The following is a 51,520-nucleotide window of genomic DNA, read 5'->3' on the forward strand; positions in this document are numbered from 1 at the left end:
GTAGATCACATGAGCTCAGGAGTTCCAGATCAGCCTGGGCAGGAGCCACCACACTTGGCCTGTTAATTTCTCTCTTTTTTTTGTTTTCTTTTGAGATGTAGTCTCACTCTGTCACCCAGGCTGGAGTGCAGAGGCGGGACCTCAGCTCACTGCAACCTCCGCCTCCTGAGTTCAAGTGACTCTCATGCCTCAGCCTCCTGAGTAGCTGGGACTACAGGCACGCATCACTATGCCCAGCTAATTTTTGTATTTTTAGTAGAGATGGGGTTTCCATGTTGGCCAGGCTGGTCTTGAACTCCTGACCTCAGGTGATCCACCTGCTTCGGCCTCACAAAGTGCTGGGATAACAGGCGTGAGCCACCGTGCTCGGCCCCAGGCATATTTTTAAATGACATTTATCTACTGGCTTTTCCATTGAGTTTTTAGTGTGATAAACTGATAATTTTTAACCATAAAGAAAGTTAACAACCCCTTATAACCACTTTGAAGTTTATTTTACAGCACTTTAATTGGAACATTATTTAACTACTGACCAGGACTGTTTACAAATGTGATAGTTGGCCTTCGAGATGATTAAAAACCTTTAAGTACTAAAATTTTACATCATGAATTAACTTAAGTGTTATGATGGTGAAAACAGAAGAAAATCTAAAGCAAACATATAATGATTTCCACAAAAACCATGTATTTCTCCCTTACATTAAAGGGAAGAAAGAAAGAAGGAAAAAGAAAAGGAGGGGAAAAAGGGGCGAGAAGAAAAAGAAAGAGTGCATGATAAGCAAGAAAAATTTCCCCCCAATTTGCAAAAAGAAGGGAAACTCTGAGGTCTCAGCAAATTAGGTACTCAACTGAGTCAGTTTATATTAAGGCATTTTCTTTACATATTATTGAATCCCATCATGCCTTTCATGTTGCCAGCAGCACCCTGTTGAAACTGCCTCATCATTGACTGAAGTCCTGCCATACCACCTAGAGCAAAAATAGGGAAGTAGAGTTAAAAACAGATAATTATTAAACAGAACTGGAAACATTTATTACTTTTGCCTAATAAGTACTTCTAAAAATACTGAATTCTGATTGCAATTTAGTTATCAGCCTTAAAGAACGAACCACCTAAAAATTTATATTATCCTCATCAATAAAAGAGAATGAATAGCCTGTCTTATGGAGTTATTGTGAGGAATAAATGAGGTGATACATAAAAAGATCTTAGGATACTACCTGTCACACAGTCAATACATCTACACAAAAAATTTTTTTCTTATCAATTCAAAAAGGTCTTACTCTAAGTTACATAAAAAATAATCAATAGGGGATTATTCCATAGGACTTGCAAAAAGAAAAGAATTCATTTATTGAACATCTACTATATGCCCAGAATTTTACTGAATGTCTTCATATATATTACCTCATTTAATTGTCATAATTTCTTGATGAGATATGATCTGTGATTTTACCGAAGGGGAAAGTGCAGTTCAGAAAGTTTAAGGAACTCTGTAAAGGTTATACAGTCAAAGTAGAACTGAGGTTAAAACTCCTCAGTCATATAATTAAAAATATCCAGGTTCTAAAACAGATATGTGACTAAAAAGTCACCAGAACAAACAAACAAAAGATGATTAAATAGCTTGCTCAAACATCACAGAGATGGCAGCAGAGGAGTGAATAAGACCTCATCTAATAAGCCCTATTACAATTTAATTCAACTTAGGATTCAGATGACCATTTCCCTGAAATCACACATTTTGAACAGATTTTTGTAATATTATAACAAAAGGCTTATATAATTAAAACTCAACCCTTATAAATTAAATTGCATTAGCAACTGCTAACAACTTGGTGTTTACCCATGTGATGAAGAACTCTAGGATCCATCATTTTGGCCATTTGTTGGTTCAATTTTGCCATCTGTGACTGGCTCACATTCTTAGACATGTCACCACCTGAGGAAAAAATAAAAAGATTTTGAGTCAGTATAGGAGGTAATATAATCAGTATAATCAGGGTATAATAGAAAGTTTGATGAAGTGAGTAAATACAAAGAAAAAAATTACATAATCCTATCACGCTAACAAAATTATTTCTATTTCTACATATTCCTTTCTAATCTTTATCTCAACTACATACTATTTTTTGAAGAAGCACATGTAAAATTCTATATAAAAGGACATTTAAAAGCCTTTCTTAAGGCTGCAATTTATGCTAATTATTTATTGTGAATAAGCCACTATTAGCAAAACTGTACCCAGTGTTTTATTTTTTATTTATTTTGAGACGGAGTCTTACTCTGTCACCCAGGCTAGAGTGCAGCGGTGCGATCTTGGCTCACTGCAACCTCCGCCTCCCAGGTTCAAGTGATTCTCCTGCCTCAGCCTCCCAAATAGCTGGGATTACAGGCACCCACCACCACACCTGGCTAATTTTTGTATTTTTAGTAGAGACAGGGTTTCACCATCTTGGCCAGGCTGGTCTCGAACACCTGACCTCGTGACCTACCCATCTTGGCCTCCCAGAGTCCTGGGATTACAGGTGTGAGCCACCACACCTGGCCACCCAGTGGTTTTTAATAGTAAGCTATAACAACTGCTTAATAGTGATACAGGGGAATGCTGGACAAAAGCTGAGTTTATAGACACGGGTTAATTAGCAAAGAGACTGGATGCCTGGTAGATGAATGTGAAAGTATGAGTCTGTTGGGCCAGGCATAGTGGCTCACAACTGTAATCCTAGCACTCTGGGAGGCCGAGGCCAGTGGATCACTTGAGGTCAGGAGTTCGAGACCACCCTGGCCAACATGGTGAAACCCTGTCTCCACTAAAAATACAAAAAAAATTAGCCAGACATGGTGGTATGTGCCTGTAGTCCTAGCTACTTGGGAGGCTGAGGCAATAGAATTGTTTGAATCCAGGAGGTGGAGGTTGCAGTGAATCAAGATTGCGCCACTGCACTCCAGCCTGGGCGACAGAAAAAAAAAAAGTATGAGTCTGAGAGAATGTCAAGATGTGCATGTATCTAAGAAGTTTTTTTTTTTTGAGACAGAGTCTAGCTCTGTCACCCGGGCTGGAGTGCAATGGCACGATCTTGGTCACTGCAACCTCTGCCTCCGGGGTTCACACCATTCTCCTGCCTCAGTCTCCCAAGCAGCTGGGACTACAGGCACGCGCCACCACGCCCAGCTGATTTTTGTATTTTTAGTAGAGACAGGGTTTCACCACTTCGGCCAGGATGGTTTCGATCTCTTGACCTCGTGATCTGCCCGCCTCGGCCTCCCAAAGTGCTGGGATTACAGGCGTGAGCCACGGTGCCTAGCCAGAAGTTTTCTTTAAGTAATGAAAACCTTCAGAGAATACAAAGACAAATAATGCAACTTCATTTGTCAAGGAATTTCTACACTATGTCAAAACACCACAGTAAAAAGGGCAGCCAATGAAAGAGATGCAGCCTGGGTGAGGGGGGTCACATTTGTAATTCCAGCACTTTGGGTGGCAAAGGGAGGCTGATTACTTGAGCTCAGGAGTTCAAGACCAGCCTGGGCAACATGGCGAAACACTGTCTCTACAAAAAAAAAAAAAAAAGCATTAGCTGGGTGTGACAGCACGCGCCTATAGTCTCAGCTACTTAGGAGCCTCAGATTGGAGGATAGCTTGACCTTGGGAGGTCAAGGCTGCAATGAGCCATGAGCATGCCATTGCACTCCAGCCTCCAGCCTGGGTGACAGAGCGAGACTGTCTCAAAACAAAACAAACAAAAAACAACAAAAAATAAATGCACTCTGAGCCAGAATAGGTAAAAACATCCTTTAGACAAGAGCTGTACTCCTAAGAGGAAGGCAAGAGATCTTCACTACAACAATGCATAGAATTGCTTCAACAACTTTTTTTTTTTTTTTTAAAGACAGGCTCTTGCTCTGTCGCCCAGGCTGGAATGCAGTGCCCTAATCATGGCTCACTGCAGCCTTGCCCTCCTGGGATCATGGGATCCTCCTGCCTGGGCCTCTCAAAGTGCTGGGATTACAGGTGTGAGCCACCACACCCATCCAAAATTATTTATTTGAAAGGGGCATTAACTGTGGTACTTCTCAGAAGCATTTATAAAAAATGGGACTCAAAGCTCCTCTTGATTCTCCAGTCACAGCTGGTTAATGTGAATAAATCATGTGAATTATAAATTATGAATGAAAGAGAAGATACGTTTTTATGATAAAATCTGTGAAAACTATTATATGATGAATAAAACCGAAGAAGCTGGGAATTCCATGCTCATTAGTGATTTATCCTAAGAGTTTGTTTATCAGCACTTAAAACTTCTAAAAAAGTATTTCAAGTTTGGTGTGACACAGCTGTGTGTATATCCACTGCCAACTTCATCTTGGGGTTATTCTTTTATTGAGGAATCAGTACATAGATAAGATCTGGATGGTGAATCTGTCCTATCAAGAATAGTTAGGACTACATGGGAAAGACATTACAGTGATGTGTTTATTAATAGCATGGGATGGTAGGAATTATAACCAGTTTTCAACATGTTTGTCTAATTTTTCTTCCTTGTCACAAAAGAGCAAATAGGATATCACAAGGAAAATAAGGAAAGCTTCAAAGATAAAAGGTAATACTCATGCTTTTAGAAGCTATTCAGTGGTATTGTTCATCTTTGGAGCTTGTCTAATCAATATTTTTGGAAATAATAAATTCATTTTAATGGGTTTCAAGGCAAATTTTCACAGACTCTGAATTAGTTGTTTACATTATAGAAAAAAATTTAAAAGAGGACTGGAACAGTTGATAGTCTTTGGAAAAACTTATCTTTTTACGATACACAATACACAGCAAAATAAATTCCATTGAGATAAAAAGTCAAACACAAAATAAAACCAAAAAGAAGTAGAAGCCAGGCGTGGTAGCTTACGCCTCTAATCTCAGCGCACTTTGGGAAGCTAAGGCAGGTGAATCATTTGAGGTCAGGAGTTTGAGACCAGCCTGGCCAACATGGTGAAACCCTGTCTCTACTAAAAATACAAAAATTAGCTGGGCATGGTGGCACATGCCTGAAATCCCAGGTATTTGGGAGACTGAGGCAGGAGAACTGCTTGAACCTAGGAGGTGGAGGTTGCAGTGAGCCAAGATCACGCCACTGCACTCTAGCCTGGGCGACAGAGCGAGACTCTGTCTCAAAAAAAAAAACAGAAGAAAATGGTGACAACTGTGGTATCAACATGGAGAAGGTTAACTTGATTACCTCTGTTAAAAAAAAAAAAAAGGAAAAAATAAACATGGGGAAGCTGTTTATGAGCATAAAAGAAATAAAAAGACAGGCTGGTTACATTAAAAAGAACAACTACTATTCATTATAAAATATAAATAAAAATAAAAGGTAAATGAAAAACTGGGGGAAAATATTCGAAGACATAAACCAAAGATTTTAAGGAGTTATTACAAAGATAAAAGGGGGAAAAATGGAAGAACTGGACAGGTAACATGAAGAGGCAATTAGAGGAAATTCAAACCAGTAAATGTACAAAGAAATGTTAAACTTAATAACCTAAACACACATATTGAGAAAACATTCAACCATTACAATGGAAATGAGGCCGGATGTTGTGGCTCAAGCCTGTAATCCCAGCACTTTGGGAGGCCAAGGCGGGCACATCATTTGAGGTCAGGAGTTCAAGACCAGCCTGGCCAACATAGTGAAACCCCGTAAAAATACAAAAATTAGCCAGGCGGTAGTGGTGCGTGCCTGTAATCCCAGTTACTCAGGAGGCTGAGACAGGAGAATCGTTTGAGCCTGGGAAGCAGAGGCTACAGTGAGCCGAGATCGTGCCACCACACTCCAGTCTGGGTGACAGAGAGAGACTGTCTCAAAATAATATAAATAAACAAATAAATATAATGGAAATTATATTACTACAAAATTTATTTAGCATCTACTATGTTTCCGATCAAAACAGACAAAATTCCTGGTCTCACGGAACTGCACAAAAACTAATCTGATATAGAAGTGAATGAATCAGCCTAACTGTCCAAAAAAGTGGCATTACATTAGACAAAGATACATGCATAACTGGAAAAGTATTACTCAGCAGTTAAGAAGTGTTGTGTGTGTGTTTTTGGGGGATGGAGTCTCACTCTGTTGCTCAGCACTCTGTTGCTCAGGCTAGAGTACAGTGGTGTAATTTCGGCTCACTGCAACCTCCGCCTCCTGGGTTCAAGTGATTCTCCTGCCTCAGCCTCCCGAGTAGCTGAGATTATAGGTATGCCCCATGACGCCCGGCTATTTTTTGTATTTTAAGCAGAGACAGGGTTTCACCATGCTAGCCAGACTGGTCTTGAACTCCTGACCTCAAGTGATCCGCCCACCTCAGCCTCCCAAAGTGCTAGGATGACACGTATGAGCCATCGCGCCCGGCCAAGAATTATATTTTGAAGAATATTTGACAACATGGAAAAATAGTTAATGATGTATCAGAAGAAAACTTAGTTATAACAACTGTTATTTGCAGTAGGATCCATTGGATTCTCTGGGGAGTAAAGGTAATGTGTTGGTTTTTTTTCCTTATATTATCTAAATTTAATACAATGTGTTCACAAAAAGAAAAGCATTATTATTTTTTTCATTTACCCACGCTACAGAGATGTAAATTTTTTTTAATATTAATGTTTATTACCTTAAATATGAAAACAGATAAATCATGGGTCACATAAATCCTGGAAGTACTTGAAAATAACATGAAATTCAGCTGTGAATTTTCCAGTACTGGCAGTACTCTTAACTTTGTACTCAACTTCCTTTCTTTTCAGTCTGTTAACTAATAACAAGCTTACTTTTCTTACCTTTGAAAAGTCCTTTGATACCTCCCATCTTTTTCACCATCTGTGCAAACTTGGTATATTGTGTCAAAAGTTCTTGAACATCTCTTGTTGATACACCTGATCCTCTTGCTACTCTTTGGATTCTTCCGGGTTGTTTACTAAAAACTTTGGCACCATCCGTACTGTCTAGTTCTGTAGACAAGAGTCAGTTACTCTCACACACAATTATCATTCACCATCAAAGCAGTTATGTGCAAATGGGCAATATATAACTTCAAAGAGCTTACTTAGCAGATATGTTTTTAAAGTGATAACTATCTCATTTTTCTTTTTATATTACAAAATATCTTACTTATAGAAAAACAGATATAATATATAGTCAAACTACCACCCCGATTTAACAAATGTTATCATTCGCTATGTTTGCTTTTGAGTTTTAAAACTTAAACACGGAGGCCGGGCATGGTAGCTCACGCCTGTAATCCCAGCACTTTGTGAGGCCAAGGCAGGCGGCTCATGAGGTCAGGAGTTCGACATCAGCCTGGCCAATATGGTGAAACCCGTCTTTACTAACAACACAAAAATCAGCTGGGCATGGTGGCACGCGCCTGTAGTCCCAGCCACTCGGGCGGCTGAGGCAGAAGAATTGCTTGAACCTGCCAGGCAGAGGTTTCAGTGAGCCAAGATTGCACCACTGCACTCCAGCCTGGACAACAGAGCAAGATTCCATCTCAAAAAAAAAAAAGAAAGAAAGAAAATACAGAATATATTCAAAAGAACATTTATAGTATTCATAAGCTATAAAAACAATAAAACAAATATGTACTTTTTGCTATAAAAACAATAAAACACACATGTACTTTCCCTACAGTTTAAGTAAACTATTAATAGAATGTTTTGAGACCCCAATGTCCACCACTTCCATACTTCATATGTCTACCCTCTCTAGGCCCTCCAAACACCAGAGGTATACGGTATATCTAAAAAATGAACACAAATGCTCACCTTAGCTCTATCATAAATATTAATCATGAATTCATAAATGCAGACTATATAAGCAAGCAGAAGGAGGTAGGTTCTATCCATAATCAACAGAAAAATTATTTCCTATAATCAAGTAATTACTATTACTAGTATTTTAATTCTCTGAGTAGCTTTAAGAGTGAATTAATGGTCAGGCGCGGTTGCTCAAGCCTGTAATCCCAGCACTTTGGGAGGCCGAAACGGGTAGATTACGAGGTCAGGAGATTGAGACCATCCTGGCTAACACAGTGAAACCCCATCTCTACTAAAAAATACAAAAAAAAAAAAAACTAGCTGGGTGAGGTGGCGGGCGCCTGTAGTCCCAGCTACTCAGGAGGCTGAGGCAGGAGAATGGCGTAAACCCGGGAGGCGGAGCTTGCAGTGAGCTGAGATCCGGCCACTGCACTCCAGCCTGCAGCCTGGGCGGCAGAGCGAGACCCTGTCTCAAAAAAAAAAAAAAAAAAAAGAGTGAATTAATTCCCACAGTTGTTTGATGACTCTTAGAATATGAGGTGCATTTCTTCAGTTGCATGCAATCTCAGGAATGGAATGGACTTTAGTCAAAATGTCCATTATGTCTGCATTCCTTCTGCAATATCCCCTAAATAAATGGTTATCTAGCCTTGGTCTTCCTATCCCCAGGAGAAGATGACCTGCTATCTAATGTAAAGCTATCTATGCCATTCTGTTATACTTAGGGGAAAATCTTTTCTTTACACATACTAAATTGAAATCCGTTCACCTGGCACTTCCATTCCCATTCATGTATATGTCTCCTTGCCACACATAAAAAATAAGGCCTTCAAAATCTTTTTTTTTTTGAGACAGAGTGTTGCTCTGTCACTCAGGCCGCAGTGCAGTGGTGCAAGCTTGGCTCACTGCAACCACCACCTCCAGCATTCAAGCGATTCTCCCACCTGAGGCTCCCGAGTAGCTGGGTCTGTAGTCACACGCCACCACAGCCAGCTAATTTTTTTTGTAGTTTTAGTAAAGACAGGGTTTCACCATGTTGCCCAGGCTGGTCTCGAACTCCTGACCTCAAGTGATCCTCCCAAAATGCTGGGATTACAGGTGAGAGTCACCACACCTGGCCAGCTTTCAAATGCATAGGCCATTATGTCTCCTGTGAATTTTCGCTGTATGACAAATATCCAACTCTTGACTCTTCTAACATGGTTTAGAACCCCATTTATCATCCTGATTTCCTATATCTTCTAATTTGTCTATACCCTCTAAGTATATTGTCCAGAAGTCAACTGAAATCCAGTTGAAGTCTAATTATCAATGCAATACTAACAAAGATACAATATCTCAAAATAAAGTCACGATCAAAACCTCCAAATCCATTTCATAAATGCAGCTTTTAAGCCGCATCTTCCTTATAAAAGATTTATGAAATATATATAATACTCCTTCCAACAGCTCAAATCAAATGAAAGAAAAACTAATAGCAGCACATCGTGGCAAGCAATATGACAGAGTTAAGCAAATAGAGGAAGGGGCCTTCATTCAAAGGAGGAAGGAAGTCAGGAAAGGTTCTATACTGGGCAAATTACTCAACTTCCCTGTACCAGTTTCCTAATTTGAAAAAGGCAGATAATAACTGAATATGCTATAGGAGTTGTTATGATGATAAAATGAATTAACATATTTAAAGTGATCAGGACAGTGCCTGGCACAGAATGGACACTTCAGACATGCCGCAATTATGAATTCTGCATGCAAACATTTTTGCAGTGTTAGAGACGATGAGGAAAAAGACAACCTTAAAAGAAAAGGACAATCTTATTTGGGTTAGTATGAAAACCTGGAGCTCAGGAAAAAGAGACTACAAAAAATAACAATAAATTAGATAGTAAAGCACAGATATGAAAAATTGTTCAAATTGTTAGAATATTACATAAACTTAGTTGATAAAGCAGCAGCAGCAGGGTTTGACAGAACTGACTCCAACTTTGGAAGAAGTTCTACTGTGGGTAAAATGCTGTCGAACAGCATTGAATACTACCGAGAAATCTTTTGTGAAAAGAAGAGTCAATCAATTGGGCAAATTTCATTCTTGTGTTTTAAGAAACTGCCACAGCCACCTTGACCTTTGGCAACCATCACTGTAATCAGTTCGCAGTCATCGACATCAAGCTAAGATCCTCCATCAGCAAAGATTAGAATGCACTGAAGGCTTAGATGATCATTAGCATTTTTAGCAATAAACTATTTTTTAATTTTTTCTTTTGAGACAGAGTCTCTGTCACCCAGGCTGGAGTGCAGTGGCACGATCTCGGCTCACTGCAACCTCTGCCCCCCGAGTTCAAGTGATTCTCCTGCCTCAGCCTCCCAAGTAGCTGGGATTACAGGCATGTGCCACCATGCCTGGCTAATTTTTTTTGTATTTTTAGTAGAAACAGGGTTTTACCATGTTAGCTAGGCTGGTATCAAACTCCTGACCTCAGGTGATCCACCTGCCTCAGCCTCCCAAAGTACTGGGATCACAGGTGTTGTAAGCCACCACACCCAGCCAACAAGAAACTATTTTTAAACTAAGGTATATACATTGTTTTTTAGACATAATGCTCTTGCACACTTTATTAATAGACTACAGTATATGTATGTGTAAACATAACTTTTATATACACTGGAAAACCAAAAAAATCTGTATAACTCACTTTACTGCATGATATTTCCTTTACTGCAGTGGTCTAGAACCAAACCCACAGTATCTCTGAGGTATGCCTTTATAGGGTCAGGGAACAGAGCAGTATACTGAGAAAACTGAAACCTTATGTTTCAGACCGAAAGAATTTTCTAAGCATTGCTTAAGCTATCCATTTCTTAGTTTCCCAATGTATGTTAGCAATATTAAAGCTATGAAGAGACTTTTAGTAAATTTTTTTTTTTTCATAGAGGCAGGGTCTTGCTATGTTGGCCAGGTTGGTCTTAAACTCCTGGCCTCAAGTAATCCTCCCACCTTGGCCTGCCAAAGTACTAGGATTACAGGCGTGAGCCACCTCACCTGGCCAAATTTAACTCTTTAAAAACTAGCATTCCACCAAATTTGACTACAGAGTTCTCCTTTTAAGTTATCTCTATCAACATCATGAAGAACTAGTGTTCTTTCCTTGTATCTCATTTGGAGTATTGTAGTAGACATTTCTCTCACTGATGAAGGCAATCCAATGATCATAACCCTTTGAGTAAGAGCTTTCAAGCTATTACAAATCTACCTAAAAATAATCTTTCAGTCTAAATTTCTCCCCATCTTGTCCACAAGAACACAGTGAAACTCTCATCTTACTGATAGTCAGAACATTGTCCCCTGAGGAAAATAATCTGCCATCTTACCTTGATCATTCATACTATCCATTATTGTCATTAATTTCTTTAGCCTTGCCATTGACTCCTGTTCATTTCCTTTGCTCATAAAATCTGTTCCAAAACCAGGGATCATCCCCTAAAACAGATTTAAACATAAAGTCAATAATAGCTTAAGATTAATAGTTCAAAATGTCCACATTTAACTATTAGGTTTAATATTGACACTAAGTCTTAAGATACCTATTTTTACCCAAATGTAAAAATAATTAAAGCAAGTGTATCTATTCTTAGAAAATTTAATAAAAACAAAAGAAGGTATAAACTTTTAAGGATAACTAACCAAGATCTGACTGAAGGGGCCCATTTTCATGATATTTTGAAATTGCTCATACATGTCTCGCAACGTAAACTGACCTGAAATACAATATAAATAATTTGGATATATTACAGTATGTACATTTCCATTCAACAAAACTAATTTCATCCTTAATCATGAATTCATCTTGAAGCATACTTATAAAATATACAATCAATAAATATTCACCAAGCAGTTACCATGTGCAAGATGACAGGATGAATGCTGGGGAGAATATATAGACACACAGGTCCTATCCTAGAGAAGCTAACATTCTATCTGAGAAAACACATATACAGACACACAAGAAACCTGAAAACAAGGCATATAAACTATCCCTACTAGGATGAGTAAAATTTTAAAGGCTGACAATATCAAAAGTTAAAGAGGATGTGGACCATAAAGAACTGCCGTATATTGTTGGTGACAGAATAGCAAAACACTTTAGAAGATTGTTTGGAGTTTCTTAAATAGCTTAGGGATCTATGAACAGGAAAATGGATACCTGTGGGAAAAAATACTATTCAGCAATAAAAAGAACAAACTATAGATAAGTACGACTACATGAATGAATATCAAAATATGCTTAGAGAAAACAGATTGGGAAAAAAAGGATATATTCAGAATTTCTTTATTTTTTTAAGAGGGTTGTGCTCTATCACCAAAACTGGATTGCAGTGGTACAGTCATAACTCACTGGTAGCCTCAAACTCCTGAGCTCAAGTGACCCCCCCGCCTCAGTCTCCAGTGTAGTTAGGACTATGGATGCATGCCACTGGATTTTTCTAAGAGATATGTGTCTCACTATGTTGTCCAGGCTGGTCTCAAACTCCTGGTCTCAAATGATCCTCCCACCTTGGCCTCCTAAAGCACTGGGATTACAGTATGAGCCACCATGCATAGCCCAAGACTTCTATAATAAGAAGTATTACTGGGAAAGGGCATAAGCAAACCTTTTAAAGTAATGGAAATGTTCTGTTTCTTGACTGGGTGTGGGTTACTGTGCATTTGTTAAAAAAATAAAGATATCCTTAGGATTTGAGCATTTCATTGTATGTATATTAATCTAAGCTTTAAAAACAGGGATGGAACAAGCCAAAAGAGAAAGTATTTTCTATTTATGTCCTAAAGATAAAAAGAGAAAAGGTATTTGATTCAGGCATTCTGAATTTGAAGTGGCAGTACAATATCTTAAAAGAAACGTTATAGCAGGCAACTAGAAATGCAGAATTAAACAGTGGAAGAGAGGATTACGGTTGAAATACATATTTGGCCATTTATACAGAACTGATAATTAAAGCTAGGATAATATAAGAAATCTACAGACATGGAACTTGGAGTATGAAAACAGAAAAGGCAGAAAACACTTAAATATTAGGAACCAAGGAAAACAAGAAAGGTCACTACATGTGGAAATTAGGAGACCCTTGGAGATCTCAGAATGAGTAGAATATTAGGAACAGAAACAAAAATGCAGAGACTTCAGGAGAGTCAGGAGTAAGAAAGGAAACAGAGTAGGAATATACACCGAGCTTCGTAGTGCTAGCAGAAACAGTGGTAGGATTATTCAAGATAGAAAAAGGAAGGAGTGGCCAGGCATGGTGGCTCACGCCTGTAATCCCAGCACTTTGGGAGGCCGAGGTGGGCGGATCACCTAAGGCCAGGAGTTTGAGATCAGCCTGGCCAACATGGTGAAACCCCATCTCTACTAAAAATATCAAAATTAGCCAGGCATGGTGGTGCACACCTGTAGTCCCAGCTACTGGGGAGGCTGAGGCAGAATTGCTTCAAACTGGGAGGTGGAGGTTACAGTGAGCTGAGATTGTGCCAATGCACTCCAGTCTGGGCGACAAGAGTGAAACTCTGTGCCAAAAAAAAGAAAAGAAAAGAAAAAAAGGGCAAAGAAACAGGCAACGAAGTATAAATTCATTCATTCAATAGTTACTGAAGGCCTACTATGTGCCAGACACTGTGCTAGGTACTGTGAACATAAAAGATGAATAACACAGCTATGACCTCTACCTTCACCGTCAAGCAGGAAAAACAGACATCAAATAATTGTGGTCAATACAAAAATTAATTGTAGGAAGTGATAGAAACATCTGTCAGAAGGTTCCAACTCAGTCTAGGGTTCAGGTGAAATGTCCCTGAAGAAGGACATTTAAGGAGAAATCTGAAGTGTAAGTAGCAGTTAGCCATCTTGGCCAGAGATGATGGCAGAGGTTAAGAAGAGAGATAGAGGGACAAGCAAAGGCAACAGCCCAGATGTGAGACAGGAATGTACATTTGAGAAACTAAAAGAAGTCCAGCATAGCTACACACAGAATACTAAGAACAACAGTGCTAAAACACCACATGGAAGATGTGAGCTAGATCGTAAAATCAGTTAAAAACTTTATAAGGGCAATAGAAAGCCATTAAAGAATTGTAAGAAGAGCAGTAATGGGATCGGATTTGCAGTTCTGAAAGATTATTTTGGGCTGTAGTATGAAAAAATACATCAAAGGGGAAGAGTACAGGAAGCTGGAAGATCTGTTGAAAGACTTACAATAAGAAGATCTAGGAAAGAGATGAACTAGCATAGTTGTAGGGCGGCTACAGAGAAGGGGATGGAATGGAGATATTTAGGAGGTAGGAACACTAGGACTAGTTAACTGATGGAGAAAGGCAGAGTGAGGAAGAAATAATAATGACACCCAAGTTTCTGACTCTGGCAACAATATAAATGATGTTAGTATTCACTGATGAGACAACGAGGTGAGAGGTTGGGATGGGAATAAGGTTATGCTGAATTTGAGATGTCTATGAAACATCGCTGGGCGCGGTGGCTCAAGCCTGTAATCCCAGCACTTTGGGAGGCCGAGATGGGCGGATCATGAGGTCAGGAGATCGAGACCATCCTGGCTAACACGGTGAAACCCCATCTCTACTAAAAATACAAAAACGAGCCGGGCAAGGTGGCGGGCGCCTGTAGTCCCAGCTACTCGGGAGGCTGAGGCAGGAGAATGGCGTAAACCCGGGAGGCGGAGCTTGCAGTGAACTGAGATCTGGCCACTGCACACCAGTCCGGGTGACAGAGCGAGACTCCGCCTCAAAAAAAAAAAAAAGAAACATCCAAGAATGGTCTAGTTAACAGATACCTGAGTCTGAAGCGCCTGAGAAAGATGACTTAGAATGATCCCTGAGAAAGACTAGCATTTAAGAGAAAGGTAAAGGCACAATTATCTGGTAAGACGAGTGAGAAGAAGCAAAGAGGCAAATAGTTGCTATGGTAATTAAAGATTATTTTTAGAACAACTGGAATGGTCGAGAATAATATACACGGAGTGTTTATGATGTGCCAGACATTGTACATGCATCAGCGAATGCAGACTTCACAACCATACGAAGTGGTTAGTATTATGTACTTTTTATAGATGACAAAATTGAGGCTAAGTAATTTCAAAAAGTTATACAGCTGAAAAATAGATCAGAGATACAAACACCGGTATGTTATATTTAAGAACCTGAGCTCCTAATCGAGTAATATCCTTCTCTACAGGAGGGGTCTTTCGTGTGGGGTAAAGAAAATGTGGTATATTTAATTTCATCCTTGTGTTCTAACTTACTTTTAACCTGTTTAACTTCAAGGAACCAGCCAAGCACAGTGGCTCACACCTGTAATCCCAGCACTTTGGGAGGCCGAGGTGGGCGGATCACCTGAGGTCAGCAGTTCAAGACCAGCCTGGCCAACATGGCGAAACTTCATCTCTACTAAAAATACAAAAATTAGCCAGGCCTGGTAGTACGTGCCTGTAATCCCAGCTCCTCAGGAGGCTGAGGCAGAAGAATCACTTGAACCCAGGAGGCAGAGTTGGCAGCAAGCCAAGATTGCACCACTGCACTCCAGCCTGGATAACAGAGTGAGACTCCATCTTAAAAAACAAACAAACAAACATTTCAAGGAACCTAGTGAAAGCCTTGATTTTAATCTTAATTTTATTACAATAAAGAAAATAAAAACACTGAATTCTGTAACTGCTCAGGCACCTAGATTTTAAATGATTTGCATATAAATCATCTAAAATAAGCAGAAGATCTGACTGTAATAGACATTATATTTCAAACAACTTAATAGTAACTTTATTTTAAAAAAGTCAGTGGAAGACATCTGAGATGAAGTGCTTTTTTGTCACTCATATACCATGTTTCAACTTCTCTATAAGTGCTTCATTGTCATCCAACTTCAACTCGTTGACTTTATCTATCAGTCCTTCAATGTCGCCCATACCTATAAGATGCAAAAAAGAAAAATTAACAGCTAATACTATACCCTGCTTTACATTATACAAAACACACTCACATACATAATAACCTTGTGAGGTTATTATGATAGGTATTCTTACTACACTACACAAATGAGAAAACCGAAGCTAAGAAAGTTAAGTGGCATGGCCAGGCACGGTGGCTCATGCCTGTAATCCCAGCAGTTTGGGAGGCCGAGGTGGGTGGGTCACCTGAGGTCAGGAGTTCGAGACTAGCCTGGCCAACATGGTGAAACCCCGTCTTTACTAAAAATAAAAAAAATTAGCTGGACCTGGTGGTGCACGCCTATAATCCCAGCCACTTGGGAGGCTAAGGCAGGAAAATCACTTGAACCCAGAAGGTAGAAGTTGCAGTGAACTGAGATCCCGCCATTGCACTCCAGCATGGGTGACAAGAGCGAAACTCCATCTCAAAAAAAAAAAGTTAAGTAGCAACAAACAAGTTGCAAAGCAGGGACTGCAGCCCAGGGTTTAACTCCAAATTCCATGCTCTCTAACTATACCACCTTGAGACATTGCCAAAGTATTATTGCCCTTACATCTACTATTATTAAAACCACTTGTTTTTGTATTGTGCTCTAAAACTTTTCCAAAGAACTTTCTACTAGATACCTCATTTTACCACTTTCACCACAGAAAGCAGATAAGCATTATCTCTATTTTACAGATAAGGAAAGTAAGTCATAGAAGGAAATGATGTTCTTAAATTAGTGAGGACAGAATTAAAATCCTATTTTGTCCTAAAGATACATTGTATTTCTTGGAGATTTGTCTATATCACCACCACTGTACATACCAAGAAGTTTGCTAATAAAAGGCTGTGTTTTGAAAGGTTCAAAGTCATCTATATGTTCCCCTGTACCAATGAAAATAATCGGACTTTTTGTGGCAGCAACTCTGGAAAAAAAAAGAAAATATAAAATAACCTCAAAAGAGCCCCACAAATTTCCAGCAGATCTGATATTTGAAGTGAATCCGCCTCCAAAGCTAATTAGACAAAGGTACAAAACTCAAGTTTCATTTCGCAAGATGTAATAGAACTATATTAGACGGGCTCCAAAATTATTTCTATTTAAACTTCCTTTACATACCATATTAGGCTCACGATTGAAACATATTTTAAATGATCAATATGAAAGCTATAAACACATACCCTTCCCCATACAATCCCAAGACAGAGGACAATAGTACCAATGATACTTACGCACTGAGCGCACCACCTCCTTTTGCATGGCCATCAAGTTTTGTCACTATTACTGAGGCTACATCTACTTTATCTTTAAAAGCCTTAGCCTGGGCTTCACAAGCCTGCCCAATGGAGGCATCCATCACATAAACAATGTTATCAGGTTGCTAGAAAGTTTAAATAGAAAAGATACTTTAGAAAAGATTTTTATTGATCCTAAGCAAATGTCATCATTAGAAGCTACAAAACAATATTTAGAGCCAGGCACGGCTCATGTCTGCAAGCTCAGCGCTTTGGGAGGCCAAGCCGGGTGGATCACCAGAGGTGGAGTTCAAGACCAGCCTGGCCAGCATGGTGAAAACTCTGTCTCTACTAAAAATACAAAAATTAGCATACAAAAATTAGCCAGGCATGGTGGCAAGCCCCTGTAATCCCAGCTACATGAGAGGCTCAGGCAGGAGAATCACTTGAACCCGGGAGGCAGAGGTTGCAGTCAGTTGAGATCATGCCACCGCACTCCAGCCTGGGCAACAAGAGTGAAATTCCATCTCAAGAAAAACAAACAAAAAAAACCCCACAATATTTACAACATAAATAATTGTTCAATCCATAAATATTTGTTGAAGTACTATGTACTATTGGGTACCATCTAGGTCCTGAGAACAAAAAGGTAAATGAGAAAATATTTGTCCTAAGAAACTTGCATTCTAGTCAGAGGACATAGATAATACATAGATAAACATTTCAGATGTATAACAACTAAAATGGGATATAGAGTATCAGTTTTGAAGTATGGGAGGCATCTTCTAGTAGGGCAGTCAGGGAAGGCCTCTCTGGACCTAATGTTTGAGCTGAGACCTGAATAAAAAGGAAAAAGTTATGCAAAGATTTGAAAGAATGGCATTCTAGGCAAAAAAAGTGCAAAGGCAAATCAAAGCAGAAGAGTATATACTGAAAACAAAATGGATAAAATACACTTGAGGCTATTTCCCTTAGATCTGCTCAAGTTGGTCAAAATAACAACATAAATAAAAAGAAACTTATTAGCATTAACCACAAACCAAAGAATTACTGCTAATACTCCAATGCCAAGACATGGGTTCCTAAATAATATATGCTGCAGGTATCTATAAACTGCTTCTCCTCCCCCAAATTATTCCCATCACACTTTTAAAGAGACACAAAATAATATTTTTTTAATGCTTCATTTTGGAAAATTCTCAAAATTCACCTAAATATTTCCAACTGAATTTTTAAAAAGGAAATTCATCAGACATGAAAGGCTAATTACTAATTTTTTTTTTTTTTTTCAGATAGAGTTTTGTTCTTGTTGCCCAGGTTGGAGTGCAATGGCATGATCTCAGCTCACTGCAACCTCTGCCTCCCGGGTTCAAGCGATTCTCCTATCTCAGCTCCCAGGTAGATGGGATTACAGGCACCTGCCACCACGCCCAGATAATTTTTGTATTTTTAGTACAGATGGGGGTTTCACCATGTTGGCCAGGCTGATCTCGAACTCCTGACCTTGTGATCCATCCGACTCAGCCTCCCAAAGTGCTGGGATTATAGACGTGAGCCACTGCACCCAGCCTAATTACTAATTTTTAAACATCTTCTTATGCATACTAATAGGATGATTAAGTGAGAAAGGAAATTATTTTTTCAAACCTATGAAAAGTTTATATTTCACAGATAGCAAAAATGATGAAATTAAGTCACTACCACACAGATATAGGTGCCCAAAACAAATTATATTGGTCATATACTCAATCCGGTTTTATAATTAAATTAACCAAAGTCCTAATATTGTTTCTACGTTGAAAGCTACTTACTATAGCATTAGCAACTTGAAGCATTTCTTCAAATAAAGAGTCTTCTTGTTTATGGCGGCCACTTGTATCAACAATAATAATTTCAAAATTTTCATTTTTAAATTTCTCTACTCCTTCGGAAGCAATGATAACAGGATCCATTTCTGTATAGCTATATAACATGGACAAATGATTTAACAAAACGGCAAAACTTCCAAATATTACTAATTCAGAAATTGTTAGTTTACCTTTAATCTATTTTGAAAAAGCCAAAATGACCCCAATTTCAATTTAGAAGAAGAAAATCTATAAAGTATTAAATACAAAATCTACTTCTAAAAAAGCATGAAGCATTATCCAATTTTCCATTTCCAAAACCCAGTATGATTCTATCGCATGTCTTCTCTGAATGAACTGTGTCTCCTTCAAATTTATTTTTTATATTTTATTTAATAATTGAATTCATGTTCACAGCGTTTCACATGTTTTTCCATTTAATATCCATTTGGAAGCATTTTATGAAACCAGTAGATATTCTTGTAACAAGCCTGAGCAATATAGTGAGATTCCACTCTACAAAAAAAAAAAAAAAAAATCTAGCTGGCATAGTGGAATGCACCTATAGTCCCAGCCACTTGGGAGACTGAGGCAGGAGGACAACTTGAGTCCATGAGTTTGAGGCTGCAGTGAGCTTATGATCAAGCAACTGCACTCCAACTTGGGCAACAGGGCAAGACCATGTCTCTTTAAAAATAACATGGGGCGGGGGGGGGAGGCTGAGGCAGGAGAATGGCATAAACCCGGGAGGCGGAGCTTGCAGTGAGCTAAGATCCGGCCACTGCACTCCAGCCTGGGCGACAGAGCGAGACTCCGTCTCAAAAATAAATAAATAAATAACACAGGGGGGAAAAAAGAAAAAATATTTCTGTAAAACATAACTTTGAGGTTAAACAGCATTCTATCAGATGGCTATATTGTTTATTAAATAATGTCCTCCTATTAGACATTTGACGTTTTTCCCATTTATTTTCTTTCTTTTTTTTTTTGAGACAAAGTTTCACTCTGTCGCCCAGGCTGGAGTGCAGTGGCGAGATCTCGGCTCACTGCCACTTCTGCCTCTTGGGTTCAAGCGATTCTCCTGCCTCAGCCTCTCAAGTAGCTAGGATTACAGGCGCCTGCCACCAGGCCAGCTAATTTTTGTATTTTCAGTAAAGACGGGGCTTCACCATGTTGGTCAGGCTGTTCTCAAACTTCTGACCTCATGATCTGCCCGCCTTGGCCTCCCAAAATGCTGGGATCACATGCATGAGCCATCACACCTGGCCTCCAATTTCTTTTTTAAATGTGTTTATTTATTTATTTTGAGGCGGAGTTTCGCTCTTGTTGCCCAGGGTAGAGTGCAATGGTGCGATCTCAGCTCACCACAACCTCTGCCTGCCAGGTTCAAGCGATTCTCCAGCCTCAGCCTCCTGAGTAGCTGGGATTACAGGCATGCACTACCACATCCAGCTAATTTTGTATTTTTTAGTAGAAATGGGCTTTCTCCACGTTGGTCAGGCTAGTCTTGAACTCCCGACCTCAGGTGATCCACCCGCCTAAGCCTCCCAAAGTGCAAGGATTACAGGTGTGAGCCACCGCACCTGGCCTAAAAAAATTTTTTTTGTTGTTGAAACGGTGTCTAGCTCTGTCACCCAGGCTGAAGTGCAGTGGAGCGATCTCGGCTCACTGCAACCTCTGCCTCCCAGGTTCAAGCGATTCTTCTGCCTCAGCCTCCCAAATAGCTGGGATTACAAGCACCCACCAACACACCCAGCTAATTTCTGTATTTTTAGTAGAGACAGGGTTTCACTGTGTTGGCCAGGCTGGTCTCGAACTCCTGACTTTATAATCCACCTGCCTCAGCCTCCCAAACTGCTGGGGTTACAAGCGTAACCCCACCGCGCCCAGCCTAAACATTTTTTTAATTTATTTTTTCTAGAGATGAGGTCTTATTATGTTGCTCAGGCTGGTGTCCAACTTCTGGGCTCAAGTGATCCTCCCATCTCAGCCTCCCAAAGTGCTGGGATTATATATATAAACCACTGTGCATGGCAGTTTTTCCAATGTCTTGATATTAAAAATACAGCCAATATAACTGGTAAATGTTTCCTCTTTGAGCACTCTTATAAGTTGAATTTAGAACAAACGGTATGACCATTTAAGGCTTTTCGCTTTTATGAGGCAAACATCCTCCATAACAGTTTAATCTCATCCCTATCTCACTACATTTTCACAATCCCTAATACAATCTTTGCCAACTTGAAAAATCAAGAAATTAGATATTTTAATTTGCATTCTTCTGATTAGTGGCAACTTTTTATATGCAGATCACTACTATCAAATAAAGACATATAATGTTACAAAAAAAAGTTTTTCCCCTAAATTAAGAACCACCACCAAAAACTCAGGTAGAATATACTTAACAAGAATATGTGTGTTGCTGCGTACAGTGGCTCAAGCCTGTAATCCCAGCCCTTTGGGAGGCTGAGGTGGAAGGATCATTTGAGTCCAGGAGCTTGGGACTAGCCTGGGCAACATAGGATCTTTTTAAAGACAGGGTCTTTACAAAAAGTTAAAAAAAAATTAGCAGGGCATGGTTAGGCATGGTGGCTCATGCCTGTAATCCCAGCACTTTTGGAGGCCGAGGCAGGCAGATCACCTGAGGTCAGGAGTGACCAGCCTGGCCAACATGGCGAAACCCTGTCTCTACTAAAAATGCAAAAACTTAGCCGGGCGTGGTGGTGGGCACCTGTAATCCTAGTTACTCAGGAAGCTGAGACAGGAGAGTTGCTTGAACTCAGGAGGTGGAGGCTGCGGTGAGCCGAGATCGCACCATTGCACTCCAACCTGGGTAAGAGAGGGAGAAGGTGTCTCAAAAAAAAAAAAAAAAAAAAAAAGCTGACAGACAAGAAGAGGCATATGAGTGTTAAAATAAAAAACCGGTAACCTACCTTCCATAAAATGGAATTCTTGCTTTGGTAGCATTCTGTTTTAGTTGGTCAAAAGCCCCTAGAAGATAAAGAGTTCATGAATCCTCAAACTTGAAAATAAAAATTATAGAAAACAATTTTCAAATTTCAAGACATTACCTGCTCTGAATGTGTCTGCACATATTAAACAGGTCTTCCAACCTTTCCTCTGGTAATAATACGCTAACTGGGTGAGAAAAGATTTAAAAATATAATATCATAAAATATAACAAATTATACATATAATTTCTTCTGTTTTTCCTTATTATTTACCTAAGGAGTAAAATAAAACGCGTATAATTCTCCCGATTATTAAAGATTTTTGAATACGGCAAATTTCCTACAAAGTTTTATATTCTAATTGTCATGCAGCAGCATTCAAATATAAAATGATCAAGTAGCAAATGATCGTAGTAAAAAATGTTAATTACTATTAATGTTAATTAAAAACAAACAACAACAAAATGATCTAAAAATCATCCTTTTCTCTTTTTCCCCCTCAAACTATAACATATATGAAGCTTGTGGAAAAATCCCATAATATTGTTGAGACAGCCAATTCGGGAAAAAGGAGTGGTAAACCGAATTAAAAATTAGCATAAAGAGGTCAAGGCTACAGTGAGCCATGTTCGCACGCCACTGCACTCTAGCTTGGGCAACAAAGTAAGACTCTGTCTAAAAAAACATTGCATAAGGATATGCAAAATGAAGATCTATAGTATGCTGGGTGGGAACCTGAAAAAGGAGTCCTGAGCTATAGAGGATAAAGTAAACTCCATGTTCTCTTCTCCAAAAATAATGCACTCACTTCCTGAAAGGATAGGAATGGTCTTTTTTTAATAAAAGAAATAGCATAGTTATAGATGTCTACCTTCTTTCAAAAAAGAAATAATAAAGTATGAGGATCTCTTCTCTTATCCTAAAAAAAATTATTTAAAAACATACATCAGGCCGGGCGCGGTGGCTCAAGCCTGTAATCCCAGCACTTTGGGAGGCCGAGACGGGCAGATCACGAGGTCAGGAGATCGAGACCATCCTGGCTAATATGGTGAAACCCCGTCTCTACTAAAAAATACAAAAAACTAGCCGGGCGACGAGGCGGGCGCCTGTAGTCCCAGCTACTCCAGAGGCTGAGGCAGGAGAATGGCGTGAACCCGGGAGGCGGAGCTTGCAGTGAGCTGAGAGCCAGCCACTGCACTCCAGCCTGGGCGGCAGAGCAAGACTCCATCTCAAAAAAAAAAAAAAAAAAAAATACATCAAGTAACATAAAATTATAAAGCAACAATATTACAAAGCCTTAAGGTATCTTAATATATTATAGTATATTTTAATATATCACAAATATATTTTAATAAAATATATATAACATTATATATTAATATATTCTAATTAATTATAATTAATAAAACTATATATTTTAATATTATAAAGCCAGGCTTTATAATATATTTTCACATTAAGTACAAAACTTGATTTATACAAACCTATCTTCCATATGGCTTCTTTTTAAATTAAGTTCAATTTACCTTTGAACATGTTGTTGTTTTACCACTCCCTTGCAATCCAACAAACATAATCACATTTTGTTTTCCTTTGGTGGGTGTCCATGCCTTAACTCCAGGGTCCACAAGCTAAATACCAAAAGTAAATTAAAAATAAAATCAAGTTAACATACATTTAAATTCAAAACCCCTTTCCCACAACTTTTTTTTCCCTTTTTTGAGACAGGGTGGCACTCTGTCACCCAGGCTGGAGTGCAGTGGCATAATCAGAGCTCACTGCAGCCTTGATCTCCTGGGCTCAAATGATGCTCCCACTTCAGCCCCCCAAGTAACTGGGACTACAGGTACACGCCACCACATCTAGTTAATTGAAACATTTTTTTTTGTAGAGAGAGGGTCTTGCCACATTGCCCAGGCTGGTCTCCAACCTCTGGGTTCAAGCAATCCTTCTGTCTCAGCCTCAGAGTCCTGGGATTTCAGACGTGAGACACCATGCTGCCACAACTTTTAAATTATATAACTAAGGGCATTTTCATATAAAAGCTACCATACGCTATTCTAATATAACTATTCTCCTTTGCATAGCAGAGTAAAATTTAAGAACATGAATTTAAGAAGTCATAATCAAGTCTATACTCCAAACCAGTTCAGAGGTAAAGATCTCACAACATTTTTTAGAACAAGCTGGAGTATAAAATAAAATGTAAAACCAAGTTTAAGCCACACGAGGAATCCACATCAGCACTACAGAAATGTAATACAAAAATGTATGTGAAGGCTACACATGAACTTTAAAATTTCCAGTACTGACATTTAAAAAGTAAAAACAGGTGATACTAATTTTAATATCTATCCCAATACACCTAAAAAATTATCATTTTCATATGTAATCTATATTTAAAAATTAATGAGATTTTTACATTTATTTTCCCATACAAAGTCTGAAAATCTGGCGTGTATTTTATATGTAAAACACATCTCAGTTTGGACTAGCCATATTACAAATGCTCAATAACCACATGTGGCTAGTGGATGCCATACTCAAGAGTGCTAACGTCCATATTCAATTTGACAAATATTTACTTAATAAAATTACAGATTATATGTGAAAGATTTTCCAGGTCAAACTGTAAATTCTCCAATGCCAAATATTTACTGTAAAGTTATTACATTTAGAGAGCTAGTAAAAAAACAATCACCAACTTTAAAATGATAGGCAGTGGAAAACTAAGGTTCATATAGGGACAGTCTCCAAATTAAAAAAGCATGGGACATTTAGGGCCAGGTGCGGTGGCTCACGCCTGTAATCCCAGCACTTTGGGAGGCCGAAGTGGGCGGATCATGAGGTCAGGAGATCGAGACCATCCTGGCTAACACGGTGAAACCCCGTCTCTACTAAAAATACAAAAAATTAGCCGGGTGTGGTGGTGGGCACCTGTAGTCCCAGCTACTCAGGAGGCTGAGACAGGAGAGTGGTGTGAACCTAGGAGGCGGAGCTTGAAGTTAGCTGAGATTGCACCACTGCACTCCAGCCTGGGCAACAGAGCAAGACTCCATCTCCAAAAAAAAAAAAAAAAAAGAGGCATGGGACATTTAAAAAGTAATTCACGTGGGAATCAGTCGTTTGGAACTTGAAATGTATGATACAATAATAAATCCATAATAGTTAATGTCCCAGATCAGGGGTTGGTGAACTATGTGCAAATAAAGTTTCAATGGAGGCTGGGTGTGGTGGCTCATGCCTATAATCCCGGCCCTTTCTGGGGGCCAGAGGAGGACTGCTTGAGACCAGGAGTTTGACACCAGCTTGGGCAGCATAGTAAGATCTTGTCCCTACTAATTTAAAGAATTGGCCAGGTGTCATGGCATGCACCTGTGGTCCCAGCTAATCAGGAGGCTGAGGCAGGAAGATGGCTTGAGCCCAGGAGTTTGAGACTGCAATGAGCTATTATCAGGCCACTGTACTCTGGCCTGGGCAACAGGCTATAAAGTTATTACATTTCTAGTTATTACATTGAAAAAAATTTCAATCTAATACAGCCATGCCCATTCATTTACTACTTTTTTTGTTTTTTTTTTTTGAGACATGGTCTCACTCTGTAACCCAGGCTAGAGTGCAGTGGTACAATCATGGCTCACTGCAGTCTCGAACTCTTGGGCTCAAGCGATCCTACCATCTCAGCCTCGTGAGTAGCTGGAACTACAGGCGTGTGCCATGATATCTGACTAATTTTAGTATTTGTTTGTAGAGACGGAGTATTGCTATGTTGCCCAGACTGCTTTTGAACTCTTGGCCTCAAGCAACCCTCCAGCCTTGGCCTCCCGAAGTGCTGAGATTACAGGTATAAGCCACTGTGCCTGACCCATTTGCTGCTTTTGTGCCACAACAGCAGAGCTGAGTAGCTGCAATAGAAATCACATGGTCCACAAAGTCTAAACCTTTGAGAGAAAGTCTGCCAAGCCATCCATAAAAATTACATAATCCATATTATACCTGAATTTCAAGGAAAGCCATGAGATAAAGAAGAGAGAAAAATACATTTTCTCATACCTTTCCTAAGCATCAACCTCCCCTTAAGCAAACTTCTGAAACAGGCAAAATCTGTCTTAAACATAAATCCACTTCCCTTCCTCATAGATCCTTTCAGTACACTGATGCTGCTCCACATTCACCTCCATTTTCTACATGTCACGGCAAAATCTCCCAGCTCTCTATGGACCTATTATTTGGAACATATATGTTTTACTAAATAATTTAATAAATTTGTCTTCTCTTTCGCCTACTCTTGAGAACAGCTGTTTTCAACTTCTTGGTCTCAGAGTTTCTTTATAATCATGGTAGTTTGTAAAGCTTAGCTGCAATGTAGAATCTAAAACCATATAAACTTTTATATTCTGTTACATTAAAATCTGTGATTCCATCTTGCATTTTAAATGAATCTTATACTGGTACATGATCTTGTAATATCACGTGCTAGTTATTCACAAAACATTGGTTCACTGAGTTAGGCAGATCTCTCATCATTGACATATTTCACTATACATAATCAAAAAACTTCATTAATATCAATACTGACTCTCATCAGAAAAGTAAGTAGTGGGATACTGTCAAACTCATGACAGAGATAGATGATAGATACAAGGCCTTTTTATTTTTATTTTAGATGGAGTTTCGCTCTTGTGGCCTAGGCTGGAGTGCAATGGCGTGATCTCAGCTCACTGCAACCTCTGCCTCCCAGGTTCAATCCATTCTCCTGCCTCAGCCTCCCAAGTAGCTGGGATTACAGGCATGTGCCACTACACACGGCTAACTTTTTTTATTTAGTCAAGACGGGGTCTCACCACGTTGGTCAGGCTGGTCTCAAACTCCTGACCTCAGGTGATCCACCCGCCTCGGCCTCCCAAAGTGCTCGGATTACAGGCATGCACCACTGTGCCTGGTGGCTTTTTTTTTTTTTAAGACAGGTCTCGCTCTGTCGCCCAGGCTGGAGTGCAGTGGCGTGATCTCAGCTCACTGTAACGTCCACCTCCCGGATTCAACGTACCCTCCCGAGTAACTGACTTTACAGGTGTAAGCCACCGTTCCCAGCTACTTTTTGTATTTTTTGTAGTGATGGGGTTTCATCATGTTGCTCAGGCTGGTCTCAAACTCCTGGGCTCAAAGAGTAGTAGTCCCAGCTACTAGGGAGGCTCAGGTGTAGGGATCACCTGAGCCTAGGGAGGATGAGGCTGCAGCAAGCCATGATCACACCACAACAAACAAACAAACAAAAAAACAAACAAACAAAAACACAGTGGTGCAGGCCTGTAGTCCTAGCTTCTCTGGAAGCTGAGGAGAGAAGATCGCTTGAGCCCACGAATTTGAGGCTGCAGTGAGCTCTGATCATGCCACTGCACTCTAGCTTGAATGACAGGGACTCTGTCTTTAAAAATAAAAAAAATAAAGAGTCCAGAAACTACTAGTATCGTATGGTGCCACCGCCTTGATTCATACTAGGGAGTTTTACCTACCATTGTTTTCAGTGCAAATGTCAACGTAGTACAAAAGTCAAATAGTGTCTTGGTATTATGAAAATAATTTTGATCTTGCTTTGTATACCACTGCTCTAGACCATAAGCATCTGAGTATAAGGACCAGTCTTATTTATCTCTGTTGTCAGCAGCATTTGGCACACTTCCTGAAATAAAGTAGGTACTCAATAAATGCTTCTTAATAAAGCACTTGATGCTCCAGAATTGCCTATAGTTCTGAGCCCCTAACAATAAAAATTTCCAGCCAGGCACAGTGGCTGACACCTGCAATCCTAACACTTTGGGAGGCCAAGGCAGGTGGATCACTTGAGCTCAGAAGATCAAGACCAGCTAGGGCAACATGGCAAAACCTTGTCTCTACAAAAAATGCAAAAACTAGCTGGGCGTGGTGGCATGTATCTGTAGTCCAGCTACTTGGGGGGCGCTGAGGCAGGAGGATTGTTTGAGCCCAAGAGGTTGAGGCTACAGTGAGCCATGATTGCACCACTGCACTCCAGCCTGGGTAACAGAGTCAGACTGTCTCTTTAAAAAAAAAAAAAAAAAGGGCTGGGTACGGTGGCTCATGCTTGTAATCCCAGCACTTTGGGAGGCCAAGGTAGGCGGATCACTAGGTCAGGAGATCGAGACCATCCTGGCCAACATAGTGAAACCCCGTCTCTACTAAAAATACAAAAAAAAAAAAAATTAGCTGGGCAAGGTGGCGCACGACTGTAATCCCAGCTACTTGGGAGACTGAGGCAGGAGAATTGCTTGAACCCGGGAGGCAGAGGTTGCAGTGAGCCAAGATCGCGCCACTGCACTTCAGCCTGGCAACAGAGCAAGACTCCATCTTAAAAAAAAGAAAAAAGAAAAAAAGAAAAAGAAAAAATTCCATTCACACTGTGCCGACCTCAGACACTAAGTAAAACGCAATTAGGAAACGAAGAGTCTTACACAAGGAGTTTGGAGATCATACCTGGGTCTGTCACTAACTAGCTCAGTTTTCTCAACTGCAAACTGGTAAATATGAACAGGATAAATTCTAACCTCTTTTAGATCTGAATTTCTTTTTTTTCTTTTTTTAATTAATTAGTCTAGTGGAGTAAATGAAAATTACATACTCGTCTGAGATACACAACTTTTTCAAAATCCTATCAGTGCGGTTGGTACCAAAACAGTAAATAAAAATATTCAGGCCGGGCATGGTGGCTCATGCCTGTTATCCCAGCACTCTGGGAGGCCGAGGCGGGTGGATCACTTGAGGTCGGGTGTTTGAGGTCAGACTGGCCAAGATGTGAAAACTCGTTTGTACCAAAAATACAAAAATTAGTTGGGTGTGGTGGTGTGCACCTATATAGTCCCAGCTACTCAGGAGGCTGAGACAGGAGAACTGCTTGAGCCCGGCAGGCAGAGGTTGCAGTGAGCAGAGATCATGCCATTGCACTTCAGCCTGAGTGACAGATGGAAAAAAAAAAAAAAAGAAAATATTCATACAATGTGGGGGGAAAAAATGTAGAACTAGTAGCCATCTATTGCTCTAAAAAAGGTTTTTTTGTTTTTTTTTTTAAGACAGGGTCTCACCCTCTCCCCAAGTCTGGAGTGCAGTGGCGCAATCATGGCTCACTGCACCCCTGAACTCTGGGGCTCAAGCAATCCTCCTGCCTCAGCCTCCTCAGTAGCTGGGACTACAGATGTGCACCACCATGCCCAGCTAATTTTTGTATTTTTAGTAGAGACAGGATTACACCATGTTGGTCAGGCTGGTCTCGAACTCCTGACCTTGGGTGATTCACCCACCTCAGCCTCCCAAAGTGCTGGGATTACAGATGTGAGCCACTGCACCTGGCCTGCACCAGTTATTTTTACCAATTTTTTTTTTTTTGTAGAGACTGGTTCTCACTGCATTGCCCAGGTTGGTCTCAAACTCCAGGCCTCAAGGAATCTTCCCACCTCCGCCTCCCAAAGCACTGTGATTACAGGCATGAGCCACTACGCCTGGACTAAAATAATTTTTTAACAGCTCCTTTCTTTTTTTCTTCTACAACTGAGCCAATATATATATATATTTTAAGCTCTAAGATTTTCACCATAATTTGCATGATCAGCAATAAGATGAGGCAGGGGCAACCGACTACATTTACTACTTGAAAATAAAACTTTCACTAATTCAAAATTGCTCATAATCTAGGCAAGAATTGGGATACTCGGTCTTTGCAAAGGGAATTCCTTACACAATGAACAGTGTAGAAAAGAATATTTGTATGTGTGACTTTGCCGTATAAAAGCAGGACCATCACTAGGCAAAACACAATAGTGAAAGAAGAAAAACTTAGGCCCTTTCATCAACCAATCTGCAGTGAAATTTCACTCGTCGCATCTTGGTTTTGGCATTTTTTGCAGGAATAGTACTAGCCTTCATATCTGCACTCGGAATTTTGTATATTCAGTAAAGTCTACAATAAAAATAGGTCCTGACCAGGTGCACTGGCTTATACCTGTAATCCCAGTACTCTGTGAGGCCAAGGCGGGCAGATCACCTGAGGTCGGGAGTTCAAGATCAGGCTGACCAACATAGAGAAACCCTGTCTCTACCAAAAATACAAAATTAGCCAGGCGTGGTGGTGCATGCCTGTAATCCCAGCTACTCGGGACGCTGAGGCAAGAGAATCACTTGAACCCAGGAGGCGGAGGTTGCGGTGAACCAAGATCGTGTCATTGCACTCCAGCCTGGGCAACGAGAGTGAAACTCCTTCTCAAAAAAAAAAAAAAAAAACAAAAGTCCCTAAGAAAACTTAATAATCCTTTCATTAATATTTTAATACAGATGAATATTCCATAAAGACACGTTAAAAATATTCTGAAATATGTGTAGTGCTAATGCATTTTTATCCACTGAGTATAGAATCACAGCACAATCTTCATATACTTTTACCTTCACAAGTTCTTTAAATACAGCATGCTGAATCATTTTTCTTTTGTTAAGACCAGATGCCATCTCTTCAAGATCAATAGCAGACCTTTATGATGGTGGTTGGTGATTGGGATGGGGAGGAGAAAATCAGTTAAGAAACTCTAAGAAAAAAAAGCTTCTGCTCCAAAGAATGTACGACTATTCAGTCATTCATATTAATAGTCTTCCAATTAACATGCATGTAATTACTACAGATTCGTAAGTCTGTATCATAAAGAGTTTTAGCCATGAAGTATTAGACACAAGACTTTGGTTTTCAAGGATTACACCTGAAAGTATAAATTTGTCCTAGTATCACCACAAAAAACTAGTTTTATTTACTTTGCTTGCAGCTTATATATTTTATATATCTTTACAACAGAAATCAGGACTACTTTCTCTATTTCTTCTTCTTTTTTTTTGAGACAGAGTCTCACTCTGTGGGCCAGGCCAGAGTGCAGCGGCATGATCTCGGCTCACTGCAACCTGTCTCCCAAGCTTAAGCAATTTTCCTGCCTCAGCCTCCTGAGTAGCTGGGTTTACAGGCATATGCCACCATGCCCGGCTAATTTTTTGTATTTTTAGTAGAGACGGGGTTTCACCATGTTGGCCAGGCTGGTCTCCATCTCCTGACCTCATGTTCCTCCCGCCTCAGCCTCCCAAAGAGCTGGGATTACAGGCGTGAGCCACCACACCCGGCTACTTTCTCTATTTCTAACTGCTTAAATGCTGGTAGTCCCACAACGAATCTCAGTCTAACAATACAAGAAGAAATATCTAAAGCATGATAAGGGATAAGATTCAAGCAGTTAACTCAGCTACCTGTATTGTTCTGTATGTCCTGCCAACTCAGTGCCTCTCCCAATGAATATGACAACTGAGACCACACACATTAATTCCTCAATCAAATATGAAACAGAGAAACCAAAAGGAGAACAAAAGAGAATACAGCTCTCCAATAACGGTTAATATCATCTTAAGCCTAAAAAGAATAAAATTGCAGTACTTTTCTATGAAGAACCTGAATTGTTAAAAGGCTTTATATATTAAAATACTATCAGTATTTAATCAAATCCATCCAAATAAAAGACTAGTAAAATAGAAAAAAAAATGTAATTACATGAAATCACATGTAGTTTATTCTTTGAACTATCATTATGGAAAAGTACTACACATGCTCTCGCTGAACATATGAGCTCCCACACAGCACTTTTCCAGTGCTGCAGAGCAGAAATGATTCCTGATATAGCAAACACTTCTAGTTAGCACTTCTTTCCTGTAAACTAAACTTAACTGTGCCTGTTTTTTACCTGATTAATTTAACTTACTTAACATTTTCTCTCAGTTGCTTCACTAGTTTAATATTAACATCTGCTTCCAACAAAGCGGTACAGACTTCTTTTAGCATAGCATTCAATACCTGAAAATAAAGAAATAAATGAAATTTAAAGTACCCAGTGTATAATTTAAGTTCCATAAAAACAATGGTTGATCAATTATATGACCATAGCTTAATAAAATAATACCACAATACTGGGTTCTTCAGTTAGTTCTGGAGAGATAATTTTATTAAATGTTAAGTCATTTTGTCAAAATAAGAAACCCCATTTAGTTTTACACACCCAAGTATTAATTACCACAATTTTATTCCTATGTAAAAGTAATTATAGGCCGGGCACGGTGGCTCACGCCTGTAATCCCAACACTTTGGGAGGCCGAGGTGGGCAGATCACTTGAGGTCAGGAATTCAAGACCAGCCTGGCCAACATGGCGAAACTCCATCTCTACTAAAAATACAAAAATCAGCTGGGCATGGTGGCATGTGTCTGTAATCCCAGTTACTCAGGAGGCTGAGGCTGCAGTGAACCAAGATAGTGCCACTGCACTCTAGCCTAGGCGACAGAGTAAGACTTTGTCTCAAAAAAAAACCAAACAAAAACAAACAAAAAAAACCACACACACACAAAGTAATAATAATAAAGACAATATTCAAGCCAAAAAAAGTTTCTACAAATAGATGTTGCCTTTGACGTTTTCTAAGTTACTGAAGAGCTCCTGTTGTTATTACGTAGTGGTATATAGTCACAATATTTGCTTTTCTTTTTTTCTGAAATGGAGTTTTGCTATTGTTGCGTAGGCTGGAGTGCAATGGCATGATCTCGGCTCACTGCAACCTCCGCCTCCCGGATTCAAGCAAATCTCCTGCCTCAGCCTCCCTAGTAGCTGGGATTATAGGTGCCTGCCATCACGCCCAGCTAATTTTTTATATTTTCAGTAGAGACAGAGTTTCACTATGTTGGCCAGGTTGGTCTCAAACTCCTGACCTCAGGTGGTCCACCCACCTCAGCCTCCCAGAGTGCTAGGATTACAGGTGTGAGCCACCACGCCTGGCTTAATATTTGCTTTTCTTAAAAACTGGACAACTATGGAAGTAAACGTGACAGAAGAAAGTTAGCCAGTCTTGTCACTTTTACTTAGAGCAGCAGAATACAGTTGGAAAGGCTACCCTCCATTAATAACTTATTATCATCATATGTTTGTTGAACTGCAAGGCACTGTAGTTAAAAGGTCATAAAATTAAGTCTTAAGAAAAGATGAGGCTTTAGCCACTCATGTATATAAAGTGCTCACACACTAGAATGTAAGCTCTATGAGGGTAGGAATTTTAGTCTATTTTGTTCACCGCTGTATCTCTGGTGCCTGCAAAAATGTCTGCAAAAACATAGGCCCTCAAATATTTGTTGAATGAACTCTCTCCTTCACCTCACTTTGTATGCCCTACAAGGAGAGGCTTATCAATTTTCTCTATCCCTTATTAAAGGAGTCTGATAAAACTGGAAGTGATCTTTCACTAGAGGGCTTTCTCCTTGTTAATTAGCTAGCAGCACAGTATCAAGAACAGAGAAGCTGCCAATTTAAGCAACAGCTGTTACTCTACTTCCCACCAAGAACTCCTCCCCTGGTTTCCTTTCCTTTCTACTATAAACACAAAGAACATAAGGGCTACCCAACAGGGAAAACTGTTTGGAAAGTTGTTTTATTTATTCTGAAATACAAGACCAAAAATGATTTAAGTTATGATTTATTATTTAATAAGAAGTATTAGAAAAAACCCTTTATGAGGAATTAGGGAAAAAAAAGGTTCTAATCCTGGTTCTTCCAAAGAATCACATGAAACTGACTTTCTGTTTCTGTTAAATAAGAGGCTGAACTAAATGATCTCTAAGATGGTCTCAAAATTATTTAATTCCATTAGCTTAGTGTTGAGATAAAATTCTACGTAAGAATTAGTTTTCTAACCTCCAAGTTAGAAAGTTCATTTGATACTTAAAACTATTGTCTATGGTAAATGCTATTTTCCTATTTTACACACTAAGGAATCTAAAGTTGAGTTGCCCAAATTTACATCGTACAGCTACTAAATAGATACAGTGGGACTCTAAACAATGCCTTCTAACACCAAATTCAGTACTTTCCCATTGTTAATACAAAATATAAAGTATACTTGTGAACCATAGTCATCTTTTTCAATGAATAAACCATTAAGATACAATCTGTGGGGGACAAATGAAACAAAGAAATATCTTAAAACAATATAGCCAGGAAGAAAAGTATTTTAATATGATCTAAGGAGTGGCTTACAAAAATCTCCAAAAAACTGAAAATTTCGAAGAAAGTGAATCAAAACAGACAAGATGGAAATGCTAGCCTTTTACAAAAATGCTAAATAAAAGTCACAAAGAAAAGGACAGATAAACACAGGCCTAGCCAAGAAGAAAGAAGCAGGGTAATGAAATTTTAGGTCTTTATCAACAGAGAAAACAAAAGTACAGTTCCAGATTTAAGACACTTTCAAATGATAAAATAAGTCATTTTTACATGTAAGTTAAGGTCAGTTTTGTTTTGGATTTTTTTTGGAAAATTCTTTATAGAAAGTTGAAGTAAATTTGAAGTTGTAGTTAATTTCTCAATAAAACACTACTTACTGAATCCACTTTTAGGTTTTTGTCTACAAGTATTAAGTCTACATCAAAATACATATACATACAGAGATTATTAATAAGCCATCTTCCCAATGCTAGTGATAATATACAACCATATATATTTCATACAATATTTTACATACCTCTTCATTGATAATGGTGGCATTGCTCAACGAGCGTAATGCTGATGTTATTTTTCTTCCAAGGTCTGCTAGAACCATCTTGACAGCTTTAAGATGTACTTACGAAGAACTCTGGAGAGGAAAAAAAATTAAATGAAAATAATCAATTTGATTTCCCATGACTGAAGAGTTCTAAAGAGTATTTTAAGTTCAAATCACTCTAGTGTTTAGATACTGTAATTTCACCTTCCATAGCCTCAACCTGTGCTTAAATACAGTCATGTCATAAAGATAAAACTGCCACTTGGTTATGATGCCTTATATTCAAATACTTAATTGGAATCCTGTATATGAATCAGCAAATTTAACATGTCAAATAATATACTTTGAGGAAATAATGACAAACTCACATTAAATATGTTCTTTTTTTGGCACAATACTTATGAACTGAATTATGTATCATAAACATTTTTAAATTAAAAGAGGAAAATAAGGTGAAATCTCCAGGAATATTGCCTAATTTCCCACATTAAAGGACTCTGCACACTATTTTGATTCTTGCTCCCAAGCAAAAAAAAAAAAAAGAAAAAGTTTTAATAACTTTTCTAGTACAAAAAAAGCAACTGTTGAGCTATTAGCTGTATTAAAGCACTGTACTAAGTGATTCCACATACATTATTTCATTTTATTCTTCTAACCACAAAGGAAAGAGGTATATTATTTTACTCTTCTTTTTTTTTTTTTGAGACAGGGTCTCACTTACTCTGTCACCCAAGCTGGAGTGCAGTGGTGTGATCGCAGCTGACTGCAGCCTCAACTTCCTGGGAGCAGGCAATCCTCCTGCCTTAGCCTCCCAAGTAGCTGGGACCACAGGTGCCTGTCACCATGCCCAGCTAATTTTTATTATTTGTAGAGATGCAGTCTCACTATACTGCCAAAGCTGGTTCTCTTCCTATTTTAAACCTGTTTCTGATTCCAGGAAAACTCTAACATAAGATAACGATTTAAGTTATCATTTATTATTAATAAGAATTACTAGAAAAAACCCTGGATGAGTAATCGAAAATAAAATCCTAATCCTGGTTTTTCCAAAAAAGTTACATGCAACAGACTTTCTGTTTCAGTTAAGTAAGAGTCAAAAACCCTTTCCAGCTCTAAAATCTTATTATTTTATAAAGTATTATATATTAAATGTACTTACTACTTATAAGGATGCAAGGGCTTATGGGTGATAAACAAGCAAATATGGTTTGTAGTCCCTGCCCTCAAGACGCTTATCTACTAGCTGGTAAGACAAGGCACATAAATGCACACTAAAATGAACACTAAGAGAGAATTCCTCCTGTTTGACTGCTTACTAACAGGGACATCAGCTTTTCTTGCCTTCAAACTGAAACATTGGTTCTTTGTGGGTCTCAAGCATTTGGATTAAAACTACATCAATGGCTCTGAGTTCTCAGGCCTTCAGATTCAGACTGGATCTATACCATGGGCTCTCCTGGGTCTCCAGCTTGCCAACTCATCCTACAGATCTTGAGATTTAAGTCTCCATAACGGCCTGAGCCAATTCCTTATAATAAATATCTTGCAGTGAGCTAAGATCCAGCCACTGCACTCCAGCCTGGGCAACAGAGCGAGACTCCGTCTCGGAAAAAATAAATAAATAAATAAATAAATAAATATCTTTATATCTATCTCTCTCTGTATATATTTATATACACACACACACACACACACTTTATTGATTCTGCTTCTCTGGAACAAGAAAAAAAAAAAAAAGAAATAGGAAGAAAAAGGCCAGGTACAGTGGCTCAAGCCTGTAATGCCAGCACTTTGGGAGGCCAAGGAAGTAGGATCACTGGGGCCCAGGAGTTGGAAACCAGCCTGGGCAACATAGCAGGACCTCATCTCTTATAAAAAAAAAAAAAAAAAAGGCCGGGCGCGGTGGCTCAAGCCTGTAATCCCAGCACTTGGGAGGCCGAGACGGGTGGATCACGAGGTCAGGAGATCGAGACCATCCTCGCTAACACGATGAAACCCCGTCTCTACTAAAAAAAATACAAAAAACTAGCCGGGCGAGGTGGCGGGCGCCTGTAGTCCCAGCTACTCAGGAGGCTGAGGCAGGAGAATGGCGTAAACCCGGGAGACGGAGCTTGCAGTGAGCTGAGATTCGGGCACTGCACTCCAGCCTGGGTGACAGAGTGAGACTCTGTCTCAAAAAATAAAAAAATGAAAAAGTAGCCAGGCATGGCGGCATGTGCCTGTAGTCCCAGCTACTCGGGAGGCTGACGGGAGGATTGCTTGAGCCAAGGAGGTCATGATCACACTACTGCACTCCAACCTGGGTGACAGAGTGCGACTCTGTCTCCAAAAAAAAAATGAAAAAAGAAAAGGAAGAATTTTAGACTAAGGAAGAGGGTACAGGCTTTATTGGAAAGACTGAGTATGAATTTGGTCCTGAAATAATAGTAGAATTTTAGTAAGTGGAAAAGACAAAAAGGAATTTGAGGAAGATGAAATAGCATAGTCAGAAATGGAGAGAGACAAATCTGGGACACACTTATGCCTTATATATGCACTGTACTTATGGATCACTGAGCATTATTTAGGGGACAGGAAACAAAACATTCAGGTCAGGACAGAGGAGTATACAGTTAGAAGGAAACAGATTTCAAAGGGCTCTAAAAACAAGGTCTGGGGAATATCAATTTTCCAATATGAACAATATTAACAGAAAAGGTAACTCTTCAAAACAACTGTTTTGGTAAACCTTCTGAGCTAATGTAGTCTAATTTAGTCAACCAAGATTATGCAGACTAGATCCCCTCTACAAAATACACAGGGGATTAAAAATAAGAGAAACAGGGCCGGGCATGGTGGCTAACACCTGTAATCCCAGCACTTTGGGAGGCTGAGGTGGGTGGATCATCTGAGGTCAGGAGTTCGAGACCAGCCTAGCCAACATGGCAAAACCCCGTCTCAAAAATACAGGAAAAAAAAAAAAATTAGCTGGGCATGGTGGCAGGCACCTGTAATTCCAGCTACTTGGGAGGCTGAGGCAGGAGAAACGCTTGAAGATGGGAGGCAGAGGTTATAGTGAACTGAGATTGCACCATTGCACTCCAGCCTGGGCAACAAGGGTGAACATTCATATTAAAAAAAATAAATTTGGGGCTGGGTGCAGTGGCTCATGTTTGTAATCCCAGCACTTTGGGAGGCCGAGGCGGGCGGATCACCTGAGGTTGGGAGTTCGAGACCACCCTGACCAAAATGGAGAAACCCCGTCTCCACTAAAAATACAAAATTAGCCGGGTATGGTGGCACATGCCTGTAATGTCAGCTACTTGGGAGGCTGAGACAGATGAATCGCTTGAACCCGGGAAGTGGAGATTGCGGTAAGCCACAGATCGCGCCATTGCACTCCAGCCTGGGCAACAAGAGCGAAATTCCGTCTCAATAAATTAATTAATTAATTAATTTTAAGACAAACAGGAAAATTAAGTAGCTGACTCATTCACCGTAGAGAAAGCAAAGAGGTGAGAGGAATCAAAAAAAGGCAGGAAGGGAAAATGCATTCGAGGACCTATCACTGGCAAACAGATATCCCAGGCTGAGCTACAAATTAAACACTACACTTTTACTCAAGTACAATTTGGTAATTTAGAACTTTAAAAAAACTTACTACCAATACTTGATGAAATTGAAAAAAAAATTGCTTACCATAAGATTTTTTTACAATTACATTGTTACTTAATCTGAGAGCCAACTACTTCATGGAAAAGATCCAGGACTTATTTCTTATGCCATACCCATTATACAAAATAATTATTGATCCTTAAATTAATATTCTTCATTTAAGAAATAAGATTCAGATGTTTCAGTTCATATCCTTTACAGTGGTACTGGGAGTGATATAATCCTATTCAAGACACCACAATTAACTTTTTTAGAGGTCATGTCATAAATAGATCATCCTTCATTTTAAAAAGCTACATTAGGCCAAGCATGGTGGCTTATGCCTGTAACCCCAGCACTCTGGGAGGCCGAGGTGGGCAGATTGCTTGAGGTTGGGAGTTTGAGACCAGTCTAGTCGACATGGTGAAATCCCATCTCTACAAAATATACAAAACTTGGCCGGGTATGGTGGTGCACTCCAGTAGTCCCAACTACTCAGGAGGCTGTGGCAGGAGAATCACTTGAACCCGGGAAGTGGAGGTTGCAGTGAGCCGAGATCACATCATTGTACTCCAGCCTGGGAGACAGAGTGAGACTCCATCTCTAAATAAATAAGCTATACTAGTTAACTTTTTTGGAGGCAAACTCTAGGAAGCGTCTTTAATTTTTTAAATTAATTTATTTTAGATTCAGAGGATACATGTGTATATTTGTTACATCAGTATACTGTGTAATGCTGGGGACTGGGCTTATACACGTATGACCCAAATATTGAACCTTGAACCCAAGACGTACTTTTTCAATCTTCAGTCTCCTCCCAAACTCCCCCATTTTGGAATGCTCTGTGTCTACTATTTTCATCTTTATGTCCATGTGTACCTATGTTTAGCTCCCACTTATGAGTGAGAACATGAGATATTTGATTTTCTGTTTCTGAATTAGCTCTCTTAGGATAATGGCCTCCAGCTCCATCCATGTTGCTGCATAGGACACGATTTCATTCTTTTTATGGCTGCCTAGTTAATTCTTAAATATAAATCTAACTTTCCATGTAAACTGGTTGTTTTAAATTAAAAAATTTTTAAAACTTCTGTGAGGTTTTCCAATACACTTTTCCTTCTGTAAGTAGTTACTGGCAGTGTATTTTAAAACATTTTTGCCTTAAATTAAAAAACATATAATTTATTATATAATACATGAATACATATAGTTTTAATATATAAAATAATAAAATCTGTCTGGGCCCAGTGGCTCATGCCTGTAATCCCAGCACTTTGGGAGGCCAAAGCGGGTGGATCATCTGAAGTCAGGAGTTCAAGACCAGCCTGGCCAACATGGCAAAACTCCATCTCTACTAAAAACACAAAAATTAGCCGTGGTTGGTGGCACATGCCCATAATCCCAGCTACTCGGGAGACTGAGGCAGGAGAATCGCTTGAACCAGGAGATGGAGGTTGCATTAAGACGATATGGCGCCACTGCACTCCATCCTGGGTGACAAGAGTGAAACTCCGTCTCAAAAACACAAAACACAACAACAATAAAATAAAATCTTGCATTTCAGTAGAGGAATAAGAACATCTTATAATACCTTTCATTTACAGTGTTTCCTCTACAATGTCCAAGGATGATGTGTTCCTGAAAACTCCATGTTAGAATTTTGCTTAAAATCTCAATACACACAGATGTAAAGTCCGCAGAATGGACTGTAAGGCCCCCTCAACACACACACACACACACACACACGCATGAATGATTTTAATCATACTGACCTCCTTGCTATTGCTGTTACACATTTCCACGTCAGTGTCTCGGTACTAGCTGGCATGCTCTTCCTCTGCTTGACAACATAACTCCCTCCCTCATTTCCTTCAGATTTGTCCAGATGCCATTACTCAATGAGGTCTTCCCTAATCACTTATTTAAAACTGCAACCCCCTTTCCTATATTTTTTCCTATTGTTCTATTATCAACTGACATATGGCTTATTTATATTATTTGTCATCTATAATCTCACTATTGAAATGCAAGCTACAGCTAGGCACGGTGGCTCACGCCTGTAATCCCAGCACTTTGGGAGGCCGATGTGGGTGAATCTCCTGAGGTCAGGAGTTTGAGACCAGCCTGGCCAACACGGTGAAACCCTGTCTCTACTAAAAATACAAAAATTAGCCAGGCGTGGTGGCAGATGCCTGTAATCCCAGGTACTCAGAAGGCTGAGGCATGAGAATCGCTTGAACCCAGGAGGTAGAGATTGCGGTGAGCCCAGATTGTGCCACTGCACTCCAGCCTGGGTGAAAGAGCAAAACTCCATCTCAACAAAAAAAAAAAAAAAAAGAAAGAAAGAAAAAAAAGAAATTTAACCTGCATAAGGGCAGGGATTTTTGCCTCTTTTGCTTTCTCCTGTGAGTTCACTGCTTTATCTATCCTCAGTCTTACATAGTAAATCCTTAATAAAAATGAACATTATGAATGAATGAAATGAAGTATTTAAGGCCTTAGGGAAAAAGTGAGACCAAAGAACTAAAGTCATGAAAGGCATTGCAAATACTTGTTAAAAGCCACCAAAATAAATCAATAAAGATAATACTATGAATCAAAAGAAAATCAATAACTTGGGTAATTTATACTGTACATTAAATATATCTATCTGTCATTACTTATAATTCTTCTTCAGAATTTCCCTGTCATGCATTTCCAACAAGATACTTAAAAATTAATCTCATCTTGTTCTAATATGTACAGTAAAGTGCAAAACATCTTTTGTATGTTAATAGCTAAGCCTTAATCTCAGATTGGAGTAATCTACAATTCAAGGACACTCTCAAGATTCTCTTGCCTAACTAAAAAGAATTTATAGAAATAAATCTGGATATGCTAGAATTTCACAAAAGAAGAACCTCTACTTAGATGGGGCTTCTAGAAAGGTAATAGATTAGCACACAGTACTTTCCTACAATTGAACATCTATTACCTCAATCCACTCTTACAACAATTTTACGATATAAGTAGGATAAGGAATAGAACAGCCATTCCCTGCCAAAAAAAGCAAAATGACTTCCCACAGTCCTTTGGCTAGAGTATGAATGATGCTTTAAATTATAGGGTTGAATATACCTGCTGGAAACTGCAAGGACAAATTTTGCTGCTATGCCATAATAGGAGAAATCATATTTTAATCATATTTAAAGATATATATTCCTCTTTGTAAAGGCATAATTGCAACATTCAGAAAGACATGATAAGTATCACTGTAATCAGAACAGTACATACAAGGACTGATCCTGGCTCGAGTTACAGGGTCTTCTAACTGGGATCTGACTAGGATTTAGACAGTGAGCAATGGAAACAGGCTGAAGTTTGGGGTGTCCTAAGTAAGGTAAGCACAGGGCCAAGTATCACACTTACTGCTGCAGTGTGAAGTAGTGGAAAGAGTATAGATTTTGGAGTCTGATAGACTTAGATTCAAATCCTAGCTCTGTTACATACTGGCTATGTTACTTTGGGCATTTACTTAATCTCTCTGAGCCTCACTTTCCTCACTTGCAAAATGGAGATAATATCATTACCAAGGTAGTTACCCTGAATGCCTGTTGTGAGGATTAAATGAGACAATATGTATAAAGCTGTCTTCAAAAACCTAGCAGATTAACTATTAACTTCCTTTCTTTTTTTAATGATACCGACTATCAATCTCTGTATTATCTGGAGTGTAAGTAAGGTGGACATTTTCTGAACAATCTTACTAAAGTGTCTGTCCCATCATCCAGGAGCCACTCCTGGCATCTTTAAAATTTAGTGCCAATTACAACTGCCAGATTCTTATTCAACAGAAGCTGCAGTGTCCAAAAACCCACCTTTCTCTACATAAACAATTATAAATATTCATGTCAGATTTGTCTGATCTAAGATTATAAAACAGAGTCTAATGATCAGATATGTCAAATCCTATTACAACACAATCCCTACATAAAAGTTCTTTTTCTATTTTTTGAGATGGAGTTTCACTCTTGTTGCCCAGGATGGAGTGCAATGGGGCAATCTCAGCTTACTGCAACCTCCAGAGCAGCTGGGATTGCAGGCGCTCGCCACCACACCCAGGTAATTTTTTGTATTTTTAGTAGAGACAGGGTTTCACCATGTTGGTCAGACTGGTCTTGAACTACTGACCTCAGGTGATCCACCCGCCTCGGCCTCCCAAAGTGCTCAGATTATAGAGAGGCGTGAGCCACCGCACCTGGCCAAAAGTTCTTTCTTCTAAGTCCTTGTCAATGACTTTTTGAATCAATACTAGCCTCAAGAACTAAATATACTTAGAAAAATTACTTCTACGTAGTATGAACAGCCTTCTGTATCTGGGGCTTCACAACCATGGATTCAACCAACCACAAATCAAAATGTTCAGAAAAAAATTGTGTCTGTAGTGAACACGTCAGATACAGGCATTACAGGCATTTCTTGTCATTATTTCCTAAACAATACAGTATAACAAGTATTTACTTAAGTATATAAATATGGTATAACAACTATTTACATTTTGTATGAGGTATTTATAGATGATCTAGAGATGCTTTTAAGTATATGGAAGGATGTGCGTAGGTTATAAGCAAATACTATGCCATTTTATATCAGGGACTTGAGCATCCTCTGATTTTGGTCCTGGAATCAATCCCCCCAAGATACCAAGGGACAACTGTATACTTTTCTATAAAGTAGTCAAAGGCTAATAACCAGTATTTGCTTTTCTGACTTTAATACTAAATATTTTTCTTAATTCTGCACAGCATATGTGTTCACAGTCTAGGACCACAGAAAAGTAAATTTAGTTAACAAAATGGCCTATAAGTATTGTATTTAGTAAAAAAAAAATATACACACACACACATATATATATTTTTTTTTTGAGATGGAGTCTCGCTCTGTCACCAGGCAGGAGTGCAGTGGCGTGATCTCAGCTCACTGCAACTTCCGCCTCCCAAGTTCAAGCAATTCTTCTGCCTCAGCCTCCCAAGTAGCTAGGACTACAGGCGCATGCCACCATGCCCACCTAATTTTTGTATTTTTAGTAGAGACGGGGTTTCACCATGTTGGCCAGGATGGTCTTGATCTCTTGACCTCGTGATCCGCCCGCCTCAGCCTCCCAAAGTGCTGGGATTACAGGCACGAGCCACTGCGCCCAGCTTAGTAAAATATATTTTAATGACTAACTTTACAATGTTAATTATGACTTTCAAATTTAGGAAGTGTTTTTCATGCACAATCTACTTATTCCACAGGGAAATAATTCACCTTTATGTTCTGTGATTACAAAATGACGTACGTTCATTGTAAAAGTTGAAACATTACAGAAATATTTAAGGTAGAAAATATAATTCCCCTAATTCTACCAGCTCCCATAACATGGTAACAACCAATAATAATTTGGTATATATTAACATGGATTGTATTTTCTAGGTATATTAATTTAAGCAAGGTTTCCCAAGCTTTATGGTTTTGGGGGGAGTAAAAAGGGGAGCAAAAATTAGGAAAATTCTTTTGTAAAATACGCTTGCTAACGCTAAAAACAGGCTTAAATGCAAAAGGCAGACTACAAAACTGTATATGTAGTATAATCCATATTTTGTTAAACACAGTCTAAAAACAAGTATTAAAAAATATTAGCCATCAGGGAATTGTAAATCAAAATCTTAATGAGATATCATCCAAATACTTGTACATGAATGGTCATAGCAGCATTATTCATAATAGCCAAAAAGGAGAAACAACCCAAGTATCCTTCAACTTATGAATGGATAAGTAAAATGTAGAATAAAATACATAATCCTTTCAATTGTACACTTTAGGTGAACTGTGTAAGAATTATGTGTGTGTGTGTATATATACATATATATATATGTATATATTTTTTTTTTTTTTTTTTTGGAGACAGAGTCTCTCTGTTGCCCAGGCTAGAGTATAGTGGCACGATCTCGGCTCACTGCAACCTCTGTCTTCTGGGTTCAAGCAATTCTCTTGTCTCAGTGTCCCGTGTAGCTGCGACTACAGGCGAGTGCCACAATGCCCAGCTAATTTTTTGTATTTTTAGTAGAGATGGGGTTTCACCTTGTTAACCAGGATGGTCTCGATCTCCTGACCTTGTGATCCACCCGCCTCAGCCTCCCAAAGTGTTGGGACAGGCTTGAGCCATCCTGCCCAGCCAAGAATTATATTTTAATAAACTGTTAAAATAACATTTGTCATAGCTGGATGATGAGTAACTAACAATTTTTTTTTTTTCTTTTGAGGCGGAGTCTCACTCTGTCACCCAGGCTGGAGTGCACAATCTCGGCTCACTGCAACCTCTGCCCTCTGAATTCAAGCAATTCTCCTGCCTCAGCCTCCCGAGTAGCTGGGATTACAGGCGCCTGCCACCGCACCCAGCTAATTTTTTGTATTTTTAGTAGAGATGTGTTTTCAACATCTTGGCCAGGCTGGTCTTGAACTCCTGACCTCGTGATCCACCTGCCTCGGCCTCCAAAAGTGCTGGGATTACAGGCGTGAGCCACTGGGCCCAGTAATTTTTATTTTTCTTATACCTTTTTCTAATTTCCAATTTTTAGTAATGACTGAGATTATTATTAAGTCAAGGGAAAATTACTTTCCAAAGAGCTTGTGAGAATTAGAGTGCAACTAGTCAACAGACTAGAGGTTGGGATGGAGCTGCCACTTGTATTCATTTACTCATTCATTAAACACCTACTATGTACTCCAGAAATTGTCCCAGCATGACAGAAGTTCTAACTCCTAATCAAATATAACAGTTTAACACAAGACCTCAAAAGATAAATAATGCATCATACCACCTCTGCCTTAACTTAGCACCAAAGGTTATATTCAATTATATCAAGAAGTATCAAGCAACTTTCTCTTCATTAAAGTAACTGGTTTTCAAATTTTAAAACTCATTTTATGTAAATACCACAGCACCAATTCATAGTTTTGCAGCAAAAAACGTATACCAAAAAAATTCAATTAACAACAAGAGGTAATAACTCAAAACACCGGTAATCATTTCTTTATGATACTTTTTGGCTATGAGGTCAACCATAAAAGAATCTTTACATAAAATGCTACCAAGAAGAAAATTAAAACGAAAATCAAAAGAATTCCTTGGAAATGGTTGGCCTTAACGTTGAAAAGAAAAAGGAAGAGTGAAAAATAAAAAAGGAAGAGGGATAAGAGGCATATGCTCAAGCCTTTCCCTTTCTCCATGGCACACAGAAGAAAATCAATTTTTAAAAAGCTAAATTTATGGTTATCTTACTGTAATCCTGTGGCAGGTCCAAAATTTCCAAATAGATGGGGTTAGAGGAGTAATCTGGAAGGAAGGCCTGAAGATGCTTTTGCATAGTACTCTATATTAAGGTAGAAAATACCAGTTGGCCACATAAAAAAACTGAGGAAAGGGGATTTGAGGGAAATATTTCCCTCCCCTATGGCACAACCATTGCTATGTTCTAGGCACTAAACCAAACCAAACCAAACCTCTTACCTAATCTCCTTTCTTCCTCATGACAAGCCTATTAGGTAGATGAGGATATTGAGGATAGATTGGAATAGAAACTGGCTCAGGGTCACAAAGCACCTAAGGAGCACTTTAGCTCTCTCACAGCTTTCTATAACTCTTTACACGTAACTAGTGTTTCTCATTACCCATCTTGATATCATGTATATTTATGTGCGTTAGCTTCTCAATAGCAGAGTTACTGTTATTCATTTCTGTATCCCTGTAGCCAAGAACAAGTATATATTTTGTTAAATTAAGCATGTGAAACAATCAGGTGAGGACAGCATGAAGAAAGGCAGCAGGGGAAAGTTTCAAGAAATGGATGGTCGCAGCGTCAAATGGTACAGAGAGAGCTATCAATCTATCTTAAATCATCATTGGCATCCAACTGATATTCTATATTCATTTATTGAACGTCTACTACGCGCAGGACACTGTGTTAAGCACTACACACACATAGGAAAAATAAAAGTCTGGTACCAGTAGAAAGATTTTCGGGGAAGTAGCCTCATCTAAATTCCTGCTCAGGAAAGCAAAACGAAGAGTCAGGCCTGCAACTGCCTACATCTTATTTGGCTCAGGTAAATCGGCAGACAACTCAAAAGGGTCACAGTGCATCTTTAATAAAACTTCTCATGGAAGACAAGATAAAAAAGAGCCACAGAACCTCAGTTTCGGTAACGACTGCCGGTGGCCAGGGACGCAGACTTCCCCCAGAGTCTCTCGCCTCCTGAGCAGCGCTGGGACTGCCCCTAGCTGCCCCCTCCGTAGTGTGGGGCAGGAAAAAGCAGACACTTACCGCAAAAGACACCGCTAACGCCGTGGCCCTAAGGGGCCGGGAATTCCTTAGCGAGGCCCCACGCCGTGGAAAGAAACCCAACAAAGCTGGGAGCAGACAGACAGGAATGACCCCACAACCCAACTTCCCGAACTAAAAGTAGGGTCCCAACGCCCAGCACCGCGTTGCCAACTCCCACCAGCTGGAAAACCGACGAATGCCACCGAACCTTCCGCCCAATGAGGAAACGTCAGCACTCCGCGTAGTCCAGCCTTTCTAGAGGAGGATGCGCTTCCGCTTCCGGGGCACACCGCCGCGTTCTTTCTGCGCGGCTCCTGAAAGAGTTTCGATGTTTATTTGCATCGACTGGCTTTTGGTTTCAGTTTTCTACCGCTGAATAACTGCAGTAGTAAAGTTAGTGGTAAAATAGGAGGCTGTCTAGGGATGTAATTTCAGGGGAGAAGTCAGGCTTCGACGATCCACCTTAAGAAAAGTGATCAGGCGGAGCACTCCCAGCTAAGAGCGGAAAGATGAGAGATGGAGGTGTGACTGCAGGCAGGGATTCCCCGGCGCACGAGAGACCTCCGTAGAGGGGTGGGACTTAGGGCTTCGCAGACTAGAGGCGGGTTCCGCGGAGGGTGGGGCGGTCTCTCCCTGCGCATGCGCAATGCCAACCAGTGCCTGCGAGTCTTGCGCGTACAACGTAAAATTTCCCACCGCGAAGCAGGTAGTGATGCTGCGGGGGCTTCGCACTGTGGTTCCTGCCGACCGCCAGGCGCTGCTACAGTGGATGCGAACTACCTGTAAGTGTAAGTGACCACAGCCAGAGGCAGGCGGTGGGGGCAAGGATATGCTTCAGGCGCTGACTTTGAGGACTTAGGCGGGGTGAAGCCAAAAGCCTTCCTTGGGGTCGCTGTGCTGGTCTCTGCTCTCCTGTAGGGGTAGATTGACCAGGGCTCAGAGTGCTCTAACGGAAAAACGAGTTAGTTGCTCGTCGCACGTAGAGGCCAATTAACAAGAGCGAGCCCTGATATACAAGAAGAGGGATTTTATTTCCGAAGCCAGCCTGGAGGAAGCGGCACATTTGTGCAGCTTCGCCTTTGGAGCAAAAAAGCGGGCATTTTATAAGGTACGAGAGGAAATGAGCAAGAGGTCTCTGCTAGCTGGTGCCTTATCTACTGGGTAGTTGACGCCTTTCTGAGCAGAAGTAAGTTGTAAAAGTGGCCAAGTGGGCATGCTTTAAAAGGCTTACCCTTCTGAAGCTACACCTCGGAGGTGGGAGTTGCGTCTTGGATCTCGTAGATGAATTTGCTCTGTAGAGATTGCTCTGTTGAGGGGAGTTGAGAGGTTATTTTGTTTCTCGAAAAGGGCTAAGTGGGAAGTGTAGTGGGGAGGGGAAAAGAAGGAAAAAATAAACTATCTCTTGGAAAATGGGGGTAATCGGATACAGTGCCACTTGGAATTAATTGGGTGTGGGAAGACCTGGTTCTGAGTGGTTTGTGACTTTGCAGCAGACTTCGGACAAGCCTTTAGAGCTCCTTGTGCGTAACCCTTTTTCTGAAAGAAAATAGAGGGTTAGTCCTCTTCCCCATTACTCCCACAAACTTGTTGGGATTGGTACGTTGCCACCTGAAAAAGCACTTTGCAGGAGAGGTTTTAGGCTGTAGCGTTAGTAGGAAGTGTTAAAAGAAAAACCTTAGCCAAGTTAAATTTAACAGTTTGAGCAAAGAACGATTCGCGAATCGGGCAGGCTCAGAGAGATTGCAGCGCAGCCAAGTGTTGAAGGTTTATAGACAGAAAAAGTCTGCAGTGAGCTTTTATCCCGCTGCTTCACTCCAGCCTGAGCGACACAAGACCCTCTTTAAACACACACGTTAAAACTGAGGAAATGTGGTAGCCAGATCTAGTTATTGAAAACTGGGATAGATGTATTCTGGCAAAGTAAAGCCTGATGAAACCTCAAGAAAATAGGATATTCTTGGTTGGGTGTGTTGGCTCACGCCTGCGATCCCAGCACTTTGGGAGGCCGAGGCGGGCGGATCATGAAGTCAGGAGATCGAGACCATCCTGACTAACACCGTGAAACCCCACCTGTACTAAAAATACAAAAAATTAGCCGGGCGTGGTGGCATGCCCTTGTAGTCCCAGCTATTCGGGAGGCTGAAGCAGAAGAATCGCTTGAACCCGGGAGGCAGAGGTTGCAGTAAGACAAGACTGCGCCACTGCACTCCAGCCTGGGCGACAGAGCGAGACTCCGTCTCAAAAAAAAAAAAAAAGGATATTCTTATGTTTGGTAACTGTAGCAAACTATCCTATGCGTGTGTGTGTGTGTGTGTGCGTGTGTGTGTATATGTATATTTATTTTTTGAGACAGTTTCACTCTTGTCACCCAGGCGGGGGTACAGTGGTGCCATCAGGCTCACTGCAACCTCCACCTCCCAGATTCGAGGGATTTTGAGTGGCCGGGATTACAGGCGTCCGCCACCACGCCCGGCTAATTTTTGTATTTGTAGTGGAGACGGAGTTTCACCATGTTTCCCAGGCTGGTCTCAGACTGCTGACCTCAGGTGATCTTCCTGCCTCAGCCTCCCAGAGTGCTGAGATTACAGGCGCGAGCCACCACGCCTGGCCACTATGCCTGTATTTTGCTGAATGTTGATCTCCATGGTTATTTTTATCCAAACTCGTGACTTGAAATGTCATTGTTAGCTGATGACTTCCAATTTTAGATTTTTAACCTTGACCTCTTAAAATTATTTGTGATGTTAGAGTCAGTAGGTTTAGGGATTGTAATGATCATTATTACATATTTTAGGAGTCATTTTAGATAAGATGTCAAACTGACATTAACAGGAACATCTGATAGTGAGATTTGACCTGGGAAGTATAGAAAACCAGAGGTACAGCTTTGTTTATTTATTTATTTATCGAGATGGATTCTCAGTCTGTCGCCACGCTGCAGTGCAGTGGCACGATCTTGGCTCATTGCACCCTGCCTTCTGGGTTCAAGCAATTCTCCTGCCTCAGCCCCTGGAGTAGCTGGGGTTACAGGCACGAACCACCGCATCCAGCTAATTTTGGTATTTTTAGTAGAGACGGGGTTTTACCATGTTGGACAGGCTGATCTTGAACTCATGACCTCGTGATCTGCCTACCTCAGTCTTCCAAAGTGCTGAATTACCGGCATAAGCCACTGCGCCCAGCCCAATACATCTTTATTTCTATATACACAAAATCAAGATAAGAATTTCCATAATATGCTGAGTCTCCTGTCACTTCATCTAAACCCTATGTTGCACATTTCATTCTTCATATCCCATTTGTCAACAAAACTGCACCGATTTACATCTTTTTTCACATTCCTCAGCACGAGGTCATTTATTCTAAAAGCACTGAGTGCCTACAAAAATGTCGCATACTGCATAGAGCTGGCAATTGTAAAATTACTAAAACATCCTTGCCCTCAAGATTTGTTTTGTGGAGCCATCTATAATGTAAATCTTGAATTTATTTTTTTTTCCTGTGTTTTGTTTGTTTTTGAGATGGGGTCTTTGTCACCCAGGCTGGAGTGCAGTGGCACCATGATAGCTCACTATAGCCTCACACTCCTGGCCTCAAGGGATCCTCCCACCTCAGCCTCCTAAAGTGTTCAAATTACAAGCATGAGCCACTGTACTCAGCCTCAAATTTTAGAGATATCAGTTGAGACTCTGTTTTTCAAAATCAGGAAGACTTGAAACAATGTTTAGATAATTTTGTAAACAAGAGCCAATGTCACTGGCTAAAGAATATATTTTTACTTTTTTTTTTTTTTTGGAGACAGTGTCTTGCTGTCACCCAGGCTGGAGTGCAATGGCACGATCTTGGCTCACTGCAACCTCCACTTCCTGGGTTCAAGCGATTCTGCTGCCTCAGCCTCTCAGAGTAGCTGGAACTACAGGTGCATGCCACCACGCCTGGCTAATTTTTTTGTGTTTTTAGTAGAGACGGAGTTTCACCGTGTTAGCCAGGATGGTCTCAAATCTCCTGATCTCGTGATCTGCCAGCCTGTGCCTCCCAAAGTGCTGGGATTACAGGCATGAGCCACCGCGCTCAGCCCTATTTTTACTTCTTTTAAAGGTACTTTTTGTTGTTGTTTTTAGAGACAGGGTCTCATTCTGTCACCCAGACTGGAGGCTGGTGTGCCGTAACACCATTATAAGCCCACTGCAGCTTTGACCTCCTGGGCTGAAGCAGTCCTCCCATCTCAGCCTCCTGAGTAGCTGTACTATGGTGCAAACCACCACACCCAGCTTTTTAAAATTTCCCGTAGAGACAGGATCTCACTGTGTTGCCCAGGCTAGTCTCAAACTCCTGGCCTCAAGAGATCCTCCCACCTTGGCTTCCCAAAGTGCTGGGATTACAGGCGTGAGCCGTCGTACCTGATCTACAGGTACTTCCTGTGCCTCTCTTCAGCAGACCCTGTAGTGAGGAAGCTCAAGCAATTTGTTAAACAATTTAAAAAATAACTTGAGTTTCTGAAGAATGTTTATTAACACGAATATTTTAAGAAGTGAGGCCAGGTATGTGGCCCACACCTGTAATCTTAGCACTTTGGGAGGCCGAGGTAGGAGAATTGCCTGAGCCCAGGAATGTGAGACCAGCGTGGGCAACATAGCGAGTACCTGTTTCAAAAAAAAAAAAATTAAAATTAAAAGAAATTTTAAGAAAGAAGTGAGGGTATCACTGAGCTTAAAATAAAGGAGTATGGTTATTTATAATTCTTCTTAAAAACTAATGTATTAGTATACCTTCTTTATTGTGGTAAAATATATATAAAATAAAATTTACCGTTTTTACCTTTTTTTTTTTATTCAGACAGAATCTTGCTCTTCGCCCAGGCTAGAGTGCAGTGGCACAATCTCGGCTCACTGCAACCTCCGCCTCCCAGGTTCAAGCAATTCTCCTGCCTCAGCCTCCTGAGTAGCTGGGATTACAGGCATGCACCACACCTGGCTTACTTTTGTATTTTTAATAGAGATGGAGTTTCACCATGTTGGCCAAACTGGTGTCGAGCACCTGACCTCGTGATCTGCCGACCTCAGCCTCCCAAAGTGTTGGGATTACAGGCGTGAGCCACTGCGCCCGGCCTGTTTTGACCATTTT

At 40.0% G+C, this 51,520-nt stretch overlaps 1 protein-coding gene across 3 annotated transcripts; it reads right to left on the minus strand.

Moving 5' to 3' along the window:
- Positions 1 to 471: 471 nt before the first annotated feature.
- On the minus strand, positions 472 to 46,738 carry SRP54 (signal recognition particle 54). Of its 3 annotated transcripts, none has more exons than XM_033188284.1 (16): positions 46,605 to 46,738; positions 34,398 to 34,508; positions 31,600 to 31,691; positions 30,254 to 30,338; positions 23,335 to 23,439; positions 21,929 to 21,995; positions 21,791 to 21,848; positions 18,822 to 18,972; positions 17,008 to 17,156; positions 16,600 to 16,700; positions 15,683 to 15,769; positions 11,485 to 11,558; positions 11,172 to 11,280; positions 6,831 to 7,001; positions 1,848 to 1,943; positions 472 to 969 (listed from the first exon to the last, which is right to left on the minus strand). In XM_033188284.1, the coding sequence occupies exons 2-16, from the start codon at positions 34,473 to 34,475 to the stop codon at positions 878 to 880; spliced, it is 1,515 nt and encodes a 504-aa protein (XP_033044175.1). In that variant the 5' UTR covers positions 34,476 to 34,508; positions 46,605 to 46,738; the 3' UTR covers positions 472 to 877. The 3 variants fall into 3 exon arrangements, with proteins under 3 accessions (XP_033044175.1, XP_033044174.1, XP_033044176.1); XM_033188283.1 differs by having other exon boundaries at positions 46,397 to 46,654; XM_033188285.1 differs by lacking the exon at positions 46,605 to 46,738 and adding an exon at positions 38,097 to 38,284.
- Between the last annotated feature and the right edge of the window lie 4,782 nt (positions 46,739 to 51,520).

The sequence above is a fragment of the Trachypithecus francoisi genome, unplaced genomic scaffold, assembly GCF_009764315.1.
Source record: "Trachypithecus francoisi isolate TF-2019V2 unplaced genomic scaffold, Tfra_2.0 Lachesis_group3, whole genome shotgun sequence".
In the NCBI taxonomy this organism is placed as follows: domain Eukaryota; kingdom Metazoa; phylum Chordata; class Mammalia; order Primates; family Cercopithecidae; genus Trachypithecus; species Trachypithecus francoisi.

Bases quoted from the DNA above. Each gene is read 5' to 3' on its own strand.
- SRP54 (XM_033188284.1), bottom strand. From the start codon at position 34,475: ATGGTTCTAGCAGACCTTGGAAGAAAAATAACATCAGCATTACGCTCG. The intron at 16,701-17,007 runs GTAAGTATCATT...TTTTTTTTCCAG, and splicing joins GGAGGTGGTGCGCTCAGTGC to AGTTGCTGCCACAAAAAGTC. The intron at 11,559-15,682 runs GTATATGAGTGA...ATTGTATTTCAG, and splicing joins TATAGAGAAGTTGAAACATG to GTCAGTTTACGTTGCGAGAC.